This window comes from Aedes aegypti, chromosome 1 (genome assembly GCF_002204515.2).
Source record: "Aedes aegypti strain LVP_AGWG chromosome 1, AaegL5.0 Primary Assembly, whole genome shotgun sequence".
In the NCBI taxonomy this organism is placed as follows: Eukaryota; Metazoa; Arthropoda; class Insecta; order Diptera; family Culicidae; genus Aedes; species Aedes aegypti.
The window spans coordinates 40,038,494-40,095,981 of NC_035107.1; the positions used below are offsets into that span (position 1 = coordinate 40,038,494).

At 37.4% G+C, this 57,488-nt stretch overlaps 3 protein-coding genes and 2 long non-coding RNA genes across 5 annotated transcripts; 3 read left to right on the forward strand and 2 right to left on the reverse strand.

Annotated features, from left to right (window-relative positions):
* Positions 1 to 1,153: 1,153 nt before the first annotated feature.
* Positions 1,154 to 1,897, reverse strand: LOC110674881. The gene is made up of 2 exons (XM_021839472.1): positions 1,481 to 1,897; positions 1,154 to 1,411 (listed from the first exon to the last, which is right to left on the reverse strand). Exons 1-2 carry the CDS (start codon positions 1,649 to 1,651, stop codon positions 1,277 to 1,279), a joined length of 306 nt encoding a protein of 101 aa, XP_021695164.1. The 5' UTR covers positions 1,652 to 1,897; the 3' UTR covers positions 1,154 to 1,276.
* A 5,412-nt stretch (positions 1,898 to 7,309) lies between these two features.
* Positions 7,310 to 7,989, forward strand: LOC110674882. The gene is made up of 2 exons (XR_002499263.1): positions 7,310 to 7,526; positions 7,586 to 7,989. It is a non-coding gene; the product is annotated as an uncharacterized LOC110674882 (long non-coding RNA).
* Positions 7,990 to 11,224: 3,235 nt separating this feature from the next.
* On the forward strand, positions 11,225 to 24,404 carry LOC5572113 (protein twisted gastrulation). The gene is made up of 4 exons (XM_001660144.2): positions 11,225 to 11,402; positions 12,435 to 12,901; positions 23,604 to 23,745; positions 23,804 to 24,404. The coding sequence occupies exons 2-4, from the start codon at positions 12,475 to 12,477 to the stop codon at positions 23,994 to 23,996; spliced, it is 762 nt and encodes a 253-aa protein (XP_001660194.1). The 5' UTR covers positions 11,225 to 11,402; positions 12,435 to 12,474; the 3' UTR covers positions 23,997 to 24,404.
* On the reverse strand, positions 24,151 to 28,104 carry LOC5564686 (transient receptor potential cation channel protein painless). Its single transcript, XM_001648989.2, has 4 exons — positions 27,860 to 28,104; positions 27,730 to 27,794; positions 27,308 to 27,586; positions 24,151 to 27,250 (listed from the first exon to the last, which is right to left on the reverse strand). The coding sequence occupies exons 1-4, from the start codon at positions 27,900 to 27,902 to the stop codon at positions 24,440 to 24,442; spliced, it is 3,198 nt and encodes a 1,065-aa protein (XP_001649039.2). The 5' UTR covers positions 27,903 to 28,104; the 3' UTR covers positions 24,151 to 24,439.
* A 15,448-nt stretch (positions 28,105 to 43,552) lies between these two features.
* LOC110674883 lies at positions 43,553 to 50,575 on the forward strand. Its single transcript, XR_002499264.1, has 3 exons — positions 43,553 to 44,259; positions 49,020 to 49,127; positions 49,191 to 50,575. It is a non-coding gene; the product is annotated as an uncharacterized LOC110674883 (long non-coding RNA).
* The last annotated feature ends 6,913 nt before the right edge of the window (positions 50,576 to 57,488 follow it).

Here is a 57,488-nt window from a genome sequence, read left to right on the forward strand (position 1 = left end):
TAATGTTATGGTTGAATCTCCTAAAGGGGATTTTCATGAAACCAGAATTACGAAAAATTTAAAAACATAAACCAATCTATAAGAAAAAACTTTCTAGGGACTCATTCGCAAATTGCATAACGCTAGAGGGAGTGGGTGGGTGTCCTAGGGATGTTACAACTCATACAAAATTTGAAATACATTCATACAAAATGCGTTATGAGGGGGTGAGTGCGTATCGAAAATGGCCATTTTCAACGTTATGAAATTTGTGAATAAACCCTAGGGGAACCCATCGAAGTATTCCTAAAAAAAATATATAAAATTACTACAAAAATAGTACTAATAGTAAAAACCAGCTTCAATAACCTTTTAACATGAACCTTGAAGGAATTTCTACCAGACGCTTTGAACTAAATCTTGTTACATCTTTAGATGAAATCTGTTTTCTCCTAGAAAATATCTGGAAATTTCAATCCAAAAATTCCTTCAGGAATTCCTGTAGATTTTTTGAAGCAATAGCACAGCCAAGTAGTAGTCGCATTGCAAAAATGTTTTGGAGAAAATACTGAAGGTATGATTAGTGAAACTCTTAAAGGCACATTCAAAGAAATAGTTAACTTTTAGATACGACATTAAATTAACGATAAATAAAGTAGTTTTGAGTCTTTTTATCCATCTTTTCATCATTCCTGGAAAGTACCTACCTTCTGAGATTCTCTTGTCAAATATTATAGTACGTTTTTAAAAACTCGAGAGTATTCATGTATCTATCTGTGGAAGAAATTGTGGCGGTATTACTGAGAAAATTCTTGAAAAATGTTGGTATCTAGAAGAATCCCTCAGAGGTTCTTGGACGACCATTTAAAATTTAGCATGCAAGATTCCTTAAAGACAACTGAGAATATTCATGACAGATTTTTATATAATCTGTGTCGGATTTTGAGCGAAACCAATGGATGCTGTCTGGTAAGATTTCTGACATGCACCTCTATTTTTTAGTGAACTTCAAGAATTCTCCAAAAAGTTTCCCTTAGTGAAGTTGTTTCATGAGGGTGAAGATAAATAGAAGCAACCCCTCCAATCTAGAAAACCAGACAGCCGTTCAAGCTGGTCACTCGCTGGTGGTGTTTAATCGATCTACCTTTCAAGTCAAACCGTTCTCGATTTAAGATTATACAATTCAAAACCCCTATTGAGTTCTGCAGCATATTCTATTTATTGTTTCAGTCAGGGCTCCACGACATTTGTAACATTTGATACGGGCCCATTGCTTTGACTCGTGGAAACTCCTTCATTAGCGGCTAATCCGGTCAACTGCTTTTGATATTGAGGTTTCCATGCACTTATTAATGGTGCTGCGCCATAGGGACTCGTATCGCTTGATTTCATGCACTTGCGCACCTGTTGGCTCAATACCCATCGATGGGAGCTGTTAGGAAGGGATATAAAATATTGTAAGTTTTTGTAAATAAATTACAGAATTAAGTTAGAAACTTACCTTTGCGTACGGATCTGTTGCTTCAATCGGTGGCTTATGCGGCGCAAGGTAGAATCTATTCGCGGACGGAACAGTTACCGTCACACTACAGCAGTTGGGATACCGTTTGTAGCCCTTGCAGGTGTTACAGGATAACTTGAAATTCTCCCCTGTTGCGTCTCGCCGGGTCATTGTATGGCCCCAGCAACCGGCAACAACATAAAGATCCTCAAAGATACTATTTTTCGCACCGCTGGGATTCTTCTTCCTCGCGGGCCAAAACAAAACAACATTTTTGACAGAGTAAAAGCTAAGTTCGAAATTCGAACTTACTCTGAGCAAAGTATCGTTTTATTCATACGGTTTTGAGTAAATGCTCAGAGACTTTACTTTGCCCAAATCGGGTTGAGCATGAGCAAGTACTCGGTTTTATTCATATGACCTCTTGTCACACCCCTTGGTTTAAAATCAAATTTTAGATATATTTTGTTTTCCGTGTTTCTTCCAAAATGTCAGATAGGAACAACCCCATACTGAAACAAGCGTTGCAGTAATGAGAACCATGAACGTGTTTTTAAATTTACTATTCCAACCACGATTGAGCTATCATGAACGGTTTTTATGTGCGTTTTGTTCCCTCTCAATCCAACCGCGTCGATAGCCGAGCGGCTAGCGTTCGCGCTTGGCAATCGCCAGATCCTCGGTTCGATTCTGGTCTGCTGCAAGTTTTTAACCATGATATAGTAATTTTTACTATACAAATGGTACCATGGTAAAATTAAATGCACAAAATATTCTAAACAAATGCGAATTTAGTCTGCACAAATCAAGTGGTGTTGTGTATATAATTTAACCCTCTGATATAGTATTTTCAACCGCAACGCTGTTCTCAGTGCAGTGTTAAACTAAAAGCCCTGTGGCATTTTTGGCGACAAAGCGAACGTCAAACATGATCAAAAGTGTCAAGTTTCATTTTTGAATAGGCTGACCATACGTACCGTATTTAACGGGACAGTACCGTTTTCATCCCCTCGACGTACTGTCCCGTCGTTTTATGGAAAATGCTCGAATTGTCCCGTATTTTAGGAAATGGAGTATTGGCACATAATTTTCAACACCAGTAAAAAAATAAAAATAAAAACATAACAAACAGTTTTTAGAAATATTTCAGAGTTTATCGTATTACTCATTTATTTTCCAAGCAATTATTAGTTTCTCAAACAGAGTTAAACTTGATCCGTACATGCTTCTGCTTAACTTTTTGCGTTTCTTTACTCATATTTATGCCAAATTTTGGCGGATTTCCAAAATACGGATCTTCATAAGATAATTATTCATATAATACCTAAAATGAAAAAGAACAACTATGTGTTTACGTCTGATACGCAATTGATTGGATTAACTGTTTTAAAAGTGGATATTTCAATAAAGTAATGAAATATTAGAAAAACTTACGTTTGAATTTAAAAAATTGAAAAGTGTAACAATTTTTTTAGGAAATTCTTCAAAAACGCTGCCTTTTGGAAATCAAAGAATAAGCTTCAAGGTTTTTAAGTGATTTTTATTGAATCATACAGACATGTAGCTTGGGATTGCATAATCTGGTTCTGCTACTTTCCTTCGAATGGCATTTTCCCGAATGTCGTTCTCCCAACGTCAGTTCTCAGAACGCTAGTTCCCCGAAAAAACCGTTTCCCCGAATAACTCAGTTCTCCGAAAAGTTCTAACACTCATAATTGTCATAACCTTTTGCATTTTAAGGTGGTGAACAACATGTATTTAGTGGAGAATGATCAAATATCTCCTTCTTTGATAGCTTATCAATCTTTATAATTCAACACTATCTCACTACCAGAGCAGAAACAAAGTTCTGACCATTAAATCGAGATATTGATTTGATTGAGATAAGAGATAAAAGATCTGAAGATAATATCAAATTTTATTCCTGGAATTTCTGAGCCATAGCTAAATTTGATGTTGGAAGATCTAAGGAATAGTTCGCTGATATTGGTGAGATCTTATAAAAGCTAAATATGATATGCTAATAGTATTCCAGGAGTAAATTTTAGATATTATTTTCGGATTTTTTATCTCTTATATCTTTCATGTTAATATCACTTTTGTATGTCCATATCAAAATTTGCTATTAAGGGGTCGTCCATAAATGACGTAGCATTTTAGGGGGGAGGGGGACTTCACGAATTTGTGACGATGTGTGATGATGGGGAGGGAGGGGTCCCAAGTAATGGACGTAGCATTTTGAATCATGTCGTTGATAAGAGTATGAAAAAAAAAATTGCTGAAAAAAATGACAAACAGATGTTTTTTTAAACTCCTTTGTTTGACTTATTAAACTTGGGTTATTCAATGATGATTCAGCTTAAAAACGTCAATATGACAAGATTTAATTTTTTTTTTAAATTTAAATTTTCCTGATAAAGTAATCGCACAGATTTTATAAATGGATGTGTGAATATTCTATTGTATTCAAGTCTAAACATATTTGTTTACTGATCAAAAACGAACCGGCCTTGGGCCGAAAGTCTCTTTAAAAAAGAAATTAAAAAAAAATTGTTTAATTTATTTATAAATAAACTAAGCATTTAAAATAAGTTAATTAAAAATCAATGCTTTATCGACTTGGAAAACATTGCTTTCCAATTTGTTATCAAGACATGAAGTCAACCATATTAGTTTTATTCGAATTTTCTGTTGAAGCTTAATTTCTACAAAATAATACAATATGCTCATTTAGAGAAATATGAACGTTACTATTCTTCTAAGATATTTATGTACTGAATTATGCGTTCAATTTTGCAGGAGATATCTACTCAATCAACACATTGATTTATTTTGATATGCTACGTATTTTTCAAGGGGGGGTATCAGAATTTGTGACGAAATGCTACGAGGAGGGAGGGGGGTGTAAAAAATCAGTGAAAAAATGCTACGTCATTTATGGACGGCCCCTTATTTAGCTTTTTTCGCCTGCTCGGGTAAAGACTATTATTGCACTTTTTTGAGCTGCATTGCTTTACAAGTAAACGGGTCATTCAGGGAAATGGCTTCGGAGAAACGGGCCATTCGGGGAACTGGAATTCGGGGAAAAGAAGCACATTCGCATAATCTATGTCTTTTAAAATTGTCCCGTTTTTATCTGGTTGGCTTATGGTCAGCCTATTTTTGAACCCAATTTTTAAATTAATATTTTAATAAGATATGGCCATAATTTGAGCTGGAAAAATTGCTTAAGTAGTTGCAAGAACATGCTCTGTTGTATTAATAAATAAAAACAAGAGTTCATTAAAATTTTTAGCACCCTATTATCGAAAACGATCACTAGTTTGAGAATGCTTTCAAAACCCTCTATAAAGTAATTTTCAATTTGAATAATCCTTAATTTAAATAGTGTGCGTAGCAAGTTTTTGTACCTTTTCGCAATTAGTTAGGATGACTTGTTGTATTTTCGGCAGCGCTGTTCGTTTCGTCATGGTTGGCGTTCTGAAACCCACGAAGCTCAAAATTTGCATAAATACTTTGGAATGGGAGAAGGTATCGACGTGATTGGTGATTGTTTAAAATTATTGTTATACTTCGGCCTGTGTTGGTAGCAAAGCTCAAAGCTTTGAGCCAACCCTTCTCCAGTAGCGAAGCTAGGTAGAATACAGGACGCTTCGGTGCTTACTGACTTTAAAATGGCTTGCTCAATTTTCACCACCTAATAAAATTTCAATCTTGTCGCCCCCCACCTATTCATTTTAATCTATAGACTCTCTTTACCTTTGACTCGCATGACCGCTATAGCCATAACAAAAAAAAAAAAAAAATACTTTTGGTATGTAAGCGGACTAATTTCAGATGATTTGGCCGACAAAATCCCCCATGACGAAGAGAACAAACCTGCCGAAAATAGGTACTTAAGTTCCTCTTCGATTTTCGAAAGATAGAACTTGTTATGTTATAACTCTACTTATTTATTAATCCAATCAAATGCGCATTATGGTATCGTTCATCATCTTGCGGCCGGTCGTTCCGGAGACAGACGCGAGTCCATTCACAAAAATTCCAGGAACTCCGTTCTCGGTTGCATTCCTTTTTTGCTAAAAATAGGCATAGGTAGGTAGGTTGTGATTCTTCTTAATTAATTTTCTCAAAACCGTGTGAAAGTTACTTACGTCGATTTGAAAAAGTAATCGAGAAGTAATGGGAACAATTTTGGGAGCTTTTTATTTAATTTCTTAAAATATAACAAGTTTGCTTTATATAGATATTAAAGCGAAAAACATCTGCAAAGTATGAACTATAGAATGACTTCAGGAATTCCACTAACTTTTCCAATCATATTACTAACACTTCTTGCTGAGAAGCATTGGTGTGAACTAATTACTACAAATTTCGTAAAATTTGGCTGCATTATTAATATTTCTGTTCATCAACGTACTTGTACAGAACATTTTTTTTATTGATCTAAAATCCTTAATTTTTTTCTGGAATTCTTAGTAAATCTTCTACCTTCTAGTGTGAATACGAACTTAACGAAAAAATCAACGGCGAAAGCAGAAAGTTTCTCCGGGCGTTTTTTTTTTCTCGGATTTCCTAAAGGTATCTATAAAATATACGCTGTTTTTTTGTTTCAATTTTTGCCCTATTCTTACAAGAAACATAGTAATGGGGAAAATATTGGAATGATTGGAAAACTCATAAATAAATTAGTACTAAATTTATTTGATTGAAAAGAGTTCGTGCCACAAAATGAACATATTCTACCCTTACTGGTTCATAACAATTTCCATGTTTGTGGCAGAAATTCCCTAAGAATTCTAGTTTTTTTTCAGGTGGGATGAAATTCCCAAATAATTACAGGTGTTCCAGGTAGCGGACACCCTGGAATCGTTGAATTTGTAATCTGCTCAATATCATAGGTTGTATTGTATTTTCAAAAGTTATTATAGGCATCTTACTGCAGGGTTTCATACAAATTGACCGAAGCAAAAAGAGTTGAGGGCATTCCAAAATTTGGGGCCCAGATAACCGTAAACTCACAGCTATTCGGTTAGACCAAGCTTGGGGTCATTGGTTTGAATTTCATCGGTCAAGGATCTTTTCGGTTTTGAAATTTACTCGATTTTCGAGGACATGGAGTATCATCCATTTTAAATGGTCAATCGGCAAAGTAAGCTCTCAGTTAATAGCTGTGGAGAAGCTCATAAGAACACTAAGCTGAGAAGCATACTTTGCCGCAGTTGGTATGTAACGCCATTTCTTATTGGAAGCAGATGCCAAACTCATGCCTACCTGTAGGAAGTAGCAGCTGATTTCTCTTGGATGAGCGTTCCTTTGAGCTTACGTGCTAAAGTATTGTTTTTCGTCGGTCCTGATTTGGTTTTCCGACTTAAACATCTATTAGGTGATCATCAGTTTGCTATTTCCTGCTCGACGCCGGCTGGAAGGTCCTGTTGCATTAAGAATCCTTGATGGTGTCCGCACTATGTATCGGAAATTCGTTATATAAATTCTAGCTGCGGTCGTCGTGCAATTACCAACAAACTAGATCGGCTGCTGAATGGTATCACCGAATTAATTAAACACTGCTTCACAATCTGTCTGTTCTTAGCTGTTTGCTCGATATTTGCAAAAAACTGAAGGTATTTCCAACTAAATACAACAAGCTGGATATGATTCGCGAAAGGAACACAATAATAGGTCATATGAATAAAACCGAGTACTTGCTCATGCTCAACCCGATTCGAGCAAAGTAAAATCTCTGAGCATTTACTTGAAACCGTATGAATAAAACGATACTTTGCTCAGAGTAAGTTCGAATTTCGAACTTAGCTTTTACTCTGTCAAAAAATGTTGTTTATGTTTTGGCTAGCTGATTTTTGCGAGGGAGCAAAATCCGAGTGGTGCAAAAAGTATGGCTTTTGCAGATCTTAACTGCATTTTGCCGATTGCTGGAACCTCACAACACCCGGAAAAGCCCAACCAGGAGTAATTTGAAAAACCCTGTGCTACCTGCAAGGACTAAAAACGGGCTGATAAAGTTGCAGCCGATCCGTCTACAACAGTAAGTGTTTTGCGCTTGTGTTATTTGTTCATATAATTATTTCTTTTCCTTCTAACTAGCCCATACGGTGGACAGATAGCTATGGAGCCAGCGGAATTCCTGCAAAAGTATAAACGGAAATGCAACAAACGACAACTTCGATTAGAGTCGGATTACGATAAGCAACATCACCAGAAGCAGTAACATAAGGATAAATAAATTCCTTTCAGCAGAATGGACCCACCGAATACCCAACGAGATGCCATAAGGAAAAATTGATCAAACTGGCGAAATCTATCGCGGACAATTCAGTTGCCATGAGTTGGTTCAACATGCCACGGGTAACCGGATCGGCAATCAGCTGCAACTAACGCCAGTGCGATGAGCAAACAGGTACTCAAATGAAGAGACTGTCGGTGTGTAAATACTAAGGCCATCCCTTTGCCGATGCAAACATAAATAAACTAAGCTACGAAACTAAAAATACGTTATAATTTTTCAATGATTTTCTTAGGTAATCATATCACAAATAACATTTGCGTCTAAAGATAATTCTCTAAGAATTCTTGAAGTTCTTCAAAAATATTGGCAGCTGCTAAAAATGTCACCAGACGGCATTTATTGGTTTCGACAAGAATACGCAGATTTTGCAAATAGTTTAGGAAATCTTCAGGATTCTTGAAAAATTGAAATTTGGCTTCGATTCATCTTCACCTGAAAGAATTATCTTCTAGAGCTTTTGGGAAATCTATTATTTAAGTAAGACAATTTACAGAGTTCTTAAAAAATGTATTTTTTGCATGAGGTTTAAAAATAAATTGTATGGGACGTATGGTATCTCAGATCTCTCGTAATTAATAGACGCCCCTTTCTGTAGAAATTATACGCAATTTTTCATAGTAATCTTTCTTGCAAATCTATGAGAAGTACCGTAAACGTTAATTTAGATTTTTAAGAGCTTTTTACGGATTTGTACAGTTTTGCTAAGAATATTCTAAATAAATTTTATAGATACCCAAGTAGATACCTCATAAATCTAAAAGAAAATTGGGCATTTTTGCGAGAATCCCTTGAAATTCTGTGAGATTTTTTGGAGAGACTTCATTGAAGTTTTATTGGAGGAATTGTTCACACTTAAATTATTTCACCGACCTCAGTAAAATTTTTCGCCGAGAACCCAACAGCTGAGAGCTCGGTAAATTTTAACGCCGAATATCGATACTTATTTTACCGAGATTTCGGCAATCCGAATTTTTTGCCGAGATCTCGGCGAACGTTACCGAGATTCGGTAAACGTTCACAGAGATCTCGGTAAAAGTTTTACCGAGAATCGTCAAATTATTACCGAGATATCAGCTGTTGGGTTCTCGGCGAAACCGTTTAAGTGTGTTCAGAGTATTCAGACAAAACTCAAGAGGGGCATCTGAAAAAATATTTTAGCTAATTTTAGTTAGAGGTGTTCTTAACGAGAGGAAGGCAAATTTATGGATAAATTCCTGAATGCATGTTATTAAAAGTTTCTTAATTAATTCCTCGTGGACGAACATTTTGGCAAAATTTATTTTATATACAGTATTGGACAAAACATTTACAACTTTTTCGATTTTCCATACAAAGTTGAATCTCAGTTATTTATGGACCGATTCGAATGAAATTTTCATATAACATCAGATTTAACTTGAATTTTGACATATATTTTTGAATGATTTTTACAATCACGAGTTTATAAGTAATAACGGTTTAACTAAAGTGCAATTTTCGAAGAAAAATTCAAAACTATTTATCTCAAAATCTGAAAGCCCTACACAAAAACTGTCTTCAGTAAACTTGTTCGTCTCGTTAAAATCTACAACCTTGTTGAAAATACCATGAAGCTATTTCTTCAATATTTTTAGTTAAGTCATCGTCAAAAAAATCACTTTAGTCAAACCGTTACTGCTCTTGAACTTGTGATTGGAAAAATCACTCAAAAATATATGCTAAAATTCAAGTTATGCCTGATGTTCTGCCAAAATTTCATTTAAATCGATCCATAAATAACTGAGATATAGCTTACCAAAGTTGGTCATTTTGTATGGAAAATCGAAAAAGTTGCAAATGTTTTGTCCAATACTGTAATAATTTTATCTTCTTCTTCTTCTGCTTGGCATTACGTCCTCACTGGGACAGAGCCTGCTCTTCAGCTTAGTGTTTTTATGAGCACTTCCACAGTTATTAACTGAGAGCTTTCTTTGCCAAAGTTGCCATTTTCGCATTCGTATATCGTGTGGCAGGTACGATTATACTTACTCTATGCCCAGGGAAGTCAAGGAAATTTCCATTACGAAAAGATCCTGGGCCGACCGGGAATCGAACCCAGACACCTTCAGCATGGCTTTGCTTTGTAGCCGCGGACTCTAACCACTCGGCTAAGGAAGGCCCCATATTTATTTTATATAATATTATTTAAAAAAAAATGATAATCAAGTAGCGGAATGTGTTTAAAATTGACTTATTTTGCAGGAATTAGTAAAATTGTTGTTGCGGTCAATCAATATCCGAGGAAACACATCCTTCTTTTTTCACAAATTTTCAGCTGAGCATGGTAAGTAGGTGACTCAGGATTTTCTGAGCATCTACTCAGCTTTTGCCACTTTATTCATACGGATTCGGATGTTCGAAAAGTAAATGCTCAAATGCTCAGTTTTATCATACCGACTTGAGTAAATGCTCAAGAAAATGATTTGACAGGTGGATTTGAGTAAAGTAAAAGCGTTTGCTCAGTTTATTCATACGACCTAATAACACAACAAATTGACAGCTGAGCCAACACGACGACGACGTTGCAAATGTTTCCTTCGGTTTCGTTTGAGCAAAACAAGGAGAGAAATATTTTTTTTGGCTTTTTTCACACACACGGTGACAGTTTCTTACGAGGTTTTCTGTTAGTTAGAGTACATTGTGAAATCTCTTTTATCTTGTCGCACTGTTGTCATTATGCGAAATTACCGTCCCGTTCCATTCTCAGGAACAAACTTATTTTTTTTATTGTTTTTAACATAAAATTTTGACACTATTAATCAAAACCAAGACTCAAGCCGATATATTTCATGAATGGTCCATTTAAAATAATTTGAACATTTGTGAACTGAACGCTGAATACCTTATTTTAATATAATAATTCTTAATATATCATTGGCCCTTATTTGGTACATCCACTGTAGGATTGTTTACTCTACTGAGTCACCATCTATCGGAGTTCAATGGAACGTTCAGTACTTTCCATCAGTTTCCGTTAGAGGTGAGAAAAGTCAAAAGCGCCTCTCTCGTCGAAACGTGTCAAATGCCGATGTATTTAATCCATTCTTCAGCCCATCTCTCCATCGATCGGCAGAAGTGGTCGAGGAGAGCAAATGTGTGGTCAATGAGAAATGAAGATAATGCAGAAGGCCAAAGAAGAGTGTGATCAACGCTATGAGAATGGAGGCGCCTTGTTGCCCAGCATGCCTCTCATCTTTCATCAATGGCCCGAGCGGCCCGAGTGGATGGATGAATATGGCCGAGAGGCACGTGGTGTGTGTTCGCTACGGTTCGAAAACGTCGCTTGAAGATAAAGGTAGAATTTGTGAGAATTTTCCTTACCTGGGCATTCTGCGCCAAGAGAGAGAGAGAAAGAGATTGAGAGCCAATCTGAAGAAGAATGATAGATACGAAGAGAAGATCGCGATCGAAAAGAGCCGTTTGCCGCTAGTCAAACGATCGCGAACCATCGACGAGAAAGCAACGTTGAGAAGCGCGCTCGAGTGACGATCGACCCGCGAGATCAAGTTTTGTTTTAAGTTAACCAGACACTAGGATTGTGTTGAGATTCTGCTTTGTGTTGGGAGGGCAACTTCTTTCCAGAAAGGTGCACCACAGGTGAATTTTGGATGGATCGAGTTTTGTTTTTGGGGTTGCAGTTGGCGAGATCAGTGCGTGATACAGAGTTTGTGAATTTCACGGCGGTTGAGAAGTGATCGATTAGGTGGAAATGCGATCATTTTGGGACTTCCTGTAAGCTGGACGGGAAAGGAATTTTGACTTTTCCTTTGCGTACGCGTGAGAGTACGTCTGAGTTCAGCATCGCTGGAGTGGATTGTTGGTCTGTGTTGGTGCTGGTGGCTGGATCGAGCCTACAAGTATCTACCAATACTGGCTGAGAAAGGTGACCACAACAATCAACACCAATACCAGCGTGGTGTACTAGTGATCGATAATGCGTGATCGTGATGTTTATACAAACATACCGTGGGAAAATGTGAAAGATTTGGGATCAAATTGGGGAAATATGATCATTTGAGCGACATTTATATAGAAGGTAGTTAAGAGCACATTGAAAATCGTTTGAATGATCAAAGATATTCTAAGAAAATTTCATACCTGGTCTATCGACGATCAGTTTCAAATTCGATGATCATTCGCATTCCACCGGTCTAACGACGGCACCTCCACTGTATTGGTAAACTCTTCAACACTGCGTTATTCCGCTGTGGATGAGAGACCATTCACCATATTATTAAATGCGCAAGTTGATTTGTTTACATATTAATTACTCCCGGAGAAGAGGAAACCGATCGTCAAGTAGCGTTCGAAGATCGATCCGTGTGCGATCACGCAGCGATTTGTTTACTTTTCGACGGGGTATTTTCGCTAGTCCCGAGTACCTCAAGTGATCGTGAAAGATTTTACCTCTCATGACATTCCGTAGATATCAGCGCGATCGCGCGAAACGATCACTCGTTGCGGTGTCGACCTTGCCCTATAGAGTCGTACTGTCGCTAGAAGTCAAAACACACTGATCTCGTCAGACTTGCTGGGGACGACACAAGTGGATTCATTCATAAGGCAGACACACTGCAGTCGTTAGCGAGGCGCTTATCGACTTCCGCTCATCGTTGATCTTTTCCACAGAAAGACTATACTACTGGGGATTGTCGTATTGCCGGACGTCATGCTGGAAGGAAGGAAGATTCTGGTGGTATGGCTAGGCGCGGCCGTGGGGCTGATCTGTTTGGCCCAGTTTGCCTACTCGTGCAACGAGATGGTCTGCGCCAGTATAGTGTCCAAGTGTATGCTGACGCAGAGCTGCAAGTGCGACATGAAGAACTGCTCCTGCTGTAAGGAGTGCTCCGAGTGCTTGAGCTATCTGTATACCGAGTGCTGCAGCTGTTTGGAGATGTGCCCGAAGCCGAACGAAACTACGAACGAGCTGAGCAAGCAGTCCCATGTGGAAGAGCTGGAGGGCTTCCCGAATCTGTTCAACGTGCTGACCTCGGAGGAGGATCCGGAGGAGCGCTGGAGGATCTTCACGTTTCCGATCGATCTGGACGCGGCGATGTACGGGTCGAATGCCGAGACCGGGATGAAGTACTTGATGCGTGAGTATTTGTTGGAGTCGACTGGAGTATTAACATTTTTCAAATATCTAGATAAGTTTCGTATACTCCTCTAGCATAAACTTTAAGTGAATGCGGCATTCACAAATTACGTAACGCTCTAGGGGGAGGGGGGAGTAGACCCAAGCGTTACGGCTCATACAAAAAATTGAAATTTTTCATACAAAAAGCGTTGCGGAGGGGGGGAGGGGGTCAAAAATTTCCAATTTTAGCGTTACGTAATAAATGGACGCTGCCTTAGCAGCGCTGCCGCTAGAATCTATGAGCCATTTCACGAGGCGTTTCGGAACAGCTGATCGCCGCAACGGCAGGACCTGGGATTAAATCCAGCGTGATTTTCAACAACGCCTCATCTTACCAAACGAGGACATGGAGAAAATGACAAAAATGAGATCCAAAAATGTTCGTTACTGCAACATTACACCTAGTTATTGTATCAGCTACCTCTTTGTTACCCATATTGCACAAAAAAAAGCACTTTTGTGATCAGAAATATTTTAATAATTATTCTCCATTTAAGTTTTCGCCTGGATGAAAAGCTACGCTAGAAATGCGCACAGTCATCAACCATCATCATCGCGAAAACTGACGACGATGATTGAAAAATCCCAGGTCTCCTGTCATTTGACCAGGCTTCGTAAAATGGCTTATTGAAGGCTGTGAAATTGAACTGCTGACAACACAAGCACAGACAAACAGACATCACACTCTCACCGTTGTCCATCGACCACCTTTTTGACGGTCGATTCAAATATATTGTAGGTGATCAATCCACCACCGGCAGCGCTAGCATCGTTTTTGTTCGTGTTTGACGTTTAAACACTACCGCCATCTGTTGGTCCACCGGCCAAATACACCATTTTTTAGCATTGGGCGTACATGCTCTCTCGACTATGATTTTGATCGCTATTTGTTCTAAGTGTTACGTGTGTTTGTCTGAGACACAAGCGACTTGTTTCTAAGCAGCGTGTTGTGTTAATCATTGGTGTGGTGAATATAAACATCTAGATATTTTTATTCACCACTGTCATTATCATTGGAACTTTACGATAACAGCGCCCTCAATGTAGTAGGCATGGATTTTTATCATGATTCTAAGTAGGCCATGCTAGGATGCAAACGAAGATAAATGCCATTCCAATGCTAGCAGTCAGCTGCTTCCAGTTATCTATATTCAAGTTATAACAATGCACTATGGTCCAGGAATCAGTTTTACGCGGAAAGATGCATTTTGAGCTTTAGAATGAAACATTAGACAAAAACGGTCTTCTACAAAGTTGTTTGTATTAGTAAGGTCCTTTGTTTGGTGTTATTTAAAATTAGGGTGGACCACATCTTCATAGAAATTGTGTAACTAACTTTCTTATTTGTAGAAATTATACTATACATGCTTCAGCAAAGTTGTAGACCATTCAATTTCAAGCAACTTTGCCAAAAAAAGTTTTTTCATATCTCTTAAATTGACCGATTTAGAGCTATTTTACTACGGTGACATAGGGTGGTCCGAACAAAATTGGTTTTCTGGCTCTAGAGTTTTCAATTTAAATTTCTCATCAAAGTAGTCTATGAAACACTTTTAGAGCTTTGAAAAATGCGTAGTTTGGTGAGTGAAGAAACTCGCTATCTCTTTCCGTTTGGGAGTTATTATTGTTTTTCTCTCAAAAACATGCCTACTTCGATTGTGAATATTTCTGATTGGGGCAAACATAAAAAATATCTTTTGACGGCATTCAAAAGACAAAATAAAATTGTAAATTATACCAAAAAATTACAGATGTGTTATTTTTGTAACTCTAATAAAACACCTTGAAAATCAAATATTTTTTATCATAAAAACTTTAATAACTTTTGAACTAAAATAGATATCAGCAATATTTTTGCATGAAAATTTGCGTTTTGTTAAGTTCTAAAAGTCGTTCATAGATGACTTTGACGAGAAACTAATATTAAAAACACTAAAATTGAAAAACTGATTTTTGTTGGACCACCTCTTGATGATTAGGAAAAAATGCTCTAGATTGGTCAAATTTTGAGCTACACTAAAACTTTTTTTGGCAAAGTTGGTCAAAATTCCAAGTTCTACCGCTTTGCCTAAGAGTATATACCAGTATTTTTGCAAATAAAAAAGTTGATTATATGATTTGTGTGAAATTGTGGACCACCCTAGTTTTGAATGACTCAGTATGAAAGCCTAAATTTTTATAAACAATTTTGTAGAAGATCATTTTTGTCTAAAATTTTATTTTCATGCTCAAAATGCAAAATAATAAAGAAATACATACTATGAAAATCTTCAAAATAGTTTTAAAGCCCTATCTTTCTTATTTCAGATTTCTCGTCAAAGCGGTCTATGAACGACTTTTAGAACTTAACAAAACGCAAATTTTCATGCTAAAAGATTGATGATATCTTTTTTAGTTCAAATGTTATTAAAGTTTTTCTGCTTAAAATCATTTGTTTTTAAGGGCATTTTATTAGAGTTACAAAAATAACACATTTGTAATTTTTTGATATAATTTACAATTTTATTTTGTCTTTTGAATGCCGTCAAAAGATATTTTTTATGTTTGCCCCAATCAAAAATATTCACAATCAAAATAGGCATGTTTTTGAGAGAAAAACAATAATAACTCCCATACGGAAAGAGATAACGAGTTTCTTCACTCACCAAACAACGCATTTTTCCAAGCTCTAAAAGTGTTTCATAGACTACTTTGATGAGAAATTTGAATTGAAAACTCTAGAGCCAGAAAACCAATTTTGTTCGGACCACCCTATGTCACCGTAGGAAAATAGCTCTAAATCGGTCAATTTAAGAGATATAAAAAAACTTTTTTTGGCAAAGTTGCTTAAAATTGAATGGTCTACAACTTTGTTGAAGCATGTATAGTATAATTTCTACAAATAAGAAAGTTAGTTACACAATTTCTATGAAAATGTGGTCCACCCTAATTTTCAATAACACCAAACAAAGGACTTTACTAATACAAACAACTTTGTAGAAGATCGTTTTTGTCTAATGTTTCATTTTAAAGCTCAAAATTCATCTTTCCGCGTAAAACTGATTCCTGGACCACTGTGCAATGGTAACGAAGATAGAACTGGACTCAAAGATAAGATCAATGCTAATTATCGCATATTAAAAGTATTTTCTGAACCAAGTTCGACTCTGCTTCGCAAAGCTGGAAGAGTGGAAAGCGTAATCAGTGTAAAAAAGGTTTGGAACTATTGAGGAAGAACTGATTTCATATGGAAGAACGCAGCTCTAAATGAATGTCTCAAAATAGAGGAAAAAATCTTTCTGGCCATTTAGAGAGTAGGAGATCGTAGATTCAAGGCCGTTTTACTGGTCCAATGTTGGATAAATAAAGCGGAGGGAACTAAATTTCCAGTGTGCTATACGAATCGCTTTCACATAATGCTGTTATGAAACCAAGCCTGAACAGGCATTGCAGAATTCGTTCTCAATATGGCTCTGAAATTCTGTCCCACATGCAAAATGGTCAATTGACATTGGAAGCTCTCAGTAAAAACCTGTGTAAGTACTCATGAGAACACAGTTGAGAATTAGGCTTTATCCCAGTTGGGACGTAACGCCAAAGAGAATACCAGATCTCTCAAACAAATTGAAAATTCCTTACCGGAATCTCAAAATTCTTTTCGAAATATCAAATTTTTTAGGGAAATCTCAAAGTACCTACCTTTTGAAATATCAAAGCTGACGTCGTTTTCCCATAATATATACTCAAATTTTAATTATTCCATTCATTTCAACAATCTCCAAGCATGAGCAGCAACCTCTGAAGCTAACTACCAGTAGCTTTGTAGTAAATGCTACCTTTATTCATAGCATCATATGTTCGAAAGGTGTAGAAAGAGCAATGACACAAACATGTTTCACTCGTGTTCCACATATAGCGTTTACTACCGATAATGTAGTAAAATGAACTTTACTACATTTTATTCATACCGCCCAATGAGTAATGAGTAATGAGTAGACAGTTTCACAAAAATCAAAATTTCTGGGATTCAACCAGTCACCCCCAAGTCCTAGTTGTAATACTAAAACAAACTACCAGACAAATTTTCATCCAATTTGGAGAAGATTTGGAGGTGCCTTAAGTCAAATTTTTGTTTTTTGGCTATTTTTTACATTCAAAAAATTCTAACAAGAATTTGGAAAAATGAAAATCAGAATGAACACCAGTAGCTTTGCTTTTTCAATGATGGATGATGATTGGAGAAAACATCTAGCAAATGTCATCAACGCAGTTGTGTTTCAAACAACATTCGCATTTGATGTCAAGCAATTACATATGTGATATAGCCCCGAGGTCAAGCTTCTCGACTACTGATCTTGAGGATCAGGGTTTGATTACGGAAGTTCATTTAGAGTTTTTTTTCCAATGGACCAAATGACTTGAGGCCAACAAATTTCATCACGATTCATTGTTGAAAAGTGTATATTGTGGCTGAGTCTTAATCCACAGACAAACAGACGTCACACTCTCATCATTCTCCATCGACCACCTTTTTAACGGTCGATTCAAAAATATGTTAGGTGGCCAATCCGCCCCCCGCAGCGCTTGCTTCGTTTTTGTTCGTGTTTGACGTTTACACACTACCGCCATCTGTTGGCCCGTCGGCCAAACACGCTGATTTTAGCATTGGGCGTACATGTCCTCGTGACTATGATTTTGATCGAGATTTGTTCTAAGTGTTACGTCTGTTTGTCTGTGCTTAATCAATAGAATTCACAAAAATCTCTCACTCCTAAGTAAATGAAGAGAAATGCTCAAGTAGTGATTTGCGCCTTTAGTCCTTTTTCTATGCTGCATATAATAAACATTGGTTTCACTCGAAAAAAAGAATCAAACTCTGATCCTCAAGATCGGTAGTCGAGAAGCTTGACTTCGGGGCTATATCACATATGTAATTGCTTGGCATCAAATGAGAATGTTGTTTGAAACACGACTGCGTTGATGACATTTGCTAATTGGGTCCTAAAATTTTAAATGAAATCTTATTTTTATTCAATAACATGAAAGAGCATCTCACTGCAACTACTTTAGCAATTTTTCCCGCTCAAATAACGGCTATATCATGTTTAAACTTTAATTTAAAAATTGGGCCCATAAATGAACCTTGACACTTAAGATCATGTTTGACGTTCGCTTAGTCGACAAAAACACCACAGGGGTTTTAGTTTTAACACTGGGGTTGTTCCTATCTGACATTTCGGAAGGGACACGGAAAACAAAATGCACCCAAAATTTGAGTTTAAGCCAAGAGGTGTGACAAAATCTAAAAACAATGTTTTTTAGACTCAAACCAACTGAAAACATTAGAAAATTGAGTAAACATATGTTATTGGCCTAAACTTAAGCATTTGGCACTAAAATTGGGACAGGGCTTTAGGACCCTATTCGCTCCCAAGACGACAATTCGTCCGGTGGGGTGTGCTGCTGTCGTCATGATGATGGTTGACGAGAGCAATGTCAAACTCATTCATGGTTTCAAAACATTCGGAACAAAATATTTATTTTCACCGCTTACTTCTCTTATATATGAAATTGAATGAGATCCAATGGTAGAGAATTCATTTATCTACCCAATGGTATTTTAGGGGCAGCGGAGAATGTCCCGAAGCGTGTTTTATTCAAGCGCAAAAATCGCTCAGGCGAAACTTCCAGTGAAACTAACCTCACATATCCTGGTTTTCCAACCTCAAACTAGTGCTCCTACCAGCCGGATCTCAATTTTTATGAAAGTAGTGCAATAATACAAAAAAACAAACGTATGCAGAACATAGAGAATGGATATTCCTACCTTTTCCGCCTAACTGTTTCACTGTGAACCGTCTTATATCAGGAAAATAAAACATTTTCCCCCACAGCGGCATGTGATGGATGCGTGAAAAATCAAATCTCTCATCATCTGACTAGTTGCGCTACCAAAGTATAGATGGCTAACAGTATGTTGCGTTTTGCGATTGGAAGCGTATAGAAATATCAGTAGTAGAACGCTAATAGGCAAATATTTTCAAAGCTAAACGATCACTCCGACATCTGGTGGCTAGTAGGAGAACCGGCAAAAAAGGGATTGGGTTGAGAACTTACCGTGTGCAGCATAGGAAGGACCACACAATTTACACTTTTTCTCGGAATAGTTATTTTGTAGACGATCAGAGATCATTGAGAAACAGAATAAACTTTTTTTCCTTTGATAATGTACAGATCCGGTCAGTGTTCATGTACGATTAGTGGGATAAAATTGGAAAAAAGGTGTTTGGCAACATAGGTTATAAACTTCCGGATTCTTTGTTAGTGGTTAAATTTGTTGTGAAATCACACGCATGGCAAGAATAATGGTACAAAATGAGTATGCCAATGGAAAATAGTTCAATAATCGATTGATTATGAACTAATTTTTGGGTTGAAGAATTGAATTTTGGACGTAAACAAACATTTTCAGTGACATTTCACTCGTTCTTCCCCAGCGACCTCTATGACGGTGGCGCATTATATTTGCCTATTGCGCTGTTGTCACAAAACTGATTTTAATTATTATTACCTTAAATTATGGTTTTTCATTGTTTGTTCAATGCCTTGTCGTTGTTTATGTTTTTATAATTAATTTGACACTTTGATGCCCGGTACTCAGGCTGTCAGTTCGTGGCAAACTAGATGTTGGTAACACGAACAGCAGCGACATTAGCATTCTTAGGTTAATGCTTCTACTCATTTGCTAGATGTTTTCTTCAATCATCATCCATCATTGAAAAAGCAAAGCTACTATGTTCAATTTTTAAACATGTCAGCAATGGACCGATGCACGAGTTCACTATCTGACGTTTGAGCGGTGCCGTGTTATTTACGTGACCATGACAACAAGTGAATTCGGCACCGCTCAAACGTCAAATTCGTGAACTCGTGCACAGGTCCATAGGCAAATATAATGCGCCACCGTCATAGAGATCGCTGGGGAAGAACAAGTGAAATGTCACTGAAAATGTTTGTTTACGTCCAAAATTCAATTCTTTAACCAAAAAATTAGTTCATAATCAATCGATTATTGAACTATTTTCCATTGGCATACTCATTTTGTACCATTATTCTTGCCATACGTGTAACTTCACAACAAATTTAACCACCAACAAAGAATCCGGAAGTTTATAACCTATGTTGCCAAACACCAATTTTCCAATTTTATCCCACTAATCGTACATGAGCACTGACCGGATCTGTACATTTTCAAAGGAAAAAAAGTTTATTCTGTTTCTCAATGATCTCTGATCGTCTACAAAATAACTATTCCGAGAAAAAGTGTAAATTGTGTGATCCTTCCTATGCTGCACACGGTAAGTTCTCAACCCAATCTCTTTTTTGCCGGTTCTCCTACTAGCCACCAGATGTAGGAGTGATCGTTTAGCTTTGAAAATATTTGCTTATTGCGCCATTTGGCAGCAGCTCTAAATGCAGGGGAATGAGGAATGTCGTATTTCCGACAATTTTTTACAATTAATCTGTAATTCGGAGACAAAAATGATGTACTACAATAATGTTCAGAAATGACAAAGGAATGATACTACGATTGAACTTTTATGATAAGGCATGAGGTTAAGAATCTCGTAGAACAAAACTGTAGAGAAATGTATGTTTTACAGGTACTTTAATGAACAGAAATCAATTTTTTGAGGTCAAAACCATCTATTATCGGCATACAGTGTTCTCAAAAGTTGTAAAGTACTAATAATACGTTCAACCAAGGTAGGGTCGATGTACCAATAGCCGCATAGCTAAGAACAAAAAATCGAAGAAAATCGAAAAATAACGCTAGCGTCTTTATTTTTACATCATCTGAAAGCTTTTTATCTTGGCTTTGTAGGAAAAATATGAAAACTACTAAAACTCAAATGTTTGTATTTATTATCGCGTGTGCCACTATAGGAATACATGTGCCTATAGTAGCACTATTTCTAATTCCTGTTCCTATTGTAGCACTAGCATCACGGCGTTGGCAAAATACTTATCAAAATCGTATTTTTACAAAACTTTCATATTTTTCCTACACAGTGTGGATCAAAAGCTTTCGTTTGATGTAAAAAAGTTCTTATTTCATCAATTATTTTGTATAATAAAAATAGTTTCTCTCAGTAGTGCTACTATAGGAACAATAGGTTAACTATAGGCGCAAGGGAGCTCAAATTTTAAGCAAAACTAATTATTTCGATCATTTTTTGAAAAAAATCAAGCTGTGTATAAATGGTACTTAGATTATTAGCTCCTGACCTTCATGTCAAAAAATATTTTGAAAAGATTTATAGCAAAACGGCCGTAAAAAGCCACTAGTGCGACTATAGGGGACTGTCCACTAAGGGAACACCGACCCTATTTATTTTGATTTTCATTTTTTCAAATTCTCGGTAGAATTTTTTGAATGTAAAAAATAGCCAAAAAACACAATTTCGACTTGAGGCACCTCCTAATCTTCTCCAAATTGGATGAAAATTTGTCTGGTAGTTTGTTTTAGTATTGCAACTAGGACTTGGGGGTGACTGGTTGAATCCCAGAAAATTTTATTTTTGTGAAACTGTCTAGTAATGAGTAATGAGAAATGAGATTGAAGAATAAGATTGAGTAATGAAATTGAGTATTGAGATTGAGCCAAACGATTGAACAAAAGATTGTGAGTATGACTAAATAAACATTTAAAATATGGTATGGGATTTAGATTGAGATTGAGATTGAGTTTGATATTGAGATTGTGATTGATATCAAGATTAGAATTGAGATTTAGAGTGAGATTCAGATTTGTATTCATATTTAAATTCAGATTCCGAAAGAGATTGAGATTCAGATTCTGATTCAAACTCATATTCAGATTGAGATTGAGATTGAGATGGAGATTGAGAGTGAGACATGAGAGTGAAAATGAGTATAAGATTGAGGCTGAGATCAGTGTTGACCAGACTCATTTCCCCGAAATTCGAATTGTGAAGCCATGAACTGTTATAACTGTGCGTTGTATTCCTGAGATGGAGGGGGAGGTGGTTGGGCTTGAGTGTTGCACATGGGATCCGACAGTTTCGATCTCGGTGGGCCGCAATTCAAGTTTCGGTGAAATGATTCGCACTCACTCACTCACTCATTTCATTTCACTGAAACTTGAATTGTGGCTCTCTGGGATCAAAATTGATCGATTTTGTGTGCAGTACTCAAGCTTAACCATCTGCTTTTCTATCTTAGGAGGATAGATTTTGTCTGTGGACAGATCATGGTTGTAGTAGTTCGTGGCTTCGTAGTTCGGAAAATGTTATTTTCGGGGAAATGAGTCTGAACAACACTGGCTGAGATTGAGATTGAGATTGAAATTGCAACTTAAATTGAGATTGATATTGTGTATTTCTTTCACCACTGGACTGCGAAGTGCGGCCTCATAAGTGCGAAAGTGTGAATAAAAGTGCGGGATTGCATCGAATCACGTTGGTGTCTTCAGAGAACTTATTCTCTGATTTACAAAGAATAAGTCCCCCGAAGACACCTACACGATGACATTGAGATAAATATTTAAAATGAAATTGAGATTGACATTGCGATTAAAACTGAGCCTGTGCATTGGATTTAGATTGAGATTGAGATTGAGATTAAGATTAAGCACAGACAAACAGACGTAACACTGAGAACAAATCCCGATCAAAATCATAGTCACGATGACATGTACGCCCAATGCTAAAATCGGTGTATTTGGCCGATGGACCAACAGATGGCGGTAGTGTGTAAACGTCAAACGCGAACAAAAACGATGCGAGCGCTGCGGGTGGTGGATTGGCCACCTACCATATATTTGAATCGGCCGTTAAAAAGGTGGTCGATGGACATCGGTGAGAGTGTGACGTGTGGATTAAGCACAGACAAACATCCAATCCAATCCAACAAATCCAATCCAAATCCAATCCAAATCCAATCCAAATCCAATCCAAATCCAATCCAAATCCAATCCAAATCCAATCCAAATCCAATCCAAATCCAATCCAAATCCAATCCAAATCCAATCCAAATCCAATCCAAATCCAATCCAAATCCAATCCAAATCCAATCCAAATCCAATCCAAATCCAATCCAAATCCAATCCAAATCCAATCCAAATCCAATCCAAATCCAATCCAAATCCAATCCAAATCCAATCCAAATCCAATCCAAATCCAATCCAAATCCAATCCAAATCCAATCCAAATCCAATCCAAATCCAAATCCAATCCAAATCCAATCCAAATCCAATCCAAATCCAATCCAAATCCAATCCAAATCCAATCCAATCCAAATCCAATCCAAATCCAATCCAAATCCAATCCAAATACAATCCAAATCCAATCCAAATCCAATCCAAATCCAATCCAAATCCAATCCAAATCCAATCCAAATCCAATCCAAATCCAATCCAATCCAAATCCAATCCAATCCAAAAATACAAATCCAAATCAAATAGAAATGGTATAACACTACATTTATTTTTACTTGCTCTACTTCTTAAAGCTCAAATGCGTATAACGCTTTACGGAGCCGATATTCAGATAATTTTTTATTACTCACATCTCGTCGAAATCTAACCAGACCCCTTCACAACTTCAATTTACAGTTGGAGAGCAACTTAATTTTCACATTTTCCTTGTTTTCAACCGCAGATTCTAGCGACAACGACCTGAAGCCGCGTCTGGACACTCCGTCCAAAATGACAGTCAACTGCACCGTTGCCTACATGGCCCAATGCATGTCCTGGAACAAGTGCAAGGAGAGCTGCATCACCATGGGAGCTACCAGCTATCGGTAAGACTGTATTTGAATCTCTCCCTTTCGTATCGCTAATCTCAACACTCTACCGTAGATGGTTCCACGACGGTTGTTGCGAGTGTGTTGGACAAACCTGCATCAACTACGGTATCAACGATTCCCGCTGTCGGGAGTGTCCGGAGAATAAGGACCTGGACCTGGACGACATACCCAACGAGGACGAGCTGGACTATGGAGATGGAGTTGGTCCGCTGGACAACGGAGGCGTCGAATCGACCAATATCTGAACGGAGGCGTGGTGGGCGTTGGTGGTGTTTGTAACGGCAGCGATGGCAGCGACGGTACCTGTTGGAATCTAGGAGGAGTCTACAGGAGGGGACAAGAATAGCAGCGATGGAGCGTCAGGTGTAATGTGCCTTATTAGAAGCGGTGGTTCGTGTATTTGGGGGGAAAACGAACGAAACGCTTAGAATTTTAGTGAAACTCTGTGTATTAGACGGAAAACGAAGTATTTGATGGATGTACTTGAAGAATGAAGAAGCGTATTTCAGAGAAAGGACTGTGTACTTCGTTCTACATATTTAAATTAACCGCAAGGGGAGTCAGCTTTGTGACGGTGAAATGAAGTATTGCAACTAATACTTAAGTATTTTTATTTTTGTAAAATAAATCTATACTCGTATATTGGTTTTAAATTTGTAAAATATTTCAATCACTTTAATGGTAATATCTAAGACTTGGGCTTCTTTTTGCCTTTCTTGAACTTTCCTACGGCTTTTGCGACTTTGATTACTGTTGTAAACTTATCACCAGGTTCGTCAATTTCTCGCACCATTTTGGCTTTGTTCCCGGAAATTTTCCTCTTCGTGGGTTGCTTTTGCTGAAGCGCCCTCATCAGAAGTCGATTCATCTTAGTGATCTCGGCCTTCATTTCTTCCAGCTTGTCTTCGGTATCCGTGAAACTGCTCATTGATGCCATAGAAGTCATCTCCGCTCGTCTGCTGTCCATAATCTCCCGGAGCATAATACTCGCATCGGCAATTTGCAACGCCTCGTCCATGATATGTTCGTCCAGCGTACAAAACAATGGAAACTTGAGAAATTTCAAATTCACAAAGAGTCCTTCCGATCCTCGAACGAGCCATCCGCCGGGCATGTTCGGAACCACGCGCCATTCACCTTTCGGAAGCTTCTGGCCTCGTTGATTCTCCGCTTGCGGATTAATGTGCTGCACCAGAATCTTGCGGAGTTCCTTCGGTTTGACTACGATGATGTACGAATGGTTCTCGAAGAACGAACTCGGGAACATCCGACGGATGAACTCGATCGGCATCTCCCGAAGACCGCGTTCATATCGTTCCAAGATTAGGACCTTCTTTCGCAAACTGATCAGCTCGGATTCCTCTTTGATGGCGGTGATGTCGCTGACAGCAAGACCGTTGATCAAGTTCAGGATGACGATCGGAGCGAAGAAGATGAATAGGACGAAGAGAATGATCTTGCCACCGGAGAAGTCAACTCCAGCGGCCTCGTATTCACCGGTGGTCATGACCAGGGTTTTGAGCGCAGCGTCCGTGAAACTACTGAAGGTGTTGAACGGAATCTCATCTTCTGTGGAGTTGTGCGGTACTGTGCGATCGTTGTACGACAGGAAGAAGCTGAAGGTGAACGCTCCTAGTAGCGGGATGAAAAGCAGGAAGCTCTTCATGAAATTCGCCGAAACGGTTTTAAACATGTACATGTACGTAGAAAGAGTATTGAAGGGCAGTGACCCGATCAGTACGGTGAGCTGAAGAGCAAATGCTATGACAATAAGCGAAGATAGTATGGATCGACAACCGTTCAGCAAGACGATGATCATTGAAATTATTGTCCCAATGTCCAAGTAATTCTCGAACGAAGAAAAGTACGACAGCCGAAGAAACAAAATTTGAACCATTTCTCTCCCTATCATATAAATAGCACCGATCCAGGTGATCACGTTCAGAGCGATCGAGTATTGATTGTCACCGTTGCAAGTGTCGAGCGAATGTAGGCCAAAGCAAACGACTGTTGCAAGGGTGCAGATCAGATTGAGGTAGATCCACTTGGTCAGCCGTAGCCATTTGACCAGGATGAAGGTATAGATGACCGGATGAAGCAGTAGACGTTTGAGTTCTTTGGATTTGGCGATGATCTTCACGGGATCCATTTCGGTGACGTAGGTCTGTTGGGGTTGTTGATGGGAAACATTCGACGAAGAAGCCTTTTCAACGATTCGCCAAAGATTCATCTCACTACGATCTTTGGGAGAGGTCTTTTTTGTCGGACGTTTCTTGAAAATAAACGGATCAAATCCATTCAGGTTCAGTCGGATTTCGTTTCGATCGAAGTAAGATCGTCGAACATCGATTGCAACGCACTGATCAAAATACATCTTCCAGAATTCGAAGCGGGCAAAGTCCAGTGGGGTCTGATTGTCTTTGTTGCGAACACCCAGGAAGGCATATTTCTGCTGCAAAAGGTCCAAAGCAATGTCGGTGAAACCGAATTTCAGCGACGTGTGCAAAGCAGTGTTGCCATTGTTGTCCGTCCGCGTGAGATGGATTTTTTGATCCTTGGCCAAAAATTCCGCACACTGTAGAACTTTTGCTCTTTCCTCCTCGCGCCTCCACAGCTCTTGTGCCCGGTTCAGCGTGAATACCAGAATAGGGTCGTCATTCACCAGGATTCGATCAGTAATGTGTCCCAGAAGGAGCGTCAGCGTCGATACGTTCCCGCGTTCACAAGCTTTCTTAAGCAGTCCTTTCAGTTCCACTCGGTATACCAACTCGGATCCCTTGGCATCGTGTTCCGGATCTGGTTCGCAAACACGCAGGACTTTTTTCTTAGAGGTTATCGGCTTCACAGTTTTGAAGATAAGCTGACCGGCATGTTCGATGATCGTTTTAACCGATCGCTCCATATCTAGTTCGACTGCAATGTGCAGCAGCAGTCGTATCACCTCTCTCACGTTCCATTCGTCGACCTTGAACTGCAGAAACTTTCGTTCGAATCGTTGTTCCTCCTTGAAGCGCAGAAGAATTTCCAACAGTTCAACAGTCACCTTGATTTGAACCCATTCTTGGTAGAATCCCAAACATAGTTGTTTATTAGCACCGCCTCTTTTCCCGATAGCTATAGCACCGTTGAACCGTTTGACGCACTCCTTTAGGAACGTCTTATTTTCGTTGGACGAGTTTTTCATCAGCAGTTCGAAGGGTAGCTTAAGCCGATCGCTGCATACATTGAAGTCCGCACCGTGGTCGAGCAGCAGCAGAATGCAGTGTCGGATATCTTCCACCTTGATTGGACTCTTGGTCAGCTGTAAGGTGCGTTTCTTGAACTTTGGACTGTTCAGCACGGCGTCGTATTGCTCACACAGAAGAAATAGTGGCGTTTTGCTTTGTTTGTTGCGAATGTTGATCTCAATGGATGGCTGGGACAGGAGCCATGTCAAGAAGTCGACGTTCAGCGATTCGACGGCATAGTGGAGAGGTGCATTCAGCTCCGGAGCGATTCTCTACAGAAGAAAGAGGATGTGAGTAATTGAGTGAGTGGAACTAGCTATCGAATGTACCTCGTTGAAAGCGGCGAAGCGAATGATGAAGGGTTGTAGATACGGTTGGTAAAGAATGTTGGAGACGAGCATCTTTCCTAAAGTTGGTTGAATTTTGGAGTTGAACAAGAATGTCTTAGGCTCCGGAATTGTTGTCTGCACGTCCCAGTCCTTCATTTCTTCGATCAGATTATGTAGCGTATCCCACCTGCAGTCTTCCAGCAGTGCGTGCATCTTGGGCAAACCATCTTCGATTTCCGGCTCGTCAATGATGGCCAGCAACTCATTGTTGATGGCTGTCTGTAATGACCCACGTAATTATTTAATCCCATTCTCAGATAACGATCATGTGTTGATAACGCTGCACTATTCGCCGACTGTGTCAACAGTGTTATCATCCCTTTTCAGTTTCATCGCATTTAATGCTCGATAAGGCAAGTTACCTGTAGCTCTTTTCGTTGGATACGCTTCGTCTGCCGGGTATGTTCTAGCACCAGAAATGTTGTATCTATAGGGAAACAAAGCATATATTTAGTAAACACTTCTCACTCAGTGACTCATAAAATCTCTCACCAGGCACATTATCTCCAGTCCGTGGTGGTCGCTCCTGGGCCATTCTGTCTTCCAAATTGACAATCGGTATTCAATTGGTAATTTCACTTGACTTTCATTACTCCAAATTGATTGAACGACTACGTTTGACAGAACCGGTTCCTTATTTGCAGTGGTCAGAGAGATACGGATAGCACACTAGAGTCTTGAAACACCCTGACCATACTACCAGCTAATGACGACTGAGACTCTCCTCAGAACAATGGAGTGCCTTCGACAACGCATGGCCCTTAAGCGTGCTTCTCACTGTTGCAAAGCCGGAGCATGGCTGAGAGGACGAGAGTATTCTGGAGAAGTTTTAAGTCAGAGAATTGGCTCTCTTTCTTAGAAAGGCAAAACGAATCAACGAATCAACGGCTTAGCCGGTTCAGGCGCTATGTAATAGATTAGTGCAATAATTGCTCTAATAGGCCTAGGGGAACTATCTGCCCAGTATAGTAACAATTTATAGAGCTTGTACAATTTTCGGCAGTTCTGTTTTCTTCCTTATAAGGTGTTTAGTAGTTTTTCAGAAAAATTGATCATAATACAATTTTGTTGAGATATGATCAAGGGGGTGGCATGAGCCAATATTTACCAACCCAACATCAATTCAACATGGCGTCCAGTGTTCTTGTTTTGATTATTTGGGGAGGGACAAAACATCTGTTTTTATGGGTAGGAGACATCAATGCTACCACGCTGATGCGTAAAACATTAAACAAAATGATGAACTAATGAAGAGCGTCATCAAATACGACGATTCAATGCGATTTGTTTAATTGCCAGAATCTAGCACAAGCAGCGTATGAGCCGTATACTCAAAATTCAGGAGCAAGTTTAGGGCAAACCGACCAGAAAGTGGGTACCAAAACGCGAAGTACCAAAACGATGTGAGGAAGAGCCGAAATGTATGCAGGATGACAACCGTGTCAGTCCCCTGGATTCTCTGATGAATGGATTGTATATCACAACGCAGATGTATGGTAACCCTATACACATCGAGTTGAAAAATATATTGTAACAAATGTAATCAAATTGCAACGTTGCGAAGATAATAATTAATTATTATGAAGATAATAATTAATGATCATGAATTATTCATGATTTTGTGTTCGCTAGTGTTGGTTAAATCCAGCGATTAGTAATTTCATCGTAGAGTAGAGTTACCTAGGTAGCTACATTGAACTGGGTTATCTTTAATAAGGTTCGGGTAACTTTGATAATCATGGTAGCTTAACAGACTCTATGTAATATCTCAATTGTAGATAATCATGCTTGATAGATAGGTATTTTTCCTCTTCTTTGCATTACGTCTCTACTGGACAAGCTTCTCATCTTGACAGAGGCGCGTCCACGATCGAAACCACGGGTAGGAAAAACGTTGGCAAATATTTGTACACAGAAAGCTATGAAAAATTTAACTCTGGACTGGAAATTGAAGTAACTTTCAATATTTAGGGACTGAAACACAAAGAGGTGTAGAAGATATTTTGGTCGGTTTTGAGTTGAGTTAAATTAAGGAAATTCTATTGTGTCCAAGCATGCTAACGATATCTTCAGGTGATGTTTCCGCTCAACAGAAAAAAAAAATAAAAATAGCATAATTCTTAGAACACTGGCTTGCTATGACTCCCATAATTTTTGTTTATAGAATGAAAAATCGCTGAAAGTAGATTTTCTCAAAACTAGGTTTTTGTCACTGACACCCGTTTGCTTTTAACCCTCTCAGACCCATCACTAAGAAAGCTTTTCGACTTAACAGTGAAAATCTCTTAAGTCTTACTTTGGGGAGAGGGGGAGTTTAAAATTATCTTATGTAATTAATGGACAGCCCCTTGCCAGAAAAAAAACCAAAAAGAAACCTCAAAGGAATCGAAAACAGCCGAGGAAAGAGCAAACAGGAAACAAGAAAACAAAATGAAACCTAATAGGAGCCAAGAGATAAGAAATTGGTCATTCATATCTAATGCAGACATTTTTCTCTATGTGTTTTTTCATGATTTTCTCTTGTAATTTTATCAGAAGTTTATTCAGATTCTTCAGGAGTTCATTTAGTGATTATTTCCCAAGGAACTTCATAATGGATTTCTCTAGTAAGTTTCCCAAAAAATTTGTTGAGGTATCCAAGAATTCAACATGATTTATTTTCTAAGAAGAGCCAAATAAATGGAATTTCTCCCTAGATTATTTCATAAACCATTTGAATTCCTCCAAAATTTCTTTGAGAAATTTTTCAAGAAATTACTAACTCTTCCAAAATTGTTTCAATTGTTTTTGATTTATCCATCGATTTCCCTGAGACATCCTCCTAAATTTTCAGTCGAAACATCCTCCAAAACGCAATCAATAACTTCTGCTGAAACTTCTAGGAATTTTCTTTAAAATTATCTTTCAGGAATTATATAAAATTTTATCCAGAAATTTCTCTAAAGATACCTTCAGAATTTTTTTCATATATACCCTCTAAGAACAGAAACTCCTCCAGTAATTCTTTGATCATTTCTTAAGTAAGATTTGGAAGTTTTTTTAGGTACGTCTCCAGGGAAATACCAAGAAAATTTGTCTGAAAAATAAATCCGTGAGGTATTTCTAAAAAAAATTCTAGAGTAGCATCAGATAAAACTTTAAGTTAGTTTTAAGGTGAAGATAAATGGAAGCCAAACCTCATATTTTCAGGAGCACAAATCTGGAGAACCATTCATTCGTTTATGCTGAAAATTTAATCAATTGGTCACTAGCTGGTGGTGACCAATCGAATAAGTTTTCAGCTCAAACGGGTGTTCGGTTCTCCAGATTTGTGCTCTTGAAAATTTGAGGTTTGGCTTCGATTCATCGTCACCTTAAAGTCACCTTTAATGAACAAGGATCTCTGAAATAACTTCTGGACTCTTGAGAAAGTTTTAGAAGATTTCCAAGACAATCGAATCTCACGATAGTATCCTGCATGATTCTCTAAATTTCTTGAAAAACATTGGACAGTATCTCTGTCTGGATTTCTGGAGAGATCTTGAAAGTGTTCTTATTAAAATTACTATGATAAATCCTGATGTTTTCGCTTCGCAAGCGGAAGGTCATGGGTTCGATTCCCAACCCCCCCACACAAAAACTCCGTCCAGCCACCAGAAGACGCCGCACGAAGGACCGTGTATTGGGAAGAACACATCCATCCTTCGTCAGTATCGGATGGTGACTGAGACACACTGACCCTCTTTGTAGGCTGTTGCCTCACACAACACATAAACATGGCAAAATGAACCACCGCACACCAATGGACTTCGATACACACTCAATCACGATTTGCTTGTTCGGTAATTTTTTATACTGGGTAAGAATTGTAAATCATAAAAATACCGAACTTTCAGCTTTTTGATTGAAAACTTCTGAGGTTCAGTAATAATTTTTACTTTTTACTGAACTACGGTTGCTGTCAGACCCAATTTTCCAGCATTACCAAACAGGCCGAAAAGTCAGTAAAAACAATTACCGACTATTCAGTAGTTGATGTTTTTTACTGACTTGTCGTCAAAATAAAATCAAAACAAACTTATGCGCATGCGGGGAAGTGTCAAATGAGAGAATCTCCTGCTGTAAAATCGTCTGGCGCCGGGAGACACGGCTATGGAAACCAATCTTTGCCTGCACTTATTTTGCGCTTTCTTGTGGTAAGTAGTCGAAATTTAGTGAGAAACTCAACCATTTTAAGCAACCAAAAAGGTTCAGGACTGCTTACGTTGGTAAATTCGGTTGGTTTACATACAAGAGGTAAATTCATCTGCATCATTGAGTTTGCCTCTTGTATGCAAACCATCCAAATAATGATGGGCTTTAATTTGTATTGATTTCTGAAAAAAACAGTATCCGGAAAAGCAAAGCATGGAGCATGGGAAACAGGAAAGCCAGTAAAAACGCTCTACAATTTTACTGACTAAGTCAGTAATTTCCATCAATCAAAACATATTGTGATTTACTGGGTTTTTTCGGTAATCGGAAAAATTACCGAAAAAACCGTAGTTCTAAAACCCAGTAAAATTCGGGGTCGGTAATCTGAATTGGCTGTGTAACGAAGATTATTGGATCTCTTTTTTTGTCATTTTCTCCATGTCCTCGTTTGGAAAGATGAGGCGTTGTTAAAAATCACGCTGTCTCCTGTGTCTCCTGTCAATTGACGCTGTTCCGAAACGTCTCAAATCGCGAGAAGAATCGCTGTAAGCGCATTCCACATCATGAAGTGTTTTGCACGGTGCTCCAATTACCGTTATTATCAAATAAAATATACCATTCAAACGGCAGTCAGCAGTTGATTCCTAACGTTGTTCTGCACCTCTGGGCCGATTTTAAAAAAAATCCTTAGTCAGAATTTTGAGTTACGCCCTTTTGAAGTTTATATGATAGAAATCACACGAAATATGCCACTTTACCTTGTTTAAACAAAAAGATTATAATTTAATTTTGTAGTTTTAATTTGTTATATAGTTTTAGTTTTTAAAAAAATACATTTTTTTCTAAAAAATTTTTTCGACCGACATTTGAAAAGGGCCAATGCTATGTTTAGTTATTACTACTAAGCCAAGACACGAAAAATGATATCTACCAAACTAACGCCTGTTAGTGATTTTAGGAAATTGTCCAAAGCAGTGATTCCTAAAGTGGGCGAATTCGCCCCCCTGGGGGCGATTTTCGACCTAAAGGGGGCGAAAATTTGTAAAACAGAATTTGGGGGGCGAAAAATCCAGAGAGGGGGCGAAAAGGCTTACTACTGGATCATTTGAAAATAATTACGCATAACCTTTGGAGGACACACATATGAAGGTTAATCAATTCCAAACTTAACTAATTCCAGGAATTTTTTACCTTAGATCGATATATTTCTAATAATGATCATTTTAATCTTATGATAGGCAACACTTGATAAATTGTCAAACACAAAATGTTTGTGTTATACATCCATATTTTTTAAATATCATGTGAGAAAATAATCGGTATTTGAGCTTTTCACAATGTCGGATGATAAATCACAGATAACATTTAAAACACAGCAAATTTTAGATGAACAAAACATGCATCTGAGAATTTTTAGAACTTTTTGCAAATGCCCAATATTTTATACAAGGATTTTTTTGTGTGAGAACTTCGAGGTTCGGAAGCTAATATTTCTTTTATTAGCATCCAGCTTTTCACTAAAAAAATCTACAGTCCCACATTTTAAAGTTTCGGTTGCACTGATTCTTAGGCAAATATGAAAAATTTAGCAGGCAAAAATCGAGTTCCAACGACAATACCGTTTGATGCCGAAGATGAAAAACACTCTATTCAAAAATAAAATTGAAGAAATACCAGAGATGCGTCGGATTTGAACCTTCAGTATGTCAAAAAAAAAAATCGTGCGTCATTGCATCATTGAAAAGTTGAAAAACAATCAGGATTTTCATATACTCTTTAGTATTTTTTGATTACATAAAAAGCGTTCCTAGAAATATCAAACATTATTGCAGTAATTTTAAAAATAGCGCCAATCACAGTATGAAATCACAATCAGTATGAAATCACAATTAACGAATCATCCCCCAACTATGCCACAAGTTAGCACATTTGCATATATTACATTAAAATTGTTTAAACTGGGCCGAACTTCTATCGAAAACTGATTCAGTAGCCTGTAATGCACGCCAAATATTGTGAAAATTGCTATTTTAAATTTCAGTCCAGTAAATGTTTCCTAGTTATTTGGTGTTATCGATATTTAAGAAAATATATTAAAATGTACATATTAAATTAAATTAAAATATTGAATTCACATATGAGGGGGGCGATTTCAGATAACTATTGGTCTCAAGGGGGCGAAAGTTGAAAAAGTTTGGGAAGCACTGGTCCAAAGCATTCAAATTTGTATGAAAAATTCTTGGACAGGATATGCAGATACGCCCTTTTGAAATTTATGGAAAGAATATAGAATATGGGATATCGTGGATTCTGCTCCATCTGTAATCAACGGTTAGCTAGGTACACTTTTGCGGTTGTTCCTATTTCATTCAATTTAGCAAGTTGCATAGAAGGAATGATTCAAATTGTATTCAAATGTAACGCAGAATTTTTCAATTTGAGACCCTCTTTCCTCCCCCACATTACAGCTTTTGTATGGAAAATGTATGAACCGTAACACTACCGAACCTCCTCGTTATGTAATATTTGCACGATTCCAAATTTACACGTACACATGTTGTCTATACTGACATTGAAAAAGGACCAAAGTATAATGGAAATATACACATTTCAATATAGCTGAACAATGACTGTATCAAAGTTGATCGAAACACTCGAACATCACTTATCTTTATCTATATTATATATTCATACATACATACTTTTATTCTAATCTGTTCTATTCTATTCAATTATACTCTACTTAAATTTATTCTACTCTGATCAACCCTACTTATTCTTATACATATTTTTACAAATGGACACTGTAAAAATTAACAACTGCGAGCAACAGATTTGAACGGTACTCTTTCGATATTTGTAAGGCTTTTTAGCGCTCCCAGCTCTGTAAAAAATTGCTAGGCACAGATTCTGACTCCTAATGCGTGCTTCTCGTACGATCCATAAAAATGAAGATTTGAATTATTATTTCACAGTAAGTCCAAATAAGGGTTTCAACTTATATATGATAGTTTTTATGTATTTTTAGGAACTTAAGCATTTTGTATTAAATGCTTTTCATTTGAGCTGGATCCTCGTTTTAAAGGAAATTTGAACAAGTTTGTCGAGAGCTGGGAAGAGCAGAGTCTGACAAAATCTTCGAAATATCATATCACCATGTTTAATGTAAAAGACTTCTGCAATGCAACTGGTCGAGGACTAGGCTGACATAATTAGCTGGCGTCGGAGTCTGTGCATAGCGCCGTTTCACAGACCTGTCAGCGCTATAAAGTCGAACAGACATCGAAAGTGTATCGTTCAATTCTTTTGCGCGCAGTTGTTGATTGCAACATTGGCATTTGTAAAAATATGTATAAGAACAAGTAGGGTACATCAGAATAGAATAAATTTAAGTAGAGTTGAATTGAATAGAATAGAACAGATTAGAATAGAAAAGAATTAAATAGAATTGAATAGAATATAGAATATAGAATTATGTAGATACAGATACGTTATGTTCGAATGTTGCGATCAACTTTGATGTTCAGCTATATTGATGTGTACATATTTCAATTATACTTTGGCCCTTTTATAATGTCAATCTAGACAATCTAGTACGTGTAAATTTTGTGCAACTTGCTAAATTGAATGAAATAAGAACAACCGCAGAGGTGTAATGATTATGTATGCACCTAACCGTTGATTATAGATGAAACGGCATTCACCATGCAATATTCTTTCCATACACTTCAAAAGGGCATATCTGCATATCCTGTCCAAGAATTATTCATTCATATTTGAATGCTTTGGACAATTTCCTAAAATCACTATCAGGCGTTAGATTGTTAGATATAATTGTTCGTGTATTGGTTGATAAGTAATAACTAAACATAGCATTGGTCCTTTTCAAATGTCGGTCTAGAATTATTTTTATGAAAATGTTTTTCAATATCTAAAATCAGATAAAAAATCAAAACTACATTTTGTTTGTATAATCTCTTTGTTTAAACGAATAAAAATGGCATATTTTAAGTGATTTCTAGCATATAAACTTCAAAAGGGCGTAACTCAAAATTCTGACTAAGGATTTTTTTTCAAAATCGGCCCAGAGGTGCAGAACAACGTTAGGAATCAACTGCTGACTGCCGTTTGAATGGTATATTTTATTTGATAATAACGGTAATTGGAGCACCGTGTTTTGAAAAATCACTTAATCCGATGCACATACACTCAACTCTTCATAACTTGATATTCCGTATCTCGATAAAAGTGGGTTTTCATGGATACCTCGGTGGGCCTTGAATCACAGTTGCCCTGATTGTGTGTTCTTTAACACGATGTTCCCTTATTCGATGGTCGCTTTAATATCGAGTTACTGAGAATTGACTGTACTACAATAACTGAATTATGATGGCCGATCAACATAAATAGCAAATGAAACAACCAGTGTTTTAGTAGTAGCTGTCGAACGAGACCATGAACACAATTGGACTGGTATGTAAAATATGAATATATTGAATATATTCGCATAACAGTCTCACTATAATTGTTGTACATATTTTTGGAAATCAACCTGAAGTGTACGATTTGACAGACAACTTTGTATTATTCTAACAATGTGTGTTAGAAAATTAAAGTTAGAATGCTTTTTCTATGTCTAGAAAAGCAAGACCAGTTGTAGTATATTAAAGTTAATATTATCGATCTTGGGAAAGAGGTCGTACCTCTAAGGATGTACCTTGTGGTGTTTCTCATTCTCACCTGAACATGTACACCTTTAAATGGTATAAACCTTGACTGTGCGTCAGACTGACAGTTGGGATAATAATAGGCCTATTCATGTGACAGGCCCGTGTATGCATTTGTTTACATCGGTGGAGGACCGGTGCATACACGGGCCTGTCAATTCCATAGAAGAACTGTCAAAGTGCTTCGAGATCAGCTGATTTTTAACGTCGAATGAAAAGGCCTATAAAGGAGAATTACACTGTAAACTCGTCATTACTCTTTAAAGTGTGAAAAATACCCATTATTTTCTAATGTATGCAACGTCAAAATAACGGGTAATTTATGTTTCCACATAATGGGTATTTTGTACTCTTTTATATGTTCCATTCATGTACTCTTTAATGGGTGAAAAAATCCTTGCAATATATAATGTAAATGAAATCTTCACCAGACCAGTGTTTAGTAAACATACTTAGTTGTTTTTTTTTTCAAATAATAAGAAAAAAAAATACAGATATGCGTGTAAATCTAAGGTAGGTTCATTAGATTACCTTTCCCGTAGTGTTCCGATTAAATAAACAAACAAATTTTACAGGATGATTTTGCTGCCTATTGAATACCTTGTTGTCCCTCCAGTAACAGAAGCCTCATTTTCTCGACCAAATGAGCGTTTAATTAATGATTCAACTGCTTCAGAACATTTTTGATATATTATTTAATAAAATGTTTATATATTTATAAAAGTCTAGTGTTGATTATTCTACGCAAATAGGTATACAAATTATATAAAATTTTCGTATTTGAAAAAGAGTAAATTTTACTCTGTTTCTCAAATAATTAGGTTGGGATAGTGGGTAAAATTTACTCGTCGATCTGACGTACAGGCCGTTTACTCTTTAATGAGTAAAGGCCCTTTACTCTTTTTATGAGTTAAACTAGTTTCTCTCAAAGAGGGTACTTTTTTACCCTTTAAAGGGTACTTTGGTCTTACAGTGTAGGTTGCTGGCAACGGAGACGGATGGACGGACACAATCTTACAGCTGGCGACGAGGAGAAAAAAAAATGAGGTAAATATACAGTCGGCCGAAATTTTACTGGTTGTGTTGGATTCACCAGATGGAATTGAAGGATTGATGGAATTTTTAAATCTGATATTATTCAGAGCTAGAGGGCAGAGAAATTCTTCTGGAGTTACGCGAGAATTAAGAAGAATTCTTCGGGATTGAACTTTGCGAGAATCGGAGTGATTCTCATGGCGTCGGCGGAAATCAATAGGATTTCCCCAGAAAGAAAAGCGAGAATTGATAGAATTCTCCTGGCGGCAAAGTTCGAGAGAAGCAGATTGCTTATCATGGCGAGGGCGGAAACGGTCAGGTTTCCCCTGTGTAAATTGCGAGAATTGATAGAATTCTCCGGAGTAAATGTTTAGCATATGGAAATGCCATTTTTTGACCGGAATCAGCAGGATTTCAAGTTGTGAGAAATGATCCGTGTACAATTTGCTGTCTATGGAAGGGATTTCAAAACAACGATGAAATGTAGCAGAAAAGAACACAGTTATTCTTAATAGAGACAATGCAAAGAACGGTTTAGAGCTGGGGCGTATAATGAGAATTACAATGCACAATAGTGGTGGTATTGTCTGAGTTTGAATGAGTTTGAACTAGCGGTGTTGGAGATGTAGTGGTGAACGTGATTACTTCTCAATCTGGTCGATCGGGTATCCATTCCCGTCAACGCGAACTTGTCTTTTTTCGAGAAGGAAGTAAAGCCGTAGGTTGTGGCCACAGGCTCCCTGGCGGTCCGTGTTAAGGCTACCAGAAATAAGCAGACGTAAATCTTCAGCTGATTTCAAAGGGTGTCGGTTGGCTAGAAAAAAAAAGAAGTTGCAAGCGCGGAGTAGTGGAACTGATTAATTAATACTGGGCTCATTGTTAGTTTATAGCAATTACACGTCGAGCTGAAATGACGGAAAGGAATGAGTATGTGGACAGATTGCTTATTCAAAGGTTGTCTGATGATTGGATTGTTTACTTGATCCAAACAAGTCCGAATTCGAAAACACACAGGCTTCAAAATTATCTAGTTTTTTTCGTCTGTTACGTGTCCTTCCTATTTTCTGATCGTGTTGTGATAGAAAAGAGGGCAAGTAGCGATTGTTGACTGAGTAGTTTCTGGAGCGTCGGCGATGTGAAGCGTACTCAATATACTTCCTACTCCCAATAAGTATGGCTCTCCTGATAAACTAATGACGGACGCTTCGATGATGATAGGAAAACACTACGATCCAACGTATTTCGATAATCCATGCGATGAGAAGAAGAGAGGTTCCTTGATACTAAATTATTATAGTTAGCTAAAAGTATGTGTTTTAGTAATTTTAAAATGATATGGAATAGTTGATTTGGGCAGGAATTTCGGTCAACCTTCACTACATCCATAGGTAGATTTTGAAGGTTTAATAGTTCTTTTGGTCTTCATGGATGGAAGAGCCTGTGTAGTCAGTTTAGATATGCTGATCGGTGTAATACGGTAGTTGTATCTTTGTGCTACTGTTGACGTTAGAAATTGGTAGTACCCAATAATGACGGTAATTCAACAGCCCACATTGCTGTAACGGTAAACGCGTAGTTATTCATGCGGGTTCGAAACTCGCCAATCGAAGGTCTTTTAGAGTTGTCCCTAAAGAGAGAATTCCAAAAGTTGGGTTTATCTCTGGGTATAAGAGTACTTTCATGCATGCCAAGAAAAAAAAATGGTTAAATGGCTGTGAAACCTCTCAGTTAATAACTGAGGACAATAAAACTAAGTATATAAACAGGCGCTGGCTTAGTTGGATTGTTGAACCCGGAAAAGGGGGTAAACCGTCAGGTGAAGCAAATAAACTTTCACTAAAAGGCGTGAAAAAATAGATGAAATTAGTTAACTATAAAGAAAATAGGAAGTATGGTCCGGTCAACCAGTCAGTAATCTTCGATAAGGATCGATACCGATTCGGTTTGAATCGTTGGCTGGACAAAGATTTATTGAGAATCTTGGTGGGGGTGCTTGATGATAAAGCTGAATAATTGGATTATATTTTTTGGTCTTCTCGTGAGATAACTTCTGACTGCAGAAAATCAGGAGATTTCTATTACATGAGTAAAATGGGCTCCACGTGGAAGAGTCGAAGCAGATTTAGGATTTTAGTTCTTATGCATAACGTCTCATGTTTGAAATTGACGGAACATGTCCATGGATTGTCATATATGCTACGAAAATTCCGATAAGATTAATTTTAAATACAATACTGAGAATAGCGTTGAACACTCGTTTCTGAATTTTAGATTCAAGCCAACCGGAATATATATAATATCGCTCTCTAAGAAGCCTAGAAAATGGAACATGGATAGAATGACTGATTTAATGGATTTTTGATACTTGAAGAACAACTAGGAACAAGGTGCAGGATTTGAAGCAGTGTTGGGATGTGCAGGAGAGCCAGAAGTCATCTGCTTTCATGGGAGATCATTGTCTGTTTTTGGAACATTTATTCCAAGTTTTGAATTGGATAATAATACTGAAATACATAGTAGACGTGTTCCAGCATGAGGAGTGGGGTCTATACCAGTGAATGCATGGTTGGTACGTTGTCTTGTTTAGTTGTCCATAACTCTGAGCGACTCACCTTCGCATTGGATTTGATTGGTGGAACGAAATAGTGTTGCAAACAAAAAAAACTGGCTAATTAGCGTGAAATAAGACTGAACATGCGTTGATGAAATTTATTTCAAGATGATCGATCAGTTCCACATACATGCAGAATTTACATTAGTTTACAGAGTAGTTACCAACAAGTAACAGCTTGAAGTATTTATTTAGTTCGAATGTTTCAGTAACCTTTGTGTAAACAAAATGGTGAACTACAGATGGAGGATTGCAGACGTGCTCCTGCAAAACAGGCAATTTAAATACGGGCCTTCCTTAGCCGAGTGGTTAGAGTCCGCGGCTACTAAACAAAGCCATGCTGAAGGTGTCTGGGTTCGATTCCCGGTTGGTCCAGGATCTTTTCGTAATAGAAATTTCTTTGGCTTCCCTGTGCATAGAGTATCATCGTACTTGCCGCACGATATACGAATGCAAAAATGGCAACTTAGGCGAAGAAAGCTCTCAGTTAATAACTGCGGAAGTGCTCTTAGAACACTACGCTGAGTAGCCGGCTCTGTCCCACGTTAATACCAAGAAGAAGAAGAAAAAGAAACACGTCGCTGGAGCACTAAACTACAAAATGATCGCTAGTCTAGCGACGTGACGGTTGAGCGACATTAGAGCGATGACTTCGATGCACAATGAAACACAAAGTTATATATGGCATTTAAACGTCACTAAGTGCTTAAAGTATTTGTAAATGATGGCTTGATAGCTTGATGAGCAAGATTCAATATGCTGAAGTATAATCAAATGCAGTAGAAGATACAAAGTATTGTTGAACTCCTCAGCTTAATAATGAACAGTGTTCAATCTTTTTTAGCATTCGTCACGAAGAATGGATTTATTGAAGCGTGTCAGGACTTAAGGATGTTACACAGATTTTTGTAGCAGTAGACTTTAAAAACATTTTTAAAGTTACATATTTATGTGAAGATGCGTGTTGTTAAAATGACATATGAAAATTTTGAGTAAGTTAGTTCAAGTAATATTGTTAGATTGTTTTGATATTCACAAGTCAATATTACACCATGGCCTATAATCTTCTAAGTGGTTCTGCATCTATTGACAGTCAGTTCACTAGAAAAGCGATGAATCATATATTTTGTATAGTTTTGTACTAAGAAGTATGCGCTTGGAATATTGTGTGAAGTTTATGGATCCTAAATATTATGTTTTTGAAAAACAAACAAGGAAGAGTATTAGAGTAGACTACCCGGATAAAAACGTATCATTCAGTGAATGGAATAAACCATTAATGTACAATATAACGTATTGGATACAATACAGCGTATTGTAATTGAATGTCGAAGCAATATTATTCATGTTTGGATATACAATTCAAAAACAATATAATATATTGTAACGAAACATTGTATTGTTTTCAATTGGTTTTATACCTTACAATTTTAGTCAAATTCCTATTTTCGCGTAAAACAACTGTTGCTTTTTTCTATGTAGCTTTGCTGAAAGAAATAAACAAAACAAGTTCAAAAAGCAAGAAATGTTGGGTGGAAAATATTCAAAAAGTAAAAATAAGTAGTTTTTTAGAAGTCACTTGACATTAGCTGTTACAACGAATGCAACCATGATACAGTTTGTTGAATTGTTTTTGTATTGTACAACAATACACGAATTGCTTATTAAGACAATACATGAACAATATATCGTATTATATTTTCAAAATGTTTGTATGAGAAAATACCTATATTTGTATTGTTACGATACTTAACCACCCATACATTATATTGCAAAAATCTCATATACCATACAGTGAACTGTTCAAAACAATATATTGTACTGTAATTGTATTGTCATTTTAAAATATACTGTATTGTATTTCCAATATATTGAATGGTACTGTTTCAATACGTTATATTGTTTTTGTATTGTATTTTTTATCCGGGTACAGACTTAGTGAGCTAGTACTACAAGGTTATGTCGTTATTATTAGATAAATGCATATAGTGAATAACCAAATGAACTTGTTCCTAATGCATAGTTTATAGTTCAAACAATGGTAGAGACTGTAACAATTCACAGTTAGGGGTAATCGGTGCTTCATTACCTATAATATGGATAGAGCGTCGATAAACCGATATAAATGTTCAGATAATGATAGCCTTTTGAAATTTAGGAGGCTTCAATCATTTCAACAAAATCAAAGGAGGTAACAGTGACTAAACTTTGTTTGTGGATTTGTAATAACTCAGAGACTGCTATAAAACAAGAGAATATTTGAATGCCAGATTCAAAATAAGTGAGGTACATACATTTCTATCTAAGTCCTTGTTCAGTAAGCTTGTTTGCATTTTTATTGAAAAGGGGAGATTGTAGTATATTGAAGTTAATATTATCGATCTTGGGAAAGAGGTCGTACCTCTAAGGATGTACCTTGTGGTGTTTCTCATTCTCACCTGAACATGTACACCTTTAAATGGTATAAACCTTGACTGTGCGTCAGACTGACAGTTGGGATAATAATAAAGGAGAATTAGGTTGCTGGCAACGGAGACGGATGGACGGACACAATCTTACACCAGTAGAAACCTTTTCAGATTTGTTGGAACGAATCAAATTTGATACACGTAAAAGTTGTTGAGTATCGTCGAATATCCATGGCCAGTGAATCAATTGTCACCCAACACGCGGCAACAAAGACATTGTCATTTCCTATTCTTGTTGCAACAATTTTATTCCACAACATCAGTTTATCATCACTTGAGCAGAATATGACAAAGATCGATCACCAAGTGCGCAGCGATTTTCTGGGCTTCGCATTGTTATTTTCGAGAACTTTCTTCTTGTTGGTAAACATTGACACACTATCGAACAGCATCCGTAAAAGAAATTTGGTTTTGTGTTTAAAATAATTGATTAATCGCGAGTTGAAAAGGTTGCAACAATGTTGCGCCCTGTGATTGTCATGACAATTTTGCTTTGGATTTTGTCCTTATCCGCAACAGTTACAACAAACGGTTGTGAACGAGCTTACTTTGTTGTTTGTTTTTCGTCTATTTTGATGACAATTTGATTCACTGTCCATGGCGGAATCCGAACTGTTCATTGACAAAACATGAATTTTCATTGATGTAGACCATAATTCTGTTCAAACTGACCTTTTCAAAAAGTATACTGATAGAGGAAATCAAACTGATTGGACGATAGCTAGTAGCTTCTGTAGGATTTTTGTCTGGTTAGTACTGTGCGCGCTTTCAAACTGCATAGCAAGTTTTTGAGCTTTTTAGCAATTAGTTAGTAATAGTGTGTTTTCCTCTTTCAATGCCGGTATTGGCTCCTGAGGTTTTTTTTTTTCAAAATTTTAGGTGATTTCCAAAAGGGCTTAGAGCCAGGGTCCAAATGAGTAATTTTATTTTAAAAATTCAAATTTCTTCATTGTGAAAACCGTTTTTTAATGTCTTTCTGCAGATGCTGCCATATAATTTTCATAGCAGGATTGCGAGTGTGTTGAAATTGGCTTCTCCTCATGGATCATGAGTTTAAGATCATCGTCTATGAACACGGATTCGAATTTTACTGCGGATTTTGGTATTGCCTCTTGCTTCAACAATGGAATTAGTTACATTACATATATATATATATATATATATAAGTTAAGATCGAACCCTTACCGATCCTCAACAATCATCCATACACCAATCGCTTTATTGGTGTATCATCATTTTCATCATTCCCGGCAACAACAACAACAACGACGACGTCCACCACACCGACGACGATAGCCCAGCTAGTAGAACGGAAACAGTAGTCTAGCATCAGCATTTCATCACCTGACAACATAGGTAGCATTTACGTGGACAACCACCGAACGAGACCACTAAACGAAGCCACAGCCCTTTGGACCCGCGGCATCAGCAGTTCTTCCACAGCAACAGCATAAGCATTGCAGTAGGTAGTGAGGTTTGATCGTAATCAATAATTGAATAAAGGTTCAGTTCGTTTTAGGCAGTAGATCGAATAAGTTCTTTTTTTTTTAAACTTAGTCTGGGTGACACCCTTCTTCACTGGCGCAGTCGGCAGTTCTAGCGTGGAGTAGTTAAAGTGTAGTGAAAAGTGTTCTTATCCGAAATCATCGGCGGCTTACCGAAGAGCAAAGGAGGAAACACCTAAACTACAGATTCTAGTGCACCGGCGGTTCACCGAGACACCAAAATCATCTTTAACGAAGCTTCACACCTGCTAGAAGACATCGAACCATCCGAGGGAATATCGGACATCGAACCATCCGAGGGAATATCGGACAATCGAACCATCCGAGGGAATATCGGACAATTTAACCATCCGAGGGAACATCGGATAAAACCGTAAGTAGAATTAAGCTTTTTTATATAAGTGATTATCAGAGTGATTTAAGTGAATGATCAAAATAACAAAATATAAGAAAAAAATATCTATTACAGTGATAGAAAAATAATTAATTTAGCTTTTTTTATTTAAAACAAAAATCTTAGAAAACATAAATTCTCTTCACCTGTATTTTTTTTTTACCATTTTTTGAAAGGATTTTTTTTTAAATCCTAGAAAACATAAATTCTCTTCACCTGTATTTTTTCTTTTTTACCATTTTTTGAAAGGATTTTTTTTTATCAATTTTAACTTCAAGTGTGAAAAATGGCAAAGTTTGACGAGAACCGCGACTTGATCACTATCCAAGTCGGGGAGTTAGAAACCCAGATCAGAGAATTAATAGGCATAATGCAACAACGCGACTCTAGAATAGCAGAGTTGGAAGCGTTCGCTACGCACCAACAATCAATTGCAAAAGAAGCCGCTGTTGTTCAGCAACAAAACTCGGTAGAAGGCGCCTTGCGAGCCCTTCAGACCCCCCAAATTATCAGGATGTTGCCACCATTTGATGGTAACCCCATTAAGTTACACTCATTCATAAGATCTATTGATGATCTTATGCCTGAAATTTCAAAGGTCAAGAACACTCCAGCTTACACTGTATGGCTTCTTGCCATCAGATCCAAAATTATAGGAGACGCTGACAATGTTCTAGAATTTTATGGCACTAGCACAGACTGGGACGAAATTAAAAACAGTCTGATTACACACTACAGCGACAAAAGAGATGAAGTATCTCTCACAAAGGACCTGTTTAAAATTACACAAGCGGATAAGGAGATTGAAGATTTCTATAAGGAAATAACTTTTATGTTGTCCCTTATGGTAAATCAATTAAATTTAAACGAACACAACAGTGACGTAAGAGCCGCGAAAAATCTATTTTACCAGGAAATAGGCCTGAAAGTGTTTCTTGCAGGGCTCAATGAACCGGTAGGCACTGTCATCCGTGCTCAATGTCCCACATCGTTGAAAGACGCTTTAAGACGATGTATTGAAGAAAGAAACTTTTATTATCACAAACAAAAATCTTATACCCCACCTGTCCCTACTAGGAACAAATTTCAAAACAAATTTTCAAACCCATTTTCAAGATTTCAGCAAACTCCGGTAACACAAAATTCGTTTCCAAGTTACCCAATCCAAACTAATCCATTCCAACGCGTTGCACCAATCCAACGTCCACAACAACTACAGCACACCCCTCAACAGTTCTCTCCATTCCAACCTCAAGTACCATTTCAACGTACATTTTCTCCCAGTCAACCAAATCATTCTCAAAGACCACAACAACCTGGCCCATCCAATCCATTCAACCGAAATCCTAACCAATTTAGTAAACCTCCTTCCGGAACCTATCGTCCTCCAAAACCCACTCCAATGGAAATCGACCAGTCATTGAGAAGTTTAAAAGTAAATTATATGAATAGACCAAATTTTCATGAAGTAAATTGGACAGAACCAATCGATTACTACGGTCAATATAGTGAGCCATCTAACTGTTACCAATATGATGCAACTAATTATGAGCAAGTTAATATCAATAATAGTTCCGAAGAACAACCCGTTACTGAACCAGAGGGTGATACCTTAAATTTTCAGATGGAATTGCCCGAAACACCAGAAACATGATCAGTAATAATTTTCTACCCTATATAAAAATGAAAACTAAATTTGGCGAACTAAAGTTTTTAGTTGACACTGGTGCCAACAAGAACTACGTGGATCCTGACAAAATTAGTACATGTTTTCTGAAAAACTGTACACCTACAGGAGTCAAAAATATCAATGGGAAACACAACATTAACAAATGTGTTGAAATCGAAATGTTTAACCAACCACTAACCTTTTACGCTTTGAAATTCCATCCATACTTCGACGGACTGATTGGATACGAATCACTCAGAAATCTAAAAGCAGAAATTTTAACCTCATCTAATACTCTCAAACTCCCTACTACATCAGTTAACATGCTTCGAAAATACCCCGATTCATTTAGTCGCAATCTAAATGCATATGAAGAAATTCCATTACCTCTAAAAACGAATGTACCGAATGGCGACTTTTTCGTCGAACATCCACTTCCTCTAACAGACGAAGTAATGATTCTACCAGGACTCTACACAGCAAAAGACAACAAAGCTACAGTTCTTTTGAAAAATTGCTGTGAAGTTCCAGTGAAAATCAGCCCTAATCGACTCATTTTCTCTGAATTGAATAATTTTGAAGTAGTGCAAAAAGTTGAAAATTATGAACCTGGATACGTATTTGATAACACATCAATAGATCCTAGATTGAAAAATCAGCTTCGAATCGACCATTTAAACATAGAAGAGAAGCGAAAATTGATCAATTTGATTTCGAAATTTCCAAGTGTTTTCTATTTGGAAGGTGACAATCTAAGCTTTACGAACGTCATTAAACATAGAATAGAAACCAAAGACGATCTACCCGTTCATGCAAAAAGCTACAGGTACCCCTATTGTCATAAAGAGGAGGTACAAAAACAAGTTTCTAAGATGCTGTCTCAAGGCATCATACGTCCCAGCACGTCTCCTTGGTGCTCTCCAATTTGGATCGTACCAAAGAAATTAGATGCATCTGGACAACAGAAGTGGAGATTAGTAGTCGACTATAGAAAACTTAATGAAAAGACTATAGATGACAAATACCCACTACCCAACATAACCGAAATATTAGACAAACTAGGAAAATGCCAATATTTCACAACACTGGACCTAGCATCTGGCTTTCACCAGATCGAAGTTCACCCAGATGATATCCAGAAAACAGCCTTTTCCGTAGAACATGGATTATACGAATACTTAAGAATGCCATTTGGACTGAAAAATGCTCCAGCAACTTTTCAGCGTGTCATGGATCACGTACTCCGTGACCTAATTGGAAAATGTTGTCTTGTTTATATGGATGACATTATTATTTTTTCTGTTTCTCTTCAAGAACATATTGAAAATTTGACAAAAATATTTATGGCATTGGAAAAAGTAAACCTCAAAATACAGCTAGATAAAAGTGAATTCCTTAAGAAAGAAGTGGCATTTCTAGGCCATATTGTGACAGATAATGGCGTTAAACCAAATCCGAGCAAAATCGAAGCAATTCAAAATTGGCCTATCCCCAAAAACCAGAAAGAACTAAGAGGCTTTCTAGGAATTTTAGGATATTATCGTAGATTCGTTCGCGATTTCGCCAGAATAACAAAACCTCTCACTGCTCAACTGAGGAAAGGCGAACACGTAGAGCACACAGATACTTTTTTAAAAACATTCGTTGCATGCAAAAAACTTTTAACTCAAAGCGATATCCTTCAATATCCAGATTTCGAAAAACCATTCGTGCTAACCACAGATGCTAGTAATTTTGCTCTAGGTGCCGTTCTATCCCAAGGTGCTATTGGACAAGACAGACCCGTAGCATATGCGTCCAGAACATTGACGAAAACCGAAGAAAGATATTCAGCAATAGAAAAAGAATTATTAGCGATCGTATGGGCAACTCAATATTTTAGACCCTACCTTTTTGGTAGAAAATTTACATTATACACGGATCACCAACCTTTAACATACGCACTAAACCTCAAAACACCCAATACAAAACTAGTTAAATGGCGTCTACAGTTATTAGAATATGATTTTGAAATAAAACACCGACCCGGTAAGCAAAACGTTGTCGCTGATGCTCTATCGAGGATAACACATGATATCAACGTGAACGAAGATGATTCCGACTCAGACGACTGTTCAGTGCATTCTGCTGATACAGATGACTCTGAATTCATCAAATGTACAGAAAAACCAATAAATTTTTTTCACAACCAAATTATTTTAAAAATTGACCCTAACGAATCTGAGACATACGAAGAAATTTTCCCTCGTGTGTACCGAAGAACTATTACGAAAATAACATTTGGTGTACCACTTTTAATTCGAATTTTGAAAGAATACATGGATCCCAGACGATCAAACTGCATTATGTGTCCTGAAAACGTGATACAATCCTTACAAATTGTATACAAAAACTATTTTAGTAGATGCAAAACTTTCAAACTCTGCATATCACAAAAAATTCTCATTGATCTACCAAACTTAGAAGATCAAAACTCAATTATCGAGGATACCCACGAAACAGCTCACAGAGGTATTCGTGAAAATCTGGAGGAGATAAAAAGGAGATTCTTTTTTCCTAATATGAAAAGGAAAGTTAGGAAGTACATCATCCTATGTGATACTTGTAATAAAGCAAAATACGAGAGAAAACCTAACAAAATTAAATTTGGTGAAACCCCTATACCGAAACAACCCATTGAAATTATTCACATAGATATCTACATCGCTCAACCAAATTTGTTTTTATCTGTAGTAGACAAGTTCACAAGGTATGGAACATTAATCCCAATAAAATCAAGATCAATTGCGGATATACGAAAGGCGATAATAAAATACATAACACTGTACGGCACTCCAAGCTTGATTGTCTCGGATAACGAACCAGCAATTAAGTCCATCGAAATTCGAGGACTACTCTCAGATCTCAACATACAACAATATTTTACTCCTTCGAACCACAGTCAAACAAACGGAATAGTCGAAAGATTTCATTCGACAATAACCGAAATTTTTAACGCTAATAAACACAAATACGGTGAAGTGTCAAACAAAGAAAAATTTTTAATCGCATGTTCTTTATACAATAACAGCATCCATACAGCTACCAACATGAAACCACGTGAAATTTTATATGCAGCCAAAAATGGACAGGAGAGACCGATAGAAATGGAACGCCTTGTTGAACTTCGTGACAAGTTGTACGACGAAGTTCAAGTACAACTAACCAAAACACAAAACTCACAGAATCTGTACCACAACAGGAAGCGAGAGGATCCGCCAAAACTAAAACAAAACGAATTGGCATATAACCGCATCCAAGGAGTGAAGTCGAAAATTAAGGACCGCTACCAACAAGTGCGAGTACGATCTAACCGGAAACACACGTACAAAGATATCCTAAGTCGAAAATTGCATAAAGAAAAACTGCGACGAATCCGAAAGTAACACCACAGAATCTCTAATGTGTTTTTTCATTTGTTTTCTCTTTTTAGATGACGTTTATTTGGAATATCCTGATAACAACCACATTCCTTACTCAGCTATCCCAACCACAATCCATCCACGTCATTAATCTCAAACAAAACCCCGGTCTTTTAACCATAGAAACTGGCAACAGTTTTATAAAAATAGGCAATCACAGATTGTTTCATATCCTAGAACTGGATAATTACGAACCTATTTTTAGAAAATTGCTTGCTAATATCCAAGGAATACGGACATTCTCAAATTTTACTGATATGTTTGAAATCTTAGAATCGAAATATGGAACCGTTCACAGTTTATTCAATAATCTTCGGCCAAAGCAAAGAAATAAAAGAGGATTATTTAATTTTCTCGGAACTGGAATAAAAAGAATTACAGGAAATATGGACCATAACGACTATGAACAAATTTCGAAAAATATTTTTGAACTGCAGATCAAGAACAAAAGACTTATTAACGAAAACAACGAACAGCTTAAAATTAATCTACAACTCCAAAATAGAATCAATTCCATTATCAACCGTTTAAATCAACAACAGAGTGAAATAACTAAAAACATTATATCAGCTAGATTTGAAAACGAAACCAACAAAAAACTTTAAATTATTTAGAGAAATTTTGAAAATCAATTACAACTTAGACAACCTTAAATCACATTTAGAAGACATTTTTGAATCAATTCAGTTAGCAAGAACTAACATTATTCCCAAACAAATACTTTCAATTGAAGAGTTAGGATTTGTTTCAGATATATTAGAAGAACAAAACATTAGGACGAACAGTTTAGATCAAATTTATGAATATTTAGAATTGTCAGCATTTTATAACCATTCAAAACTAATATTTGTTGTGTCAATTCCAAAAATAGAAAAAGCTATGTACACACATTTTTTCCTAGAACCTCTTCCAGTAGTAGATAAAATTTTAAAACTTCCTGCTAATGCTGCTTTGCAAAGCGACAACAGAACATATTTCATCAAGAAGGATTGCCTGCGAATCGAAAGGACAAGACTGTGCAATCTAAGCAGCCTAGAGGACATTACCGGCGACCTATGCTACTCAAACCTACTAAGAGGACTATCAGGAAACTGTACTTTCGTAAAATGCTATCAATCAACGGAGATCAAAGCGATCATGGACAATTACCTTGTCGCTAAAAACATCAATAACACAGAAATCGAATCGAATTGTGGTCTTTCAAAACGAAACTTATCTGGAACGTATTTGATAGAGTTCCACAATTGCTCTGTCATAATAAATGGCACCAAGTTCTCAAATGTCGAAGCAAACAAATCAGAACCGACATTTGTTATGCCATTAGATGGTTTACATATCAATGAACAGACCCTGGAAATCCAGAATAATATAGAAGAAATTCACATCCATAATAGACATCGGATTGAAGCATTAACTAAGGAACACAAAATTCAGACATACACATCTCTAAGTATGTCGACCGTATGTTTTCTCCTAAGTATCGTTGCAGGTCTTTCATGGATTTCGAGAAAACGCAGACAGATATCTCTTCATATTGGAGCATCCATGGAGTCTAAAAGCAAACCAGAAATTAAACCTGAGACCAGTACAATTCGGGACGAATCGTCTCCAAAAGGGGGAGTAGTTAAGATCGAACCCTTACCGATCCTCAACAATCATCCATACACCAATCGCTTTATTGGTGTATCATCATTTTCATCATTCCCGGCAACAACAACAACAACGACGACGTCCACCACACCGACGACGATAGCCCAGCTAGTAGAACGGAAACAGTAGTCTAGCATCAGCATTTCATCACCTGACAACATAGGTAGCATTTACGTGGACAACCACCGAACGAGACCACTAAACGAAGCCACAGCCCTTTGGACCCGCGGCATCAGCAGTTCTTCCACAGCAACAGCATAAGCATTGCAGTAGGTAGTGAGGTTTGATCGTAATCAATAATTGAATAAAGGTTCAGTTCGTTTTAGGCAGTAGATCGAATAAGTTCTTTTTTTTTAAACTTAGTCTGGGTGACACCCTTCTTCACTTATATATATATATATATATATATATATATATATATATATATATATATATATATATATATATATATATATATATATATTATATATCGGTTTGAAAATAATTGAAAGTGGAGCTGATAGGATTGAGAATCACTTCATGGAATATTTGAAATGTTGCAGAGACATGATCAGAATTGAGTTGGTGGCAAAAGTGACTAGAGTCGGTAAAGAACAAGTCAATCGTAGAAGGGTTTCTAGAAGATGAAACACAAGTACAGCTATCAGGGTATTGAATTTAGAAATATCATGAAGAGTACCAATCAAATAAAATTCTACCGTTGGAATTACTTTTTCGAATTATTCCACGAGCGATGTTTGGCATTAAAGTCACCAATGACAAAATAATTGACTTATTGCGAGTCCATTTTCATAAGTCAGTTTGGCGCAAATTAACTTGCTGCCCAGAGCATCGAAAAGGCAAATAAGCACCTTAGAAAGTATATTTACCAAGCTGTGTTTCAACAGAAACACCTAAAAATTCAAAAACTTTTGTTTGAATTGCGAAAAAGTGGATGTTTTATACGCCTATGAATGATGAATGCAACTTCCCCACATCAATTATTATTATTATATTTATTATCGAGACTTTCAGCCGGAGGCTGGTTCGTCTCCAAGGCTCATCAAGTCGAAGATTACGACTAACCAAAAATTTTGGATTTCTTTTCAGATTGGATCCAGGTTTTAAATAAGTTTCGGTAATAACTGTTATATGCACGTTAATAGCTGTAAGAAAATTAAACAGCTCGTCCTCTTTACCATTCAGAGAACGAGCATTCCAATTTAAAAAATTTAAATTATTATTTGGATCCATTAGAAAAACGTAATCCAATAACAATTTGATTTGTAAATTTTACACTTACTTGGACTGCTTAAGTCATAGTGGTGGCTTTGGAAATTGCATCAATCATTAGATTCAATTGTTCAGTTAGAAAATTAAAATAAGAGGCAGACATATCACTTGAAGTGGGTACATCTGATGATTTCCCATTGGAATTTTCGGTAGACGAAGAAACGGAGTAGGAGTTACCTGTGACGGTAGAGTTTTTACCATTTGATTTGAAACAAGTAGAATGGGTACTCATAGGGGTGGGTACGAATAGGGGAGGAGTTCAAATTACTTGCAATAATATAAGCAAAGAATTTTCCGTGGGTAGATACATTCGAACGGCTACCCGACGGATTAAAATTAGCTTGTGAATGAGCATGATTATGATCTTCCTGATGGGTATGATTCCTAATCAAGCGATCGTTAACTGAAAAATGAGTATTGTTAGGCAAATTTTGGAAACGACCGTTATCGTAACGGATATTATCTTTCATCTGCCTGGCTCGAGCCTCAATGACTCTCTTGCGTGAAGGGCAATTCCAATAATTTGACTTATGATTAGCACCGCAATTAGAACATATAAACTTGGTTGTATCTTCCTTCACTGGACAGACGTCCTTAGCGTGAGAAGAACCTCCACAAATCATGCCCTTAGCATCCATGCGACAATTTTTTGTACCATGACCCCACTTTTGGCACCGACGGCACTGAGTGGGGTTCTGGTAATTTCCTCCAGGTTTCTGGAAATGTTCCCACGTCACACGGACATCGAACATAAGTTTTGCTTTTTCTAAAGCTTTAATATTATTTAGTTCAATTTTGTTAAAGTGAACTAAATAATATTCTTGAGAAAGCCCTTTCCGAACAATGCCAGATTGGCCTGGAGAAAATCCAAGTAAATCATTTATTCCATTTTTAATCTCTTCAGGTGACTTATAGTCACTTGAAAGACCTTTCAAGGCGACTTTGAACAAACGTTCAGTTTTGTCGTCATAAGTAAAAAATGTGCTTCTTCTCTTCAAGATGTTTGAGAAGAAGTTCACGATCTTTAATAGTTTCCGGCAAAACGCGACATTCTCCTTTCTTTGCGATTTGGAAGGAAACCTTGATTCCCCTAATGGAGTTCAAGATCTCCTGCCTAAATCCCCCAAATTCGGAACAACTGACCACGATAGGCGGCATTCTTTGCTTCCTCACTTGAATCAAAGAGCCTGGGCTAGAGGCTGCTTCGATTTGGTGTTCGGAAAATTTGTCTAGAGCATCGAACTTTAGTGACAGTTTTAAATCCAACTTTTTTGGAAGGAAGTTGTGAATTCAGAGATTCACCCTTTCTTTTGTTTGTTGTTGATACCATGTTTAGTGAATAAACAGAAGAAGACGTGACCTTCGAGAGGTTTTTTTTTTCCAAGACGGTGTCCAAGAAGTATTACCACCGCTAGCTTTCGCCAACCGACTTTCAACTTCCAAAAGCAAAAAGAATTCGTGTACGCACAGCACGAAGGTACGATGCGCACTATATGATTCTGGTATTACGCTGGACAAATAAAGATCTTGAGAACTCTGAAAAAAACCTCTTATCGTAATTTTCAGATATCTCCATGAATACTGAACCGATTTGTATGATTTTTCAGAGTAGCTCCTTGTTACCTGGCATTGTATAGTACACATTTTATTTTTGATAATTTGACCAAAAACGAAATGGCCAGCGATAACATTTTTTATCAAGTTTTTTATGAAGAATGTCGGTCCCCGGTCGGTTGTTCAACATAGCGTTAGAAGGAGCGATAAGGAGAGCTTGCGTGCATAGGAATGGCACTATTATCACACGTTCGTATATGCTCCTTGGTTTTGCGGACGATATCGACATAATCGGGATTGATTGCCGAGCCGTGGAAGAGGCATACGTGCCTTTTAAAAGGGAGACAACGCGAATTGGGCTCATTATCAATACCACGAAGACATGGTCGCTGGTAGACATCGTGGACCCATAGGTGATGTTGGTAGTGAGGTGGTGATAGGTGGTGATATTTTTGAAGTAGTTGAAGAATTTGTGTACCTTGGGACTCTAGTAACTTGCGATAATGATGTTACCCGCGAGGTTAAAAGGCGTATTGCAGCTGCGAGTCGGGCTTTTTACGGACTTCGTAATCAGCTAAAGTCCCGCAGCTTACAGACGAAGACCAAACTCGTGTTGTACAAGACTCTAATTCTTCCGGTAGCTCTGTACGGCCACGAATCTTGGACTTTGAAAGAGGTCGACCGGAGAGCTTTTGGGGTCTTTGAACGTAAAGTGCTGCGAACAATACTCGGCGGTAAATTGGACAATGGCATCTGGCGGCGTCGCATGAATCACGAGTTATACCAAGTCTATAATGAAATGGATATTGTTAAGCGTATAAAACACGGCAGGCTGCGGTGGGCTGGACATGTAGCTCGCATGTCGGAGGAACGTCAAGCTAAACTAATATTCAGCAGAGAACCAGGGAGAGGCCGTCACCTCCGTGGAAGGCCGCGTACCTGATGGATTTTTGCAGTTGAGGAGGATTTAAGGTCGCTTAACGTTCAGGGCGACTGGAAGCGATTGGCCCAGGACCGGGTCCAATGGAGAAGGCTTCTTCATTCGGCGTAGATTCAACGCAATAGCAAGGAATTGTTGCCCATCAAGTATCAAGTAAGTCGGTCCCCAAGGAACATCAGAATATCTTCAAAACTAGTTCTTCTTCTTCTTCTTCTTGGCATTTACGTCCTCACTTGGACAGAGCCTGCTTCTCAGCGTAGTGTTCTTATGAGCATTTCCACAGTTATTAACTGAAAGCTTTCTTTGCCTAAGTTGCCATTTTCGCATTTCTATATCGTGTGGCAGGTACGATGATACTCTATGCCCAGGGAAGTCAAGGAAATTTCCTTTACGAAAAGATCATGGACCGACAGGGATTCGAACCCAGACACCTTCAGCATGGCTTTGCTTTGTGGCCGCGGACTCTAACCACTCGGCTAAGGCAGGCCCCTAGATCATCAATGATTAATATCGACAAGGATTCTTAAACTAGAACAGTTTTTTGAGATTTTGAGAAAAAAACGGTGCAAAAATATCGAAAAACAAAAAATGTTATCGCGATTTGATTTATTTTTAGCTGTAAAAAATAAAGCTGGCGATAGAGGGGTTAAGCGTGCAGCCGAACAGTTTACAGCTAGGGTTTTTATCTACTTCGTCTTAACCGCTATTATTCGTCACAACGGCGGATATTCAAATTTACCTGCAACATAGATTCATTATCCAAGTGTAATTTTGTGAAAGCTGTTATGGTTCGTACAATTGTACACCAAAAATGCAATAAAACTACTGTATTTCGGTAAATAACTTCAGTTCAATTATCCACTTTGCACTTTTTCACCGAAATCGCATGGACAAACACGATTTGAGAGAAATGCTTAGCGATCAACTGAGCCACAACACTTTCCAACATAAGTTTCTTCCCGCCTCCGTGGGTGACTTACTTCACCGGGCACTTATTTTCACTATGGAAAACCTTCGTACCTCTTCACTGAAGGATTTCATTCCAAACACTCGCCGTAAAACTTCAATATACCATGCCCACACAGTTACGGATCACTTTGGCGTTCAATATCGGATAACTCGCTCAAAACATAAACGTTGACGTGAAACATATTTTTCCCATGTTATACTATTCGTCTTCTACCATTTGTAATGTTGTGCACAACATTCAACCACTAAATAACGGTGTATTTGACAAATGTTTAGTTGGTATCACACAGCTACCATTATATGGTCGTTTTCTGTAAGAAGTGCCGTCAGCATTCATAAGCTCCAACAAGTGGTAAAATTCAAATGTTATAGCATAACACATGCTCGTTCACTTCGATTTAGTATGAATTCATCTTTAGAAAACATTTTTCTTGATTGTTGATTCTAAATAACGAATACGAGCACTTCTAACTAGTGATCCATAATATGGACCATGAAATGATTGTTTACCACAGTTATGGATCACTTCCAAAGAATGTAGATTTCTTATATTTTAAGCATTGAATTCGACATTTTCAAACAATAGCACTAAAAATAAAACTCATAAAACATCAAGGATTGTAAATTTCATTTTTAGCAGGCAAAAATGGGTGGAAAACTTGATGTGTAGTGAAAACAGTTCATGTCTCAGTTACTACAATGCAGTATCACACAAAAAAGGGCATTTACCCTTGTTTCCAGCTCTAACACTGCTGTTTTTTGCAGTAATATGTGACACATTGTTAACTTTCGCCAAATCATGCAATACAGATGCATTGAGTTGAAAATCTCTCGATTTTGCGCACTGATCCGTAATATGTCACAATTTGATCCATAATATGAAAATTGATCCATAATATGGTTTTCAGAAACCGATACAATTTTTAATTTTTATGCAATCCTATGTAAATATTACACTCAAAACAGTTTGCTAGCCAAAGTTCCAATTTGAAACTATTCAAATCGTGCTTTTAAATTACAATTTTATGTTTTCCATGTCGTTTTATTGAATTTTATAGGTTGGACACCACACTATTTGATCCATAACTGTGGAGTCATGGTATCACCAAATTTTACGAAATTTCCTCAATCGCCGCGTATAATTGAGAATGTAAACAAAGTTCAATCCGTCGTACTGAGAAAAAAAGCTTGTGCGTATCAATGTGTGTGCGATGCTCGACGTAAATATACGGTTCCTTTGATTGTGTTGTTTTCGCTGTACTGTGAGCAAATGCCATAATTGTACGGTCAAAAAGAATTGTGTTCATATGTTTGGGCTGAATTTTGATGACGAACAATCAATTTTAAAGGAAATTAGTATATTTCATCATGCTGAAGGAATGGAGGGAGATGCCCATAGATCTATATATTCTAGTAAAACATTTTATTATAGCGTTGATATGTTGTGTTTTAATTACTCAATACAACACGGTGAGCCGTAAGTTGTGAGACGAATCTGAAAACTGATTGCAACGGAGTTTAAAACGATACGACGGATTGAGAATACGGTAAGATGCATTTTCTTTGTATTATTTCCGAAAAGAGATCAAGATTTATCAAAATGTTATTGATCATTTATAAAACCGGTCGTTAATCTGAATTTCGGTCGCAAAAAAGTGGTCGTAAAAGGATCCATCGTAAAAATAGGCTGGAG

Excerpts from the sequence above, each read along its gene's own strand:
- LOC110674881 (XM_021839472.1), bottom strand. The coding sequence starts at position 1,651 with ATGACCCGGCGAGACGCAACAGGGGAGAATTTCAAGTTATCCTGTAAC. Across the intron at positions 1,412-1,480 it reads CAACAGATCCGTACGCAAAG|CTCCCATCGATGGGTATTGA; the intron begins GTAAGTTTCTAA and ends CCTTCCTAACAG.
- LOC5572113 (XM_001660144.2), top strand. The coding sequence starts at position 12,475 with ATGCTGGAAGGAAGGAAGATTCTGGTGGTATGGCTAGGCGCGGCCGTG. Across the intron at positions 12,902-23,603 it reads CGGGATGAAGTACTTGATGC|ATTCTAGCGACAACGACCTG; the intron begins GTGAGTATTTGT and ends TTTCAACCGCAG. Across the intron at positions 23,746-23,803 it reads ATGGGAGCTACCAGCTATCG|ATGGTTCCACGACGGTTGTT; the intron begins GTAAGACTGTAT and ends ACTCTACCGTAG.
- LOC5564686 (XM_001648989.2), bottom strand. The coding sequence starts at position 27,902 with ATGGCCCAGGAGCGACCACCACGGACTGGAGATAATGTGCCTG. Across the intron at positions 27,587-27,729 it reads TCCAACGAAAAGAGCTACAG|ACAGCCATCAACAATGAGTT; the intron begins GTAACTTGCCTT and ends GGGTCATTACAG. Across the intron at positions 27,251-27,307 it reads GCTTCGCCGCTTTCAACGAG|AGAATCGCTCCGGAGCTGAA; the intron begins GTACATTCGATA and ends TTTCTTCTGTAG.